The following is a 72,089-nucleotide window of genomic DNA, read 5'->3' as shown; positions in this document are numbered from 1 at the left end:
GAGGAAAATCAACTAGCTGATGCTTTAGCTACCATGTCATCCATGTTCAAAGTCAGGTGGGACAATGAGGCGCCTATGATCACCATCTACAGGCAAGATGAACCATCCTATTGCAATGAGATCAATACCGAAGGAACCGAGGAAAAACCATGGTTCCATGAGGTAAAAAGATATCTCGAAACTCAGGAGTACCCTGAAGGGGCATCCATTAATGACAGAAAGTTTCTAAGGAGATTTGCTGCCAAATTCTTTCTAAGCAATGGAACCCTATACAAACGCAACCATGACTCGACTTTACTTCGCTGTGTAAACAAGAAGGAAGCAGAACAGATCATGGAAGAAATACACAATGGTGCCTTTGGTACTCATTCCAGTGGACATACAATGGCTAAAAAGATCCTCAGAGCAGGTTATTACTGGTCTACCATGGAAACAGACTGCCATCATCACTCCCGAACATGTCACAAATGCCAGATATATGCTGACAAAGTACATGTACCTCCAGTTCCATTAAGCGTCCTGACGGCTCCTTGGCCTTTTGCAATGTGGGGTATTGATATGATTGGAGAAATCAAACCTACTGCCTCCAACGGACATCGCTTTATCCTGGTCGCTATTGACTACTTCACAAAGTGGGTAGAAGCAGCTTCATTTGCTTCTGTCACCAAAAATGTGGTAGCCCGGTTCATCAAATACAATCTCATTTGTCGGTACGGCATCCCTGAACGGATTATCACGGACAATGGCACAAATCTAAACAACAGAATGATTACTGAACTTTGCACACAGTTCAAGATCAAACATCATAATTCTTCTCCATATCGACCAAAGATGAACGGCGCGGTGGAAGCTGCCAACAAGAACATCAAGAAAATCATACAAAAAATGACAGTAACCTACAAAGACTGGCATGAGATGTTGCCTTTTGCTCTTCATGGTTATCGCACATCTGCGCGTACTTCAACAGGGGCAACTCCATTTTCCTTAGTCTATGGTATGGAGGCAGTTCTTCCAATTGAAATTCAGATTCCTTCCCTAAGGATTATGAAAGAAGCCAATCTAGACGAAGACGATTGGATTCAAACACGGTTGGACCAGATAAACTTGATTGATGAGAAAAGGCTCGCAGCTATTTGTCATGGTCAGCTATACCAAAAGCGTATGATCAAAGCCTTCAACAAAAAAGTCAAAAGTCAAGCATACCAAACTGGTGGCTTGGTTGTCAAACGCATCATCTTACCACAAGGTGATCCCAGAGGCAAATGGACTCCCACCTACGAGGGACCATTCATAATCAAGAAAATATTCTCCGGCGGCGCCATGTTGCTTACCACCATGGATGGCGAGGATTTCCCACACCCTGTGAATGCTGACATGGTCAAAAAATACTTCTCTTAAAAAAGAAAAAAACAGCTCGCTAAGTTGAAAACCTGAAAGGGCAACTTAGGCAAAAAATGAGCGTCTCGGTGGATTGAAAACCCGAAAGGGCGGTCCAGGCAAAAATTAGAGACTAAACAAATACTATCCCGGTAGGCTGAAAACCTGAAAGGGCGGCCTAGGCAAAAGTTAGGGAATGAAGCATACAACTGTGTTCCGTTCAGCTGCCTACTCACCATCAAGATTCAACACCTCAAAGACACTGATCAGTCTAATCACTTTCTTCCAACAAGTGGGGGATGAGATGCTCGAAGACAGATTGGCAATAGCAGAGTTGAAACTTGACTGGATCGTTTTCACATAGCTATTTATCTTCATAAATACTTTTCAAAACTTTCTGACAGTTTCCTACTTCTAGGATTGTTGTCTCCCTGTGCTAACCCGCCTATCATGGCACTTTTCAATGCAGCTCTTTCAAAAATCACTATTTTCACTTTTTCTGTTTTAAATACGTAAGCGTCCCAATGATAATTTTGAATGAACATATGCATTTGAATATGATTGATGTTTACCAGGAAAAACAGGAATGGCATTCAGGAAATGTCCCGATCATCTGGACATCATTCCATCAGAAGGAAAACACCAAGAGAAACGCATTTCTCAGCAAATTCCTCAAAAAGATTTTCTCTTCAAAAGAAGTCTTATTCCCCAGCAGGGTTGTTCCAGATTACTATCTTCAGAAGGTGTGATCCCCGCGCCCGGACTTGGTCAGATAGTGCATCGGAGGATTATGCATCTTCCTCATTCCCATTTGAAAGGGCATCAGAACTTCCAGTTACCTTTGGTTCCCCAAGCAGTAGTCAAAGATCCTTCAACGGGATACCCGGGTTCTCAAAGAATTTCCCCAGACGAGGGTACTCAAGCAAGACAAAAGATCATCAACGATCACAATACATTCATGTCCAGCTGACTAGTGGGAATTTATTTTTCCAATTAGAAGCTTGACACGCATCACATTCACATTCACATTCACATTCACATTCATACATTCATATTCATACATCATACATCATACATCATGCATCATGCGCATATTCATACACAACATAACATGCATATTTCTCCGGGAATATCTCACATTTACATGCATCATAAACATTGCATATCACTAACTTGATTTTTCAGGTAGGCAGATATCTTCAACAAAGATGTTCTCAATCACATGCCGTGTTCACCTGAATTCCATGAACGGTTCTCTCAGATATAATCAAGCCAAAGATTCATTCTGATCACTTACCAACTCAAAAACAAGCATCACAGATCAAAAGCGATACCTCAGACGGTTCCAAAACGATCTAGCATCACAGATCAAAAGCGATACCTCAGACGGTTCCAAAACGATCTAGCATCACAGATCAAAGTCGATACCTCAGACGGTTCCAAAACGATCTAGCATCACAGATCTAAAGCGATACCTCAGGCGGTTCCAAAAACGATCTAACATTGCAGATCTAAAGCAATACCTCAGACGGTTCCAAAACGATCTAGCATTGCAGATCTAAAGCGATACCTCAGACGGTTCCAAAACGATCTAACATTGCAGATCTAAAGCGATACCTCAGACGGTTCCACGATGATCAACTTCCAAAATCTAAAAAAAAACTTTGGACAAGTTCCGTAACGATTATCTTCCAAGACTTAAAGCGGTAACCTTGGACGGTTCCGAAACAGTCAACACAAAGACTTTCAAATCCTTCATCAAGATATAATCAATGGATTCATTCTGATGAACAAACCCTCAACCCATTTACCAGGTGGCATCTGAAAGCCCATCTCAGGTAATGTTTCAATCTGCCAACAACATTTCGCAGACGACATTCAAATGCAACTTCCAACATCTCTTCTGATCAAGGTAAGTGCAAATTTTCAGGGCATCTAAATATTCAATCATCTTCTACCTTCAGATTTCAGACAATCTCTTCAGGTTTAAGAAGATTGAATAGGGGCAACTGTTATACCCCAAAATTTGCCCACATATTTTTCAAGAAAACTCCAATCTGAAAATTAAGGGTCTCATATAATCATGGATTTTTATTTCAACAAATATCCTGACATATGAAATACTTAGTTTTTAGAATTTTTCTTATACAGTAATTTGGCTTGCAGTTGAATTTATTCTTACGCAAACTCCAAATACTGTTTATTACTTCACACATGCTATTTATTTATTTACAGATAAATAGTACTGACACAATTGGTACAGAGTTAAATCTTTTTGCAGGCGCAGAATCAGGAAACTCAGACTGTACTGGTAACAAGTAGATTATTATTATCTTTTGTTTCCCACTAATTTTTGTACTATATTCCATTATTTGCAAAAATCTTTTCAAATCTCTTTTTCAAAAATCAAATCTCTCCTTTTTCCAACACTATCATACACTTTCTTTCAAATCTTACTTCCACTCAAATTTTCCTTTTGTACGGAATCACATCATTCCCCAACGTCTCTTTCCTTCTTTCCATTCTATAAATACCTCTCATTTTCTTCCATAAAATCTCACATCAAATTCCAATTCATCTTTCAAATTCCTATCTTCATAATCCATCCTTTCCCTTCTTCCCTGACAAGAATGGCAAAGTGGATAGAGACACTGTTTCTTACAGTCATCACCATTGCTACGGTGATCATGACTTTCTTCTGCCTGCATAGTCCTGAGGAGTGTGGACCTGCAATGGTTATGCTCCCAATCATCTACATGTTATTGTTCATAGCATGGGTTATCAATCGTCATTCTTAAAATTTGCCGTATTTCTTATTTCTTAAATGTACCGTTTATTCGTCGTACTGTTCAATATAGTATGTAATATTTGTACTGTCAGTATTAAATGTTGTACTATTTGTCATAATATTGCTTAATTACTAAGATAATATTTTGTGTGTTTTCTGCCAGTCAAATATTCCTATTTCTGTGCATTAAATGATTTTCAGGGTTATTATCGGTAATTTTGCCCGCATACCGTAAATATTAGTTATTTATTATGTCTGTGTTTTTCTAACAAGTCATGTAAATAAACTTTCGTTTTTTACATAAAACAAAAACAAAAAAACAACAAAAAAGAAAATTAACTTTGACTGTTGATTTTTCACTCTAACTGCTACGTCAATACCTGAACAGTCAGTCGACAGCCAAACTGCTGGCAGTACAATTCTCAGTGTTTTGTACCATCAACCAAATCAATCTTTCACAATTCAAAATTCCAAGATCTTTGTGCTAGAAGTCTTCTGAATATCACGCGATTAGCAGAGACTCAACACTGCACAAAAATCAGGTACGCTTAACTGTCTCCTACACAAACAGTCCCTAATCAGGGTTTTTCTTGTTTTTACAGGAGCAACAAGTTTTGAGAGCTCAAATGGATTTCATACACATCCATATATCTCAAAGTACCATCATACAAATTTTCAAACTTCAATTCACTCAGACGCACCGTCGGCAGCTCAAACAGTCAACAGACGACCCGTTTGACCAAAAAAGTCAACAGACAGTCAAAAATGAAATTTTTTGTCAAAGTCCATATTTTGTCAAAGGATTCATCATTTGATCATTGGATGATCATAATTCATCAAGGAAAGATCAAAAATCAACAAAACCCTAAGATTCAAAATTAGGGTTTTTGCCTGAAAAGTCAACTCAACTTTGACTGATCATAACTCTCTCATCCTTCATCCAAAAAATTCAAACCAAAGCTTGTTTTGAAGGAAATTCAATTATCTTTCAAATGCCATTGATCCCATGGTCATTGGATTCACCATTTGAAAAATATGATCAAAGACATTACAGGTCATTTTCAAAGTCAACAAAAAGACACTTTTTTCAAAAGGACACACAAGGAGCTTCAAAAATCATTTTGACATGGGACCAAAGACATTGGTTAGAGGACTCTTTGAGGTTTCTAAAAAGTGCAAGATCTCCTTCATATGACAAAAATTGAAGGATTTACACCTTGTTGAAGTTGGCTAAATTTTGGGAAAATACATGAAATCAACATTGTTCAAAATGGCATTTTTTCCAAATGGGGCCAAGTTTTCAGCATTCAAACATCATTTCCATGATGATATGGGCCTCCCACGACCAAGACTAAGCCCACATCATTTTTTATCTATTTTTGGCATATTTTTATCTTATTTTAAGATTAAAATAAAAAAGAAAATGAAATGGATAAAGAATAGCTTGTATTCCAAGCAAGACTCATTCAACTCTGTCCCAAAGCAAAGTACAGCAGAGGAGAAGAAGAAAATCAAGCCATGGTGGCTTAAAGACAAAGCTACCAATGTTGAAAAAGTCAAGATTCCAAAAAAACTCATCAATGCTTTTGGCTTAGTTTCTAAGCACTCTAATGCTTATAAATAGGCTATAGCACTTCAGTAATAATAGAGACAGAGATAGAGAGCAAAACTCTTGTTTGTAACACACTTGTAATCTCTCAAAATATTCAAAGAATTTTGAAATTCGAATTCCAAATTTAAGTCACTTTCCATTCAAACTAAACACTCAAACACGTTCCTTGAACATCACTGAAACTATCCCAATCAATTACAAGCCTTGAAGCTCACTGAATCGAGCTACACAGGTCAAAATTTGTTCAAACTAAAATCAATTCGTATCTGGTTATTCACACATGTTTAACAAGATGTAGACATACTATTGAGTTTGGTTTGAGGTGTAGATCATTTCTGGAAACTTAATTAAAGTTTGGACACGTACAAATGAAATCACCATTTTAGGGTTCATAGCTTCAAAATTAGGGCTTTCCAAATTAGGCAAAATTAGAGGTTCTAATTAGTACCATTGAATTCGCATGGACCAAACGAATTGAACTGATAGGTCGCGCCAAGTTTATGTGTACGTTTGACCCTATTCGCTATTTTGCAGGTTTAATAAGTAACCAATTACAGCGCTTTTGGTAAGAAAGCGCTATTAAAAGTCTTGTCTGAAGGTTGAAGACGAAGACGTGTCACCCCCCTATTGGTTCTGACGCGCGCGTTTTTTTGAATATAACCCTTGGTTTCAGTGTTTTGCAGGCGTGTCATAAGTGATGTTCCCTCACCATCTGGACCATCTGATCTCATTTATGACTCATCCAACGCTCCAGATCACGCGTGCACATCATACTCCCTCATAAATTTCCACACAGGATCAGTATCCTTTTATTTCTATTTTATTTTCTATTTTATTTAATTTCTTTGTTAAATTAATTAAAAATAGTTTTAAAAATCCAAAAAATACACAAAAAATATTTTTAGACCTCTAAAATAATATACTATTTTCTGAAATAAAAATATTTTATTTTTCTTCAAAATTTCAATATTTTGCATAATTAATTAGTATATATTTATATATTTGCTTTTTAATTATTCTAACCAATCAAAAAATCATAAAAAAAACTGTTCTTTGTGATAAATATTGTTTATATATTATAAACTAATTTTGTACATATTTTGAATAATTTTATCTTTGAGTTTTAATTATTTGTATAATTATTTGCATAATTATGTTTTAATTAACTTAAATCAATTTCAAATCAATTTCCAAAAATTCCAAAAAAATTAGTTTTATTTTAAAATTAATTAACAAATATTTTGTATATAGTTTGAACTTAATTTCTAGGTTTAAATCTATTTTCATCTTTTTCTTCATTTTAATTTAATTAATCATGCATTAATTATAATTAAAATCAATCATAAAAAAAATCCAAAAACATGCCTTTTATTTTTCTTGCAATTTAAATTCCTAGATAAATGTATAGGATGTCAAATTCCTGTAAATAGGCTAGTTTACATTTCCTGCACAATCGATGTAATAGCGTAGATTTACTTTCCGCACTTTACATTTCCGCATTTTAATTTCCAGCAAATATAAACTGCGTGTATGTCAAAGATAAAATTGAACCGTTAGATCACTAACTTCAAAGATAAATATCTGAATCCAATCACAATCACACTTGCACCTCTTCAGGTAATCCCTTCTCAATCTTTCAAAATCAAAGTCAAATTCCACTGTTTTGAGTACAAAATCGAACCTTGCTTTTATATCCGGTGAAAGGATAGATTTTTAAAGGAAATAGGATAAAGACCTTACAACTCAGGGTAGACCTCCTAGTTTGCTTGCTCAAATCAAAACAAACAAAATTCTCATACACTGTTGATTTTTCAAAACTTTCAAAAAGACAATACTTTGTATACATCCAAACACGGATTATTACAAAGTTAACGTTCTTTTCAAAACATCTTTCGAAAGATAAACAAGCATTTTGTATACATCCACATACGGATCATTACAAAATTCAATTTACAAAAGTATTTGAAACCACATATGAGCAATTTCAGAGCAATTGAAAAGTAATCGAAAAACAAGTGAGCTAAGCAAACTTAAGAGCCCATGGATAACCATGGATACAAAGGGTGCTAACACCTTCCCTTTGTATAACCTACCCCCTTACCCAGAATTTCTTAAAGGTCTTTTTTCTGTGTCTTTTATAAACCTTTCCTTAATTGGATAAAATAAAAGGTCGGTGGCGACTATGTGAATTTTCAAAATGCGAAAGCATTAAGCGACAAAAAAGAGTCAGTTCACGTATCTCTACAGATCATAGGTGTGGCCCGGTATTAAAAAAAATCGGAGGTCCACAACCGTCAAATGGTATCTTACCTCCAAGTGCTGGTAAGAAGTTTGATGAGGAAACAAACCCTTTGAAGTTTCTTTATTTACCATCAAATGGTATCTTACCTCCAAGTGCTGGTAAGAAGTTTGATGAGGAAACAAACCCTTGAAGTTTCTTTATTTGCCATCAAATGGTATCTTACCTCCAAGTGTTGGTAAGAAGTTTGATGAGGAAACAAACCCTTGAAGTTTCTTTATTTACCATCAAATGGTATCTTACCTCCAAGTGCTGGTAAGAAGTTTAATGAGGAAACAAACCCTTGAAGTTTCTTTATTTACCATCAAATGGTATCTTACCTCCAAGTGCTGGTAAGAAGTTTGATGAGGAAACAAACCCTTGAAGTTTCTTTATTTACCATCAAATGGTATCTTACCTCCAAGTGCTGGTAAGAAGTTTGATGAGGAAACAAACCCTTGAAGTTTCTTTATTTACCATCAAATGGTATCTTACCTCCAAGTGCTGGTAAGAAGTTTGATGAGGAAACAAACCCTTTGAAGTTTCTTTATTTACCATCAAATGGTATCTTACCTCCAAGTGCTGGTAAGAAGTTTGATGAGGAAACAAACCTTTGAAGTTTCTTTATTTACCATCAAATGGTATCTTACCTCCAAGTGCTGGTAAGAAGTTTGATGAGGAAACAAACCTTTGAAGTTTCTTTATTTACCATCAAATGGTATCCTACCTCCAAGTGCTGGTAAGAAGTTTGATGAGGAAACAAACCTTTGAAGTTTCTTTATTACCGTCAAATGGTATCTCATCTCCAAGTGCTGATGAGAAGTTTGATGAGGAAACAAATCTTTGGAAATTTTCTCTTTATATGAGATATTGTCCAAACACAACTGAGACCAGTTTCGAGATATGGACATCCGAAACAAGGGGGAGGTTGTTTACCTTTTTCTAAGTATCAACACTTAGTTAAAAAAGATGGATTGCGCATCCTGCACTGCCATCCATTCGCTAGAATCCACATCAAGTATTTCTACAGGAGTTTGTCTCCTCATCCCCCGCCAAGTGCGACAACGGGATCAAGTCACGCAAAGATTTTATCAATTACAACATCTCAGGAGCGCCCAAAATTCGGGCATTCCTTGATATTTAAGTCTCTTTTACGCAGGAGAGATCGAGATATCAATCTCTCTCCCTCCAGATAAAAGAAACTTAAATAGCGGCATCTGTCATACCCTAATTTTTGACCCCCCCTGAGATGACATATCTTCAGGATTTTCATCAAGTCAAAGCAAGTACCCAGAGCAGTCTGGCATTCAATCAAGGGTGTTCAAAGACAAGAAAACTTAGGCAAAGGATCAATCAATAGAAGGATTAGTCTCTAATACAATCATAAGGCTCAAGAGCTTCATTATTTCACCTATGATTGATTAGACACCCAGTCATCTGAGTACAGGTTTACTCAGGTCACCAGACTAGGGTTTTTGAGCCTATCAAGGACTAAAATCAGGGATCACCTTTGGGAAACCCTAAAAAGCCCCAGGGGATCATTCAAAGACATCAATCATTTTCAAATAGCTCATATGACAAGATCCACTGGACATTACACCTCAATTCAAAGTCTACAGTCATTATTTTCATATGGTCGACAATTAGGGTTTTTGACCTAATTCACCAAGATAGTTGACTTTTAATCAGGGCATGGATTCAAGACTCAAGACATTATTCAAGAACCTCTACTACCTCAATATAATCCATTTACATCACTCATTTGAGGAGAAGATCTTGATTTTACAGAAAAGTCCAAATTCTCACTATATCAGGAAAAAGTCAACTGTATGAGTTCACCTTTGACTTTTGAGATTTTTGGTCAAACCATGACTTTTAAGGATCAATATCATCAATATATGGATATTAAAGTCATTTGACCAAAGAAATTCAAAAATAATCTTCAAGGAGCAAAAAGTCGGGAATTAGGATTTTTGAGGGTATTGTGGGAACTCAAAATTTCACCTACACAACTCAAAAAACTTCCAACATGAAAGTTGTAGATCTTGCAAAATAAAATAACATCTAACAATGCAACTTTTTTCAAAAGATCAATCATTTAAGAGTTTTGGAAATTTTGAAGTTTTAGGTCATAAACACTTAGAAAATTTTCTAAGTGTTTTAACCTAGTTTTCTTCCAACTTTGGCCTCATTTTTCACAATTTTCCCAAATGATTCTGAAGAAACCCCAAACTAATGATTTGAAGTAGATGTTTAGGGCTTTCCAAATTGTGTTCAACCTTCTCCAAATTCATTTTGAGCTAAGAGTTATGCTTGTTCAAAGTTGGCCTCATGAAGTGAAATTATAGGTCATGTACAATTTGAAACTTTGCAATTTTGTGCAAATGACCTCTCTTATGGATGCTACACGACCCATACCACATCTGAAAACATGCCATGCATTCATTTTTACCATGACATAAGAATTGAAGAAGATTCTAAAAACAAGAACATGTGATTATGTAATGATTACATTTGTGAATTTATGGCAAATTGATGAATCACCCAAGGAATCTTCTCACCAACCAATTAGAGCTCATTTCTGTCTCAGAATTGTCCCCTAAGATCAAGCAAAATCGAGGGCTAGGGGATTGATCAAATGGAATCAAAATTCTCATCATTGCATAAGAGATATTTGCAAATTTTCTTCTTGGCTAAGAAACCAAAGTGACTTCATTAAGCAAGCTTACTATCTCCAATTTCTCAGCATCAATTGCCTATAAATAGAGGCCTCTTTATCATTCAGAAAACACACCAAAGCAACCATATTCCTTGCTTTCTCTTTCTCTTCTCATGCTTATTGTTTTTCAAAGTTCTTTGGCAAGAAGAATCGTTTTCTTCAAACCAGAGCTTATCTTTGGAAAGTAAGCATTCTAACATCTCAAAGGAGATCATTTGAGGTGATCCAAGCACCTGGATCACTTCTGTAAGTGGAGGAACGCCATTGTTGCTCTCACTTTGGAGCTGTTGCAGTTGGAGGTCCATAGAGCAATTCAGAAGGTTTCCAACAAAGCCAAGCATCCAGGCACGTTCCATAGGAGGTAGTGAAGCTGTTCAGATGGCTGCAGCTCATCTGTAACTCAAGAATCATCACTCTTCATGTTCACTTGAAGCTCAAATCGAGGGAGGTCCATAGAACAATTCAGGAGGATTGAGGTTACAATAAACATTCAGTTAGCATCACTGAGTCCCAAGGAAGCTTTTGGGATCATTCATACAAGCCCAGTTGCTCTCTATCATCCTCACGACCTCCATTTTCAGAGGTAAGTTTCTGAACTCCACCTCTTTAATTTAAGCACTCTTTATGATATAGCTCGATTCTATCTTGTTCAGCATCATCAGAGGATTGAAAACCCTCTATCATCATTCATTTATCTTTCAGTATAGTCATTTAATTTGATTTTCAAATTTTAGGGTTCTTCACGTTTTTTAGTAAATTAGTTAGATGTAGTTAATATAAATTTATGTTAGTTACATATTCAGAATCGTGAGTGAATTTAGAACAAGTTTCATGTTTACATCGTTGCAAATGGTTGAGAGTTGAGAGAGTTCAGATTTTCAAAAATTCAAAGCTAGAGGTTGAAGATGACAATGGTGGTGGCGCGCAAATTTCAAATTCAGGGTTAAGTTTATTTTATTTTGATTGATACCTGTTTCATTAATGACTAAATCGTTATAGCCCAGTGGTAAGGAGTGTTTGTGTGTTGCGCGTGCCCAAGGTCTGGGGTTCGAATCCCCCTCGCCCCAGACCTTTTGATTTTATTTTCTTTCTTGCTTCTATACACTTGAGTAACATATGAGTTGCAAAGGAGTCAGTTTACTATCACCATACGCGCGTTGGCTCAGTGGTGTTGGTTTTGGGTGTGTGACCTAAAGGGCGTGTGTTCAAACCTTGGAGGAGACAAAATCATTTTTTTACCACTAATTTCCTTCATTTTTTCTCACAACTTCACACCAATTAATTCATCTATCAAATTAATTTATTTTCACTTCATTTTTCACACACTTGTTATTTAATGTACTTATTTTATGAATAATCAAAAAATCATAAAAAATATTATTTATTTCATGTATTTTAATTAGGTTTAAAATAGTATGTTTTAAATGTTTTCTTAAATACTTTAAAATATATATTTTTATCTTGTTACCTTTGTGAATAATTTTATGATAAAACCCTAATTGTTTAGGTCTTAATTAGGCATAGATCTTTATCTTCACCTTAATTAAGTTGACTTTTTGTCAATTTTCAAAGCTGTTATCAGTCTCCGATTAAACGGATGATTAAGGTTTTCAAACAACAAAACCTTATATCATTTCAAATCATTTTCAAATTGCTTTTATAGCCAGTACTGTAAAGTACTGGGCCTCTAATAGAGTGTAAGTCCCAAACACCTTCTCTTCTTAGCTTGTTTTCAAAACTGTATTTACAAAATCTTCTTTCTGTTTTCAAAACATTCTTCTGGTATTTGAAGGGCATTATTCCCGGTGAAACTCTTCAGATACCTATGTGACTTTTGTCCATCTTCACTTCTTCTGTTTTCAAAAACCATTAACTGTTTATCATATATATATTCAACTGTTATCCACCAATTACTGTTGAGGCTCTGTACATACTTCTTCAAAGGCCTCCACTCCATCCAGGTTAGGCTTTACAAGCTTTCAATTTACAGTCTTTATTTAAATTACTGTCAAATATAAACTGTACATATATTAGTTTAGAACTACGTTTGAGTATAAACCCTAGGACAGTTAAACTATATATATATTATAGGAATATGACCTAGGATTGAGAATGTCTTCCCGGTGAAGGCTCTTTCCTAATTAGAGATCTGTAGTTCAAACCCCCAAGATGAATTATTCCCGGTGAAACATCTTGGCAAAAACCTTAGAATCCAAAAATATAGGACACATCCACCCAAAGAGGAATTATTCCCGGTGAAACCTCTTACCCATTCGCTTAGAGCCAAAATAAGTTCAAAACCACATAGCTTTCTCTTGTGCTATAACAAGGACCCTCGATTAGCCTCCTCTTGGGCTTTGTACAAGGACCCACAGGCTTCTTAAAAGCATTTCCAGCTTCCTCTTGAGCTTGTATACAAGGACCCATCAGGTTTCTTATAAACATAGGAACAGGTCTTTAGTCACCTTTTAGCCTACCCTGGTGAGTTTCTTCCAATTTAAACCAGACTTTAAACAAGCTAAGTTTGTCTCAATTTCACATTGAGTACATTTTTGGAATGAGAGACATGGACAGTCTCTGTCACCCTTATCTTCATCAATCTTCCTTAGCAGATTCTAGGATCCATGTTTGCTCATCCTCAGTCAGTGTCAGCCTTCATCTTGGGCTTTAAACAAGAAGTCTCCACTAGATAATCTTTCTGCCATCTTTCAACTTTCCCTGGAAAGGGTTAGCCTCCAAAGTCAATTAATAAAAATCTGTTTAAAATGTCAAAAAACCCCTGGAAAGGGTTAGCCTCCATACATTCTATCATTTTAACAAAAACCCCTGGAAAGGGCTAGCCTCCATACATTCTATCATTTTAACAAAAACCCCTAGAAAGGGTTAGCTTCCAACATCAGTCTTTCAAAACCAAAGATTCATTCTCTTAGGAGATAATTTCCCCAAAAGAGTCAAAACCCCTGGAAAGGGTTAGCCTCCATACATTCTATCATTTTAACAAAAACCCCTGGAAAGGGTTAGCCTCCATACATTCTATCATTTTAACAAAAACCCCTGGAAAGGGTTAGCTTCCAACATCAGTCTTTCAAAACCAAAGATTCATTCTCTTAGGAGATAATTTCCCCAAAAGAGTCAAAACCCCTAGAAAGGGTCAGCCTCCAAAAAACATGATAAAATCAGTCTTTTAACAGACAAATTCACCAGCTGAGTCAAAATCCCTGGAAAGGGTTAGCTTAAAAAAAAACAGTCTTTTAATAAATAAAATCTCCTCAATAGAGTCAAAACCAACAAAAACAGTTAGCCTCAACCTTGGGCTTCATACAAGGCACCAAACAATAAAACTCCCCTGTCAAGAGTCAGCCTCAACCTTGGGCATTGTACAAGGCAGATAATAGAGTCTCCCCAGTGAGTTCTTCATCATTCAGTAGCCACAACCTTGGGCTTTGTACAAGGCAGATTAAACCATATTTCATGAGTCAAAGATTCCCAACACCTAGGATCTTTTTCCCATAGAGTCATCCATACTCAGTTTATTTTAGAGTCAGCCACAACCTTGGGCTTTGTACAAGGCAGAAAATAATGTTTTTCCTAGCTAGAGTCAGCCTCAATTCTTGGCTTTGTACAGAACACCAAATAAAAATCCATCAAAATAAACACTCTCCAAATAGAGTCAGCCTCAATTCTGGGTTTTGTACAGAACACAAAAATACCCTGTAATTAATCCCCAGTGGAGTCATCTCCCAGAGTCAATAATAATTAATAAATCAATCAAAAAGCCTCAAGCTTGGGCCTCATACAAGCCAGCTAAAGTCAAATCTTTTATACAGTAGATAGACATAGCTTATCTCTATAGAGAGATATTTTTACTACTCTACCACATTCAAACAAACAAACATTACATTTCATTTTAATCAAGTCTCCCATTTAGGATTTTGAAAGGCATGAGCTGGCAGTAAAACCCAGACATGTGGTAACTTCCCTAATTTGGATGAGCATCTTTCTTTCATTTAAGAGGCATTTGACTGGTATACTTGCACATACACAAGTAAGGTCCCCCTCTTGAATGAAATGAATTCAGTTATTCTGTCACTCCTTTAAATGTTTGTGGTAGAATAGTACAAATACCTCTCTGTAAAGATGATTTCATGTCTCTTTACTGTAAACAGAGATTTAATTCAAAGCTTCAACCTTGAGCTTCAAGCAAGGCACCAAAAATAATTAATTTCCCTAGTTAGTTCCCCGAACTACATTAAGCTCTGACTTCCACTAGGGATATGTAGGCATGAGGTTCACAAGGAATCTCAGCAAGCTAATAAAATACCAAAAATAGTCTGTCTGTCTGTCTTTCTTTTATTTTAATTCAATTCCTTCTCCTAATACAAAGGAGAAACTTCCCCAATTATTAGTAGTAAACACAAACACAAATGACACAGAGAAGGTTCCTGTAGAGTACTACAGATATGTAGGGTGCTTAAACACTTCCCTATGTATAACCGACCCCCCGGACTCCAGAATTTCTAGTCTAGGTGAAATCCCCACACTTAGCAAACTCCTAGGGTTTAGTTGAGATCTTTTTTCCCCTTTCCTACTCGTAGGACAAATAAGAAAGTTCGTGTGATATCATAGGAAGAACTGAAATAAAATTCATCCCACCACGGGCGCATTCTCCATCCATCTTTCGCGTGAAGGGTCTAGCATGCCGTCCTCCCAAGTGAAACGGGGAGGTAAAAAAAACGACACCACACCAGTTATTGTTACCCCGTACAATCTCCCTCCTGAGATGTGCATGATGAACCCTTACATGTTTTTGACATGCATCATTCTGGGACCGTCGAGTCCAAAGGCGAGAATCAATGTTTATTTGCAACCTTTAATTGATGATCTCAAGAGGCTGTGGGTGGGAGCGTGGACTTATGATGTGTCTCGTAAACAAAATTTTAATATGCGAGCGGCTTTGATGTGGACAATTAATGACTTTCCTGCATATGGCATGTTGTCTGGATGGGGTACACATGGTAAAATTGGATGTCCGCATTGCATGAATCACACAAAAGTGTTTACTTTGGACTTTGGTGGGAAAAGTTTGTGGTTTGACTGTCATCGTAGGTTCTTACCTACCAACCATGAATTTAGAAGGAATAAAGATGCTTTTAGAAAAGGAATAAAAGTAAAAGATCTACCTCCCCCTCGATTGTCATCGACTCAAGTATGGAATAATGTTTGTGACCTACCAAAATTCACAGACTATGGTGAAGCACGTAGAATTAAAGGATATGGGGTTGACCATAATTGGAAAAAAAGAAGTATCTTTTGGGACCTCCCATATTGGAAGGATAATTTGTTGCGTCATGATCTTGATGTTATGCATATTGAGAAGAACTTTTTTGATAATGTGCTTAACACGGTGATGGATAATGAGAAGACAAAAGACAATGAGAAGGCTAGGAAAGACATGGAACTTTTTTGTAATAAAAAAGAATTGGAGTTGAAACCTCGACCAAACGAAAAATTATTAAAACCCAAGGCTTGTTACACTCTTACTCCCCAAGAAGCAAAAGCTGTATGTCGGTGGTTAAATGAATTGAGGATGCCTGATGGTTATTCTTCTAACCTGGCAAGATGTGCTGACGCCAACACTGGGAAATTGCATGGAATGAAAAGTCACGATTGTCATATTTTCATGGAACGATTACTTCCAATTGCATTCCGTTCGCTGCCCAAGAATGTGCTTAATCCACTAACTGAGATCAGTCAATTTTTTACAGACATTTGTGCTTCAACTTTAAGAGTAGACGACATCATTAAATTGGACCGAAATATTCCTATCATTCTTTGCAAGTTGGAGAAAATATTCCCGCCAGGTTTCTTTGATTCTATGGAGCATCTCCCTGTGCATCTTGCTTATGAAGCTTTTCTAGGTGGACCTGTTCAATATAGATGGATGTATCCATTTGAACAATTCATGGGTGATTCAAAGCGATCAGTTAAAAATAAGGCACGAGTTGAGGGATCAATTTGTGTACATTATATACATCGCGAAACATCACATTTTTGCTCTCATTATTTCAATCACATGATGTTGTCTCCAAGAATCATAAGGAACGAAGTTCACTTCAGTGAAAGAAGTTAATTTACCTTATCAGTTTTCGGTCGTCTAGGCCGTCCCGCAGGGAAGAAGAGTGAGCATTGGCTTTCACAAAAAGAAATGCAATCTTCTCATGTTCATGTGTTGATTAACTGCGTTGAAGTTAAACCATATCTTGAGTAAGTATATTTTAAATTAAGTGTATATGTTTAATTGGTTAAGATTTACCTTCTCTAACCTTTTTTTCTTTTCGAAATAGGGCATTTGGTGCCTACTATTATCAAAGCACAGGCGAACAACCATTGACTGGTTACACACATGCTTATTTTCCAACATGGTTTAAGCAGCAGTTATCATGTATTGTTACACCAAGTCCTGACTTAATACATTTGCGAAATTTGTCTGAAGGCCCTAGTCAATGTGTAAATGAATGGCACACATATTTTGTAAACGGTTACAAATTTCACCCTGAGGAATGGAGTGTAGGGAAGAAAACCGTAAACAGTGGTATAGTCGTAAAAGGAATTACAGAGGGTGGTGAGGACGACTTCTATGGGGTTATCACACATATTTACGAGTTGGTTTATAATTATATGGACTCGGAAAATAAAGTTGTCGTAGTTTATTGTGATTGGTATGATCCATCTTCTAGAGGAACGAAAATTGATAAAAAGTATAACACTTTTGAGATTCGAAGAGATAGAAAGTACAAAAAGTATGACCCTTTCATTATGGCACATAATGTTAGGCAAGTTTATTATGTACCTTATCCTTCAATTACCCCACGCAAACGAGAATGGTGTGTTGTAATCAAGTCCAACCCAATGGGTCACATTGAGACTGATGAGTTAATGAAAGATGTTGCATACCAACATGATGATATTTCACCTGTTAATGAGGTAATTGAAATTGAGGAGATTGTAAGTTTGTGTGATACTGCAGTTGAGGGTCAACAAGTTGACGCAAGTATCTTGTTGTCAACAAATCCTATGGAAGAAGAGCATGAAGAGCTAGGAGAGTCTGAAGACAATAATATCAGATGCGATGAAGACAACGAAGATTATGATTATGAATAAATTGAATCTGTAATATTATCTTGATTATTTCACATATTATCTTGTGTAATAGTATCTTGTGGAATATTAACTTTTAAATATTATCTTGTGCAATATTAACTTTCAAATATTATCTTGTGTAATATTAAATTTCAAATAGTATCTTGTGCAATATTAACTTTCAAATATCATCTTATGTAATATTAACTTGATAATATTATCTTGTGCAATTATCTTTCAAATATTATTTTGTGTAACGGGAAAATATGCCACCCAAAAAAGATGAAAAAGGTAAGGGTCAACATAAGCCTCGTCGTACTAGATTCATTGTAGAGGAGGTTCCTAACTGAGATATGTTCGTTCCTATGCCACGCTCTACTCCACCGCTTATGCATCCTTCACCGCCTATGCATCCTACACCGCCTATGCATCCTACACCGCCCATGTCTGGATCTTTCATTGGATTACTATCCAAGCCCCCTGGATCAGGTTTTTTTGTCCTCCTGGATACTCTTACCCCACATATTTTCCTATGGAGACAGGTGGATCTAGCATGCCATTACCCATGCATATGGGGACGGGTAGATTTGGTAGCATGCCATTACCCATGCATATGGAGACAGGTGAATCTAGCATGCCATTACCCATTCCTTCAGAGGATGATACCAGTGTTCCTGGAGATACCAGTGCTCCTGGAGATACCAGCGCTCCTGGGGATACTAGTGCTGAGGAGCAAACGAAGAGGAAGCGTATTTTGAAAAAAAAAATACGACTCAAAAAATTAAGTATCATGAGGGCAGACTAATCATTTATCCCGATTCAGGATCGTAAGTTTTTGTGTTTTTATATTATATTTTAAATATAACTTTTATTTAATCAATGCTAACTCAAGATTTTGTTGTTTAGAATTGTTCCCTCACATCATGCAGTATCGATCATAACAAATATTATTAAAGAGAAGTACACACAATTTTGGCCGTCTTATGGAGCTGTACATGAAGATGATAGGGAAAAATGGTTTCAGGCATTTCAGGTATAATTTACTTATTCATTTTGACATTTCCTTTTTAATTTTTGTGATATTCATGATTCTACTTTATTTAATATTTTTAAATTCATACAACAATGTAGGAGCAATATTGTTGGGATGTTAGAGATGAGGCCGCAATTAAAGAAAACTTTCACTCAAAATGTGTTGCTCGATTTTCTGATACCATGAGGAATGTTAGACTTAAATGGGAAGCAAAAGGGACACGTCCACGTTGGATAGGAGAAGATATATTCCCAAAGCTTATTGATCATTGGAATTCTGATAAGTTTAAGGAAATATCTAAGCAGGCAATGAAAAATAGAGCATCTGAAGTTGGTAGCTGCAACTACGCAGCGGGAAGTATTAGTGTGGTTGAAGTTGCGTGAAGGATGGCACATAAATTTATTAATTTTTTATTAAACTATTATTTAACTGTTGCATTATGTATAATTAATTTTTTTTTACTTATTTAGCGTGAAGAATTAGGCAGAACTCCACTTCTTAATGAGCTCCACATGGAGACTCATCTCAAGAGAAATGGAAAGTTTATTGACGAGCGCGCAAAAATCACTCAAGTAAGTTATTTTAGATCAAAGATGTTTTATTTATTTCTTTTATATGTACATAGATTATTTTGATAAAGAACTTGCTATAAAGTTGTCAGAGCATCCTGAAATACCCGAACCACCACCGGGGTATCCTGTTGACCCTAGTATTGGTTTTCAGACTTGGTATAAGGTTTCAGGTGGAAAGAAGAAAAATGGGAGAATGTATTGTACTGGAGGGTATTCCAAAAATATCAAGCGGCGTAGTAGAGATTTCAAAATGAGATATGCTGATGGAGAAGGGTCATCCACTCCACCTATATTAATCGCCGAAATGCTTGAAACTGTGAGAAACTTGGCAAATACTGAGGCAGCACAACAAGTAGCAGCAAGAAATTTGGAAATTGAAGAGATGAAGAGAAAACAATTAGAGATGCAGGAGGAAATGCAAAGAAGAGAAAGAGAATTACGGAAAGAAATGAGGAGAGAATTTCAGGAAGAAATGAGGAGGCAGGCACAAGAGTATCAAGAAGCAATGCGAATTGTAATTGAGCGGTCACAAAGGTTTGATCCATTTTTTGCTTCACAAAATATGGGTGGTGGTGGATTTGGAGGAACTAGTGGATATGGAGGAGCTAATGAAGAAGAGGAGGAAGAAGATGCGGGGAATAATTAAATTTACATATTTAAGTTTATTTTAATTTGTATGGAACAATTTGTGTTAACTATTTTGAACTTATTTTTAAATATTATTTTAATTTTGTATGGAGTTTAATTTTTAATATATTTGCTTAAATATTAATTATTATATGTATTATAATAATTTTGGTATAATTTGAATTATTATTATATATTTTGTTATAATTTAAATTATATTATAATTATATATATATATATATATATATATGTATATATATATATTAACTATTATGTACGATTTTGAAAATTATATTTTTTTTCAAAATATAAATAATTTGCGAGGGGCTAATCCCTAAGCAAAAAAATATATGCTGCATTTTGCGAGGGGCTAATCCCCAAGCAATATATTTGACGCAGTCTGCCCCCTTGCAGACTGCTAGCTGGTGCCTATTTCTGTAGGCTGCAGAGTAGAATTTTGACTTTTCATTTAGCGAGGGGGGTAGCCCCTGGCAATTTAGCGAAGTGGGTAGCCCCTCGGTAATGGATTTGCGACCCCCTGTTTTGCTACGGGAGCTATCCCCTCGCAAATTGTGCATTTGTGAGAGGTTTTTGCCTTTAGTGAGGGGTTTAACCCCTGGCAAATTGCAGTATTTCTTGTAGTGAGTCTTGTGGCGAACGATAATTCGATGACCCGTTAACCTCCAAATCAAAGGACTTCCTTACCCTCTTATGGTAGGGATAGCCCTGAAAGGGTAAAAAGAACATTTTTCATCTAACCAGGTAATTGCCCCTACACTACAACACGGAAGGGTTTCTAAAGCGCTTTTTTGGCCTTTAACAGTGCTTTAAAGCGCTGCCAAAGCCTGCGCTGGCGTAGGTTACGAAAGCGCTTTTAAAAGCGCTCTGGTAGACCCCCCCTATAAGAGCGCTTTTTACAGAAAAAGCGCTCTGGTAGACCCCCCCATAAGAGCGCTTTTTCTGGAAAAAGCGCTCTGGTAGACCACCTATAAGAGCGCTTTTGCTGGAAAAAGCGCTTTGGTAGCCCCACCTATTAGAGCGCTTTTCCAAAAGCGCTTTGGTAGGTTGCGTTATTTTTTTTTTCTTTTTTTTTAATCTTTGGCAGCGCTTTTTGTAGCAAAGCGCTTTTGTATGTTGACCTTTAAGAGCGCTTTTTAAAAGCGCTGTCGTTGCTAAATGAGATATTTTAAAGTGCAGCCTGTAATTTCAGCCTCCCAGTTCGACCTGTAATATTTTCGACCTGTAATATATTTTCAACCTGTAATATTTTCGACCTGTAATATATTTTCGACGATATATTTTCAACCATAGGTAGGACTATATATATACTAATATAATACCATTATAATATCCAAAATTATATATATATACATCATTATGTCAATCAAATTGAATCTCTAACATCAACAATATTATACTTCAAATATTAATTGGCAACAATATGAACAAAGTTAGTAACCATATATCCTAGAGTACTATAATATTCTCTTCAAATCGACACAAATCCTACTACATGAATAGCTGATGAATATAAAATTGACACAATTCCTCTTTGATTTCTTCCAGCTTATGTCTCGTGTAGGAAGCAGCACGGAATTCGTCAAAGTACTACAGAATAAAAACATAATATGAATGATTTAGTAAAATGTAATAAATTATAAGAAGTTATCTAGTTAAGTTATAAATCCATACCGTGATTGGAATCTCTAATTGATTCATTTGAAGGATTTCTTTAATCAACCTCAAAACAAAGTATTCGCAGTCTCAACTGTTCCGCTGTATCGGACACTACATAGAAAAACAAATAAGATTTTATAGTTGTCTTATTTTATCAAGTAGCATAAATATTATAAGCAAAATTGTGAAAAATAATGTACCTGCACTTTGATCCAAGAAATTTTGTTTGATTTAGTCCGGGATACCTGCGCGTCTCGTTGACTTCGGAACACTTGTATTGATCTAATAAATATATAAAAGCATATATTTAGATCAATCTCACAAATAATTAAATATATAAATATACAAGAATATTTAGAACGATCCCACTTACACATCAATAATTTCCTTCATAGCCGGATAATTGCTCCACTCACCATCTATCGAATTCAGATAATATACAACTTCTCTTATCGGGTTGAAAGCAAGAAACAACCAGTGTGCTCTATAAATTAAAGCAATAGGTTATATGAAAATTTTGCTACGCAAAAGAAACAAAGATTAAATGAACCAAGAATGAGAAACTAACCCTACTGGTCGGGTATTATACGCCCAAAGAATCAGACTTTTTGTATTGCCGGATGACATGAATCTATCGACTAAGCGATGTCTAACTGATTCCGGTTCCGAAGCAATTGTCATTCCGCTGCAATGGGCGGAAGACACGAAACGGAATCTGTTTGACAATGGAGTCCCGCGCAACACTCTGTCATGCAACAACCTTAAATAAAAACATTATAAACATATTAGCGGATGAGTGAATAACCGGATGTATGAGTGCATATTAGTGTATATTACCGGATGAGTGAAAAACATAATAAACATAATGTGTAAATAAATTGTTCGACTAATTAAATAATATATCGGATGAGTGAATATTACCGGATGTACGAGTGCATATTAGACACGCCTAGTTGTTCTTGCGTAAAAATCTCTTCCAAGTCATCTATTGCAATAGGTGACATGAATTCAACACCAAAGATACCTTCATCCATTTTGATTTGACGGAGAGCACCTTCCTTCAAATCGGACATATCAACAAGTGTTCCGAGCGTCGTCCGGTATCGAGGCACAAAAGCACCACCTTTTTTTGCCGCTTTCTTCGGAGGACCCTTAGGTGGTACGCTACGAACGTCCTGTGTCACTTGTTGTGACCCCCGAGCAGATGCCTAAAAATCATATAACGATCGATAAAATATAAAATCACGCAATTTAGATTCAAATTATATATTAACACCTTAAATGTACCTCTTTTAGTGATGCAACAGACTCCTCCTCCTGTAAAATCCCCTTGCCCTTAATTGCGGGTTTTGTAGGAGCAGTCTAAAATTAAAATGTAAAAAATAATTAACGTAACGGTGCAGAATTGACATTCGAATAGAATAGAACATATACCTATTGGTAAAAAATGTTCCATTATAACATGGCAATCATGCGTCTTCAAACTCTTTAACTTGAGGTCTTTCATGGACACAAGTCTTCTAATATCTGAAGAGTAGCCTTCTGGAACTTTAACTTCACTGAGGAACTTACACAATGTTTTCTTCTCCTTTCTAGATAGAGTGTAAACAGCAGGTGGCAGATATGTTCGTATTCCTTTCGTCACGGGTCCCAATTCAGTTCTCATTCCCATGTTTACCATGTCCTTCCTTATGTTAAGGCCATCCTTAGACTTTCCTTGTATATTGAGTAACGTACCTATGACGCTGTCAAATACATTTTTTTCAATATGCATAACATCCAGGAAATGTCTTACGTACAACGACTTCCAATATGGAAGTTCAAAAAAAATTGACTTCTTCTTCCACCCACCCTTGACAAGTGAATGTGCAAAAGGCTTGCCAAACTGAGTGCTCATATCTTTCACCTTTTCAAAAATTTGATCACCTGACAAAAAAGGCGGGGTTGTACGATGTTCGGCCTTTCCATTGAATGCTTTTCTCCACCCACGGTAGTGATGATTAGAATTTAAGAATCTACGATGGTCGAGAAAGACATTCTTCTGACAAAGCTCCAATCGTGTCGTATCGGTTTCATCTTCACAAACAGGACACGCCTTTTGACCTTTATTGCTGTACCCGGATAGATTTCCGTATGCTGGAAAATCATTAATTGTTCCAAACAACATTGCCCTCAAGTTGAAACTTTCCTTCCTATACCCATCGTAAACTTCCACACCGTTCTCCCACAAAAACTTTAAATCTTCGATTAAGGGTGCCAAGTATATGTCTATGTCATTCCCTGGTTGTTTAGGCCTAGAAATTAGCATAGATAACATCATGTACTTACGCTTCATACATAGCCACGGAGGTAGGTTATAAATCATAAGAATCACAGGCCATGTGCTATGCGAGATACTTTGAATACCATGCGGGTTCATTCCATCAGTAGACAATGACAACTGAAGGTTTCTTGCTTCTTTTCCAAATTCAGGATAATCAGTATCAACTTTCATCCATTGTGGTGAGTCTGCCGGATGTCGCAACTTTCCATCAATAATTCTTTCATCTGCATGCCAAGTCAAGTGTCTTGAATCGGTCGCACTACGATACATGCGTCTAAATCTCGGAATTATAGGAAAATACCATAAGACTTTAGCAGGAGACAACTTTTTCTTATATCGAGGGGCACCACATTTAGGATACTCATTCAACGCTGCATACTCGTTTCGAAATAAAACGCAATCGTTTGGACATGCATGTATCTTATCATAGCTCATGCCAATAGAGGACAACATCTTTTTGGCTTCATACGTTCGATTGGGAAGAACATTATCCTTTGGTAGCATATCTTTCATAAGGGCTAATAACTCTGTGAAACTTTTATCCGACCATCCATTGTCCGCCTTTAAGTTGTACAACTTTAACACCACAGACAATCTTGTGAATTTTGAACAACCATCATACAATGGTTTCTCTGCATCGCTTACCAACCTCTCAAACATTTTGGGACAATCCTCAAGATCTTCTTCAAGCGCTTCTGCAATCTCTTCGACTCGATCGCAATCGTATGTGTCTGTGTAATCGTTGTTTGAAGCATACTTTCTATTACACCCTGACTCAGCATTCCCGTTACTTTTCTCACCATGCATTGTCCAACATGTATAACTTCTATCAATTCCAAACCGTAGTAAATGGGATGCCAACTTATTCATGTCAAACTTACCCCCATAACAGCAACCCAAGCAAGGACACGACATTCGAAGCGGGTCTTCGGAGTGCGCAACCGCAAACTCAACGAATTCCCATACCCCTTTCTCGTACTCTTTCGACAATCGGTTTGAATTCATCCATGTCTTATCCATGTCTTAATTAAGCTAAACAAATGCTTCTTGGTTTCTCTATCAGGTACTAAGGAATTCTGTCAAGATAATAAATAGCTATCATCATAATAGAATACCTAATCAGAATACCTAATCAGAATACCCGATTTCTTAAAGAAGACATTACCTTATTTCAAGGAAATATAAGTCCACAAACCAAAAAACTGGTGGAGAGACACTAAATTGATATTAAATAGAACCATAAATAATAAACTATAAGCAGAAAATAACAAACTATAAGCAAGAAGAAAGGGATAGTAACCTGAGTTAGACTTGATGTGGGAGATGGGTAGGTTTGAATCGGCGTTGTACAAGTAGAAACCAGAGACTTCAAAGTAACTGTAAAATTAAACACACACACACGATGCAGTTAAATACAAATATCATAAAAGTGAAGGAACTATATTCAAATTGTAGCACAAACTACAATGATTTTAGAAGTAGAAACCAGAGACTTCAAACTCACTACAATACAAAATCCTAACACAACCAAACTCACTACAATACAAAATCCTAGAAATAAGAAAAAGGATAATATAACCAGTAAACCAAGAAATAAGAAAACTCAACATCACTGAACCAATCTGAACAGCATGTTAGAGATATTAACCAACAAGGAGTTCCACTGAACAATTTAATTTAAGCATTTAATTGAATATCTTATTGACAATGCATAGCACTGTCATTGTATCGGAGCTTGACAAGAGGTAATAAGTTCAAATTGTTCCACCCAAAAGCTTCTACTTAAATTATATTTGATAAACTACAAAACAATGTGATAAAAATAAGGCAGGTACCGTGAAAGAAGACGGCGGCGCTTTTCTGCATTTGAAACGGCGAGGGGAGTGCAGGAAGAAGATGGTGGCTTCAGCTTCGCGAATGAAATCGGATTCTTCAAAGTAACTGTAAAATTAAATAAAAATATACCAAAACAAATCAATAGAACTCCAGTAGAATAATAATATGATTAAAATCATAAAGTCCAAGACATAATTATGCTACAAATAATAGTTCCTTGTTTGCCTTTTGACAGTTAAGGTCATTTACATTCCTTTTACATGAAATTCTGAAGTTCATGTTACTAGTTTTCTTCTTTTATTAACAAAAATAGTCGCTTAGAATTATTGAATTCAAATGATTTGGAATAGACCATTTTATAATTAACCTACTTCTAAAAAAGAAATTAAATCACAAAATTGAACAAGGATGCAAAGCAACAAAACAAGTGCAAAAAGTTCAAGAGGAACTACTATGGTCATCACACTTGTAGAATCTTACAAAGTCCTGAGATCATTATGGATTCATCACTTTCTCCTACTACATCATCATCAATATCATCTTCTGCTAATAATTATTTTAAGCATAGATCATAATGAATAGAATGAAAATAAAATCATCATTGTAGACATATATTGATAATAAGAATGCATCATCTATGTTGTTTACCCAAATGCATGCAGTCAGTGATGCGTTTATCATCATTGAACTCAAAACTCAGCCAAAAATAAACCAATTAAGTAGACCAGTGATCTTATATTAAATAATATGCACGTAATTAACCCAAGCAAGTTTTGAAATCCAAAACATCAACAGAAACAGAATTCACAGTCCAACTATTAAAGAAAAACCTGAACACGTAGTTAACCGGTGCTAAAAATCCTAAAGTGCAATCGATCCGGTCCCAAGATTCAAATCTCTAAACTTAATAAAGAACACACAGGGGCTGATTTAAACAATCTCTAAACTTAATAAAGATCACATAGGGGCTGATTTAAACAGAATCTTTAGGACTAATTGCTCGTTCATATTCCTTAAACTCACTAGATGAGTAACAACTACAACTAACCTTAATAGAACTTCATGCTACTAAAATAGGATGAGAGAACTCTAATCTTGTGAGAAAACTTACATTGAGAAGATACGTCGAACACCTCGTCTGTAAGATTGAGAAGGAACCGTGAAAGAAGACGGCGGCACTTTTCTGCGGTTTGAAACGGCGAGGGGAGTGCAGGAAGAAGACCGTGGCTTCAACTTCGTGAATGAAATTGGATTCTTCTTTGAATTCGTGGTTGCGTTTTCTGGAATGAGCTTGAAATCGTGAGGGATTCTGAAATGTTAGTAGAAAGTTTGAGTTTTCTGGGTTTGTTTTCTGGGCAGAGAATGAAAGAGGAATTAGGAATTAGGGATTCTGAAATGATGAAACGCGCGTTAGAAAAATTTAGTTTTTAAAAATTTTAATTTTAGAAAGGCTATGACAGCGCTTCTGAAAAGCGCCTTCGTAGCCAGGCCTTTACCAGCGCTTTTTGGGGCAAAAGCGCTCTTGTAGCCCACCCCCTATAGCAGCGCTTATGAAAGCGCTATCATAACCCCCGTATAAGAGCGCTTCTGAAAAGCGCTTTCGTAACCCCCCCTATACCAGCGCTTTTAGAAAGCGCTTTCGTATCCCCCCTCCTATACCAGCGCTTTTGGAAAGCGCTTTCGTACCCCCCTATAAGAGCGCTTTTTTAGCGTGTTTTTTAATTTTGTTTTTAGCGAAGCCTATACCAGCGCTTTTTCCTAAAAGTGCTTTCGTAGGGGTGCTGCTAAAAGACAAATTTGGTATAGTGCTAATTGCCTTGCTCTGGCTTAAATCTTTTCTTACATCTTTTTCTAAAACACTCTCAAGGCTACGCTCATTTACGAGCTAAAGTCCTTGTTTCTTCTTCTTCTACATTTCTTTCAAAGAGCAAAGCAATTAAGAGCCCATGAATAACCATGGATGCAAAGGGTGCCTTACACCTTCCCTTTGCATAAATTACCCCCCGAACTCAGTTTTTATTTAAAAGGTTTTTCCTGTTCTTTTAGCCTTTCAATTTAATTTGGATAAAATAAAAGTCGGTGGCGACTCTCCGCACATTTCGATAAAGTCAGTTCACCGTATTACACCCCCTCATAGATGTCACTTCGACCTGCAGACGATGAGTGCAAGTGGCATCTATGAAAAACTTGAATTCGACCCAACGTTTCCATTCCCCTCGTTTCGACTTAAACGTTTGCGCTCACCTAGTTAAGTAGGTTAACTGTAACGTCTTGTCTGCTAACGTCATGTCATCATTGTTTCCCCCACGTTTTCTGCCTAAAGACGTGGTTTCAATCAATGCGATGTAATGGCGCTCTTTTCGTGGCAACAGTGGGCTCCACGCGTGCAGGACCTTAATCCCACGAACACTCTTTTTTGCCACGTCTCTTCACTTTAGTGACATTTTTCCATTGGCTATGACTAGTTCTTCCTTAGAAAAAATATTTCTTCTTTACCATCTTCATTGTTTCTGCCTTAGTTCCTTGCATTTTCTGGTTTTTTCCTCAAGCGTCTCTTCTTCCAAAAGCTTGTTTTTGCAACAATGGCGGCTTCTGCTTCACACACATCTCCACCCAAATCTTATGAACTTCTTCTCATCGATGGCAAGCCTTACGGTCCTGAACCTCCATTTACAGATGAAAAAGCCAAAATTTGGCAATCTCAGGTACTTATTCCTTTTCATCTTTAAGGTGCCCCCTTATCTTTTCTAGGCCCATTACCCGTCGATGCTCCTTCTGAAATCTATACTACTGATGGAGGCGCTGTCTTCCCCACTAGCAAAGACACCAGTCCTTTAATAACTACTCCAAGACCTCTCTCTCTCTGCGCTTTTATGACAAGAACTTTCAAACGGCTCCCCCACTAAAGTGCCCTAAATTTGCTGCCTGGGTGGCACGCTTGAAACCCAGCAAGAGCAAACTGTGGGAATATTTGGGTATCGACACCCTCCTCAACATGTCGCAAGAAGGCATTCTATAACGCCCCGAATTAAATTAATTGGTTAATTAAATTATTAAAGGATTTAAATATTGGATTTAGTTGAATTTGGATGGTCAGTATTATTTTAAGAGGCATATTTGGATTTATTAAGTTAAAGTCAGATTTTAGTCGGATAGTCGGAAGAATAATATTATTTATTTATTTATTGAGATGTTTATTGAAATTTTCGCGTTTTGGGATGATTTAGTCGGTATTAGTTAGAGATAGCGGATTGACATTTAATCGATAATTTTAATATTTTTAGTATTAGAAATATTAATGAGTTATTATTTGGTGCTTTGGGAATTTTCTGAGTAATTAAGATTAGACCGGAAATATGAGACATTGAGTAATAAGTCGGTATATTAAAATAATCAGATTTTATTTTAATGACATTTAAGTGGAAGTGTTATTTTTGTACATTAAGTGTAGAAAATATATTGGGCTTATTTTATGGTATCTTTAAGTAATAAGGGGTATATTTTATTAGGCCAATTTGTGTGTTAAGTGACTAAGGTAGTCTTATTTTTGAAATAGAAGTAGTAGAAACACAAGTGCTATCCGAAAAAGAAAAAGAGGGAAAAAGCTAGGGTTGTGAAGAGGAGAGGAAGGAGACCCAAAATGTTGCTCTAAAGTCTTATTTTTCTCCAATTTTCCATTGAATCTTCTTAGAGCTGCACATAATCCAAGGTAAGAGGGGATTCTTACTACCTAAATAGGAATATGATGAATTTTATGTGGATTTAGGGTATAGATTTGTCATTGTGGTGTGTTAATTTTATTCTCTGTTTTGATACTGCAAATGAAAAAAATTTCGGTGATAATGTTGTTGTTGGAGGTGCTGCGTCTGAATGTAATATCCTGTACCGTGTTCCATTATTTCAATGTGATATATACTTACTGTGTGATTCTTATCTTATTCCACCACTTGAGATATATTAATAATAGTTATATATTGAAAAAATACAAAGGATGATATGGTAGTAATAATAGAATAATAACTTGAACTAATAGCAATTGGAAACTGAAACTATTATTATTTAGTAAATCTATTATTTTGGTTATTGTAAATTATTTGGGATAATTAATATGATAGTTAATTAGTTAGATGTTGAATTGAATTAATATAATAAGATTATTAATTGGTTGATTTAATTAATAGTTGAATTAATTTCAATTAGTCTATTTAATTGTAAAATACTTAGATTTGGATAAATTATTCGGTTTATCGGTAATTTATGGTATCTTGAGAATTTGACCGTAATCGTGATTTGGTTGAATATTTATGTTGAGAATAATATATTGCTATGTCAATGATGTTGTCTTGATAAATAATATTATGTCTAATTTAATTAGTTGATAATTTGAAGTTGATTCGGTTTACATGATAAATTAGCATATTAAGATTATCTTACGAATTGATTGAAATTGTAGTTTTGATTTGGACGATTTTGTTAATACACGAAGTTGTATGTTTGTTATGATATGCCGAAGCATGAGGATATATATGGAATGACTTGTTTTTATGAGAAGTTGTATAATTGCGATGATGTGTCGAAACATGACGATGTTTTGTGATGATTTGTAATATGTGATGTTGAATATATTTGTGATGATGATTTTGTGACTAAGTGAAGATGAAATATTATGGTGACGTGAATTACGTCGTATAGATGGTAATTGACTGTGATATAGGCTTATGCCTCGTGACGATATGTGATTGCGATGAGTATGCTGTATTGTCTTATTTGTCGAGTCACATTTCATATGCATACTCTGTGACGGCCTGGATTGACAAACTAGTGACAAAGGCTTATGCCTGGTGCCTCTAAATTGGGCACTTGGTGACGGGGGCTGAAGCTCCGATTGGTACCACATGCATATACATGAGTCATGTCCCATGTGTCTTATGTGATTCATAGTTGTGACGTTTTGTGACTAAATAGTGATTGTATATTTGCGACTTATTAACTGAAGGAATTATGTGAAGATGTGAATTTGTGATTTAATGAATAGAATGATGATATTAATACTTGTGAATGCGATTAACCAAATATGCCTAATTTCTGATATATAATAAAGATGTTGATGTGTTGACTTGTTGAGGATGCTTATATGATGACCTGTTGAATATGTTTATATGTCGATATCATGACTATTTATTGATGATGTTCTTGTGTTGTTTGTGTTGATGTTGTGTTATGCGGTGATTCATTTATATTCTTTACCTAATATATGATTTATCATGATCCTATTTATAAAGTTTGATATCTCACCCTTGCTGCTGATATTTCCCCTACCATGGGAAATGGGCAGGTACTCAAGTATAGCTGTGGAACTTTGTTGCTTCATTGAGTCATGTTGGTGTGTCGCTCTGATAAGTAGCACTCGGGGGGTTGTTTACATTGTTGTTCTATGTTGTTAATGTTTTTAGTTGTCGTTATTATAACCGTTGAATCCAAGTTGAATAATATGAAGTACTTATTATACTTCAAAGTTATTTGAGTTGAGATAAGCTGATAGTTGACTGTTAATTCGAATGCTATGTATCATTGTTGAATGAAATACAAGTTGAAGTTTTAAGATGATATGTGATACTCGAATGTGTTGTTTGAAAATTTAAATACTCTGATATTTTCCGTATTATAATTTCGGGTAGAATTTGGGTGTTACATTAGTGGTATCAGAGTAGGTCGGTCCGTCCGGCCAAGTTGTCGAGTCAGTTGAGTTGTATGACAGTTGAATGCTGATAGTGTTTGATTCCTTAGTATACGACATGTGTGTGAAACACTGTTCGTACTTGTTTGTTTTGCTGCAAGGGTTAGTTTGAGCGAAATGGGGGAGAAGCTTTGATCCTCGGATATGTTTCAGTCGTAAGTTGTTGGTGCAATGTACAGCTTAAGGAGCCAGTGCAAGTATTGTTGAAGCTTGTAGACATGGATTCAATGTTTTGGTTGTTTAACAAGCTTGGAGCATCTGTAGAAGGAGAATGATCAAGAATTATTGACGTTTACTCTTCGAAGAATGAGGAACAGTGTGGCAGTTGTTGATTTGCAAGTATGGTTCAAACTCATGATGTTTTGGGAGGTAACCGTTAAGTACCAAGAATAAATCCTGGAAGATGGAATTTAGAAAGTTGTTGTGTTCAGCATTGTGGATGAACTGTGAAGTTTTCAGTGCGACTAGCCTTGTGAAAGGTACCGGTATTGGAAAAGTGGTAGAGTGATGAAGTTGCGGTGGACTTTATGTTGGACTCATATAAGATACTGTCGGATATCCGATTTGAAGCGTAGAAAAGATAACGAGGTGAATTTTAATACAATAATGGATGCCGCAACTGTAAGTAGATTTATTCGTGACAAGATGGTGTTGGAAAGAGGTGAAGTTAGCGATTACGCTTGTCTTTGGAAAAAGGACTTGTGTGTTGGTATCGCGCAGGACGTCAGTGTCAGAGATGAGTGAATTGAAGAAGCAATTCAAAGGTTTGTTGAGGAGCAATTTTAAGATCAAGTGTGTCATTTGAAGAGTTTGAGAGATATCGTAAGGATTATCGCAGCATGACGTTGATGTTTGTATTTCGGATAACGTCGGAGAATTGTATATTGAGCTTCGAGTGTCGGATTTACATACCGTTTGAGCCTACAAAGAAATGAGACTATACTCTACCTTATAGGAGTGTTATGGATATAGTAGAAGTGAAGTTTGTTGAATATAAACGATTATTGCCGCAATTGTCTGAAACAAAGTTAAGCCGAGCATGTTGTTGTGTAAGTAGTCTTGTGTAAGCTGTTGACGAAGGAAAACAATTAAGTGAAGAATTGTCGTAAACCTTGCTCTAGGATTATCGGTAAGTGATTGAAACTTTGTTAGAAGCTTTTGAAGTTGCTGAAACGTTATGGATCGCGAGTAAGAGTTGGAAATATGAAGAGATGAGTATGATTTCAATGATAAGAAGTGTTGATGATGGTATAAAGAAATCTTGTTCTAATGTATCATCAGAGGTGCTTTGGTAGGTAGCTGCAAGACGTCGGTATTAGCAGGTTCAAATTGTTTTGCAAGTTGTTAAAGTATGGTACTTTTGGTGACGTAAGTACAATTGCTAAAGGAACACTATTATAGTTGGTAATGATAGTTATATTCCATTATGATTGTCGGCTTTCTATTGACAAATTGAGGACTTGATTACCCTTGATCCCTTGTTGATAGTATACGAAATTGTAATGGATGTTATAGACTTATCTTACTATCTCGATGGTGCATAAATTGGTGAATGTTGAGGAAAGTATGAAACATGGTTGAAGCTTGTGAATCATATAAGTTGATAGAAACTCTAATAAGGACAGTGAATTAAGATGGATGATCAGAGTCACGTAGTTGGAGCATAATTTGTCAGATGTATTGTGTTTTCTTGTGAATAATGCTGATTGAATTAGGATGTTCTTGTAAGTGGTGAATCGATAATGAGTTGTGTGGTTATTAGTCGAGTTATGTTATCAGGTTGGTATTATGATAAGTTCGTCGATGTTGCAGTAATGTTGTTGTTGGTGCTTCGTTAGTGAAGGACACCTGAGTATGGAAATAAGAATTGTATATGTGTATCGGTTTTGAGTATGTTGTTGCGATGATAAAACAATGTTGTATCGTCAAGTATAAGCGAGTGAAGGTTGTTTCTATGTCGTAAGATGTTGTTCCAAGGAATTGCCGAAATGATTAGCAAATTAGAAACGATTATGTTGCAAGGATAAATTGTGAGATTGACGTATGAGTTTTGGATTCAAATCGTGTTGAGATACAGATATATCGGAAAGGTAATAGTCTGATTGTTGTCAAGTGCAACTTAAGAATAAGAAAGTCGGATGAGGACGCGATGTTAGGGATGGTTGTGTTGGGTGAATTTTCGAGGACGAAAATATTCTAAGTGGGGGAGAGTTGTAATGCCCCGAATTTAATTAATTGGTTAATTAAATTATTAAAGGATTTAAATATTGGATTTAGTTGAATTTGGATGGTCAGTATTATTTTAAGAGGCATATTTGGATTTATTAAGTTAAAGTCAGATTTTAGTCGGATAGTCGGAAGAATAATATTTAGAGTAATATTATTTATTTATTTATTGAGATGTTTATTGAAATTTTCGCATTTTGGGATGATTTAGTCGGTATTAGTTAGAGATAGCGGATTGACATTTAATACATAATTTTAATATTTTTAGTATTAGAAATATTAATGAGTTATTATTTAGTGTTTTGGGAATTTTCTGAGTAATTAAGATTAGACCGGAAATATGAGACATTGAGTAATAAGTCGGTATATTAAAATAATCAGATTTTATTTTAATGACATTTAAGTGGAAGTGTTATTTTTTTACATTAAGTGTAGAAAATATATTGGGCTTATTTTATGGTATCTTTAAGTAATAAGGGGTATATTTTATTAGGCCCATTTGTGTGTTAAGTGACTAAGGTAGTCTTATTTTTGAAATAGAAGTACTAGAAGCACAAGTGCTATCCGAAAAAGAAAAAGAGGGGAAAAGCTAGGGTTGTGAAGAGGAGAGAAAGGAGACCCAAAATGTTGCTCTAAAGTGTCATTTTTCTCCAATTTTCCATTGAATCTTCTTAGAGCTGCATTCAATCTAAGGTAAGAGGGGATTCTTACTACCTAAATGGGAATATGATAAATTTTATGTGGGTTTAGGGTATAGATTTGTCAATGTGGTGTGTTAATTTTATTCTCTGTTTTGATACTGCAAATAAAAAAAATTTCGCTGATAATGTTGTTCTTGGAGGTGCTGCGTCTGTATGTAATATCCTGAACCGTGTTCCATTATTTCAATGTGATATTTACTTACTGTGCGATTCTTATCTTTTTCCACCACTTGAGATATATTAATAATAGTTATATATATTGAAAAAATACAAAAGATGATATGGTAGTAATAATAGAATAATAACTTGAACTAATAGCAATTGGAAACTGAAACTATTATTATTTAGTAAATCTATTATTTTGGTTATTGTAAATTATTTGGGATAATTAATATGATAGTTAATTAGTTAGATGTTGAATTGAATTAATATAATATGATTATTAATTGGTTGATTTAATTAATAGTTGAATTAATTTCAATGAGTCTGTTTAATTGGAAAATACTTAGATTTGGATAAATTATTCGGTTTATCGGTAATTTACGGTATCTTGAGAATTTGACCGTAATCGTGATTTGGTTGAATATTTATGTTGAGAATAATATATTGCTATGTCAATGATGTTGTCTTGATAAATAATATTATGTCTAATTGAATTAGTTGATAATTGGAAGTTGATTCGCTTTACTTGATAAATTAGCATATTGAGATTATCTTACGAATTGATCGAAATTGTGGTTTTGATTTCGATGACTTTGTTAATATGTGAAATTGAGTAATTGTGCCGATATGCCGAAACGTGATGATAATTGTAATAATCTTGATGATATGCGAATTGTATATTTGTGACGATTTTGTTAATACACGAAGTTGTATGTTTGTTATGATATGCCGAAGCATGAGGATATATATGTAATGACTTGTTTTTATGCGAAGTTGTATAATTGCGATGATGTGTCGGAACATGACGATGTTTTGTGATGATTTGTAATACGTGATGTTGAATATATTTGTGATGATGATTTTGTGACTAAGTGAAGATGAAATATTTTGGTGACGTGAATTACCTCGTATAGATGGTAATTGATTGTGATACATGCTTATGCCTCGTTACGATATGCGATTGCGATGAGTATGCTGTATTGTCTTATTTGTCGAGTCACATTTCATATGCATACTCTGTGACGGCCTGGATTGGCAAACTAGTGACGAAGGCTTATGCCCGGTGCCTCTGAATTGGGCAATTGGTGACGGGGGCTGAAGCTCCGATTGGTACCACATGCATATACATGAGTCATATCCCATGTATCTTATGTGATTCATAGTTGTGAAGTTTTGTGACTAAATAGTGATTGTATTTTTGCGACTTATTAAATGATGGAATTATGTGAAGATGTGAATTTATGATTTAATGAATAGAATGATGATATTAATACTTGTGAATGCGATTAACCGAATATGCCTAATTTCTGATATATAATAATGATGTTGATGTGTTGACTTGTTGATGATGCTTATATGATGACCTGTTGAATATGTTTATATGTTGATATCATGACTATTTATTGATGATGTTCTTGTGTTGTTTCTGTTGATGTTGTGTGAGGCGGTGATTCATTTATATTCTTTACCTAATATATGATTTATCATGATCCTATTTATATAGTTTGATATCTCACCCTTGCTTCTGATATTTCCCCTACCATGGGAAATGGGCAGGTACTCAAGTATAGCTGTGTAACTTTGTTGCTTCATCAAGTCCTGTTGGTGTGTCGCTCTGATACGTAGCACTCGGGGGGTTGTTTACATTGTTGTTCTATGTTGTTAATGTTTTTAGTTGTCGTTATTATAACCGTTGAATCCAAGTTGAATAATATGAAGTACTTATTATACTTCAAAGTTGTTTGAGTTGAGATAAGCTGATAGTTGACTGTTAATCCGAATGCTATGTATCATTGTTGAATGAAATACAAGTTGAAATTTTAAGATGATATTTGATACTCCAATGTGTTGTTTGAAAATTTAAATACTTTGATATTTCCCGTATTATAATTTCGAGTAGAATTTGGGGTATTACACATTCCTTATTCCCACAACATGCTGACATATGCACTTTTCTTCTAGGAGGGTTCGATGAACACCTTCCATACCGGCTGTGGCATGATCATCCCCACTCTTTTGGATGTCGCTGCCATTACAGGTTTAAAACCTGCTGGTCCCACGTTTAATCATGTGGACGTCGAAGTGATCCCTGTAAAGTTCGACGTTGGCGAAACAAAGAACCCATCCTTCAACAATTTTCTCACTCATCAACACAAGGATACTCAGTGATGAGGAACATGTGGCCTTCTTGACATATTGGTTGTCGAGATGCATTTTCTGTTCCAGGTCCATGCAGGTGGCAAAATAATTTGTTTATCTTGCCAGTCATCTACACAACGGTGAGGGCGTCGCTTTAGGATAGTTGATATTGGCTAACCTGTACGTATCTCTGACAGAAGTGGCCCGACAAATCAAACGCTACAATCCAAATGCCACAAAAAAGAAGAACGTTCGGTGCATGGACCCTTTTGGCTATTGCAACTGTGGCTAAACGCCACTTTTACTGAAGAGTTAAAACCCTTTAGGAATCTGAATATAACCTGTCCTCCAGACCGGATTTGCAGCGTTTGGGAGCGCTTGTCCATGTTAACTCCTATCGATAAGGGTGCTCCCAACATCGCCCTTTTCAAATTGATGTTCGACCTGATGCTAAAAAGGGTCGACTTTCAACCATCCATGGCTAATTTTGATGATGGCAAGTCTGGTCCTAAATGGCTGGCCAATATCATTCTGCCGGTGAGGGAAGAACACAAAAAACTTTTTGTCAACACTTGGCGTCGATTTCTGGTCCCCAACTTTCTATCATACTCCATTGCAAGCACAAGCCCAAGTTTGACAGCTTATCAGCCCAATCTGGTGGATCGACAATTTGGCCTTTGTCAGTTGGTCCCAAAATCTCTGTACACCTCTCATGAATTATTGTTGGACGTCCTTAACGACGAAGCATGGGAACATGTTAAAGAAGATTACGACAACATATGGAAGAAACGGCCCTCTCTTGTCTTCACAAATTTTAAACCATCATTCTACTGTACTTATGAGTTCGACACCTGGTGGCGAACTTATAATGTTACTTTTATTAGAGATCCTGACAAGAAGGTTTCAGAACTGACTCCTGCTATTGCTAATTTGCAGGGTAAACCCACTCAATGTAAGACACCAATATCAAACAAATTCAAGCTTTCCAGAAATACTTTGGGGTGGTATATTTGCCCACTGAACTTCGTCGAACTATCACCCAAGCGGCCGAGTTATTAAGAGAGAAGGTAACCAGCAAGATCCCTTCTTTAAAGATTATGGGTTACGCGAAAGACAAATATCTCTTCGCACTTCATTTTTCAAAGTTTAAATTTCCTCCCTTACCTACTAGCCCTCTAGCTTTAGCATTTCAACCACTAATTCCGGATTGCAAAAACATTTAAAATAAGAAATTAAATTTAAAATGCAAAAAATAAAAACATATTTAAAATACCTTTTATATCTTTTATATAAATAAGAAAATTTAAATTTTAAAATACCTTTTATATAAATATAATATCTTTTACAAAAACATATTTATAGCAAAAAATAAATTAAATTTGACTGTTTTATTTAAATACCATAAATAAATAAATGTCTATAAAAAAAGTAAAATAATAAATTTAAATACCTTTTATATAAATATTAATATCATTTACAAAAAGATATTTATAGCAAAAAATAAATTAAATTTGAATGTTTTATTCTTTTCTTTTTTTGTCAAAATCCTCACTTTATTTGCAATTCTTTGTTTTTTTCTTAACTTTATTAGGACAAAAAACTATGAGAAGGTTCATAACCTTCATACTGTTAGCGCAGAAAACAAGGAGAAAAAGAGGAAGAGAACAAATACGCATGGACAAGAAGAAGAGAAAGACCAAGACGACGACAGTGACACCACTAACTTATGTACATGAATAATTGATAACTTCAACCCTTTTAAATTTACCAGTGAAGTCTCTTGTTCGTTTCAAATGTGTTTCTAAACCATGGTATTCTCTTATCTCTGACCCCAATTTTGCTGAATCACATTTTCAACTTACAACACACCCTCGTAAAATTGAGTTCATATCAAATGATTTAGGCCAAACAACATCTATAGATTTTGAAGAAGAACATGACTTTGAGAATGCTTCTGTTAAACGGTTCAGTTTTTTGCATCCCCAAGCTGATTCTCTTATTCATATTATAAGTTCGTGTAGAGGCTTTATATTTTTCCAATATTCTTCGAGTTTCTGCATATTTAATCCATGCACCAAAGTTCACAAACAAATACCTTTAGCTCCTGGTGAATTTGAAACAAATTTAGAGTTACGTGATTTGTATTATCTATATGGTTTCGGATATGATCAGTTGAGAGATGATTACTTGGTGGTTTCATTGTCCTGTATTCTAGCCCAGGAAGATTTTTCACGTTTGGAATGTTTCTCATTGAAAGATAACAAGTGGAAGGAAATTGAGGATACTTACTTCCTTTATACGATCGACAAGATAGAGCCCAGAGTGGGATCGCTCTTTAACGATGCTATTCATTGGGTGGCTTTACATTCCGATTCATTGATGAAAGTTATTATTGCATTTGATTTTACAGATAGGAGACTTTTTGATATGCCTTATCCAAATGGTGTAGGCCATAAGTCTGATCATTATGAGTTGTGGGTATATCGAGAATTTCTTAGTTTATGGACTATGGATTGTGAAAATAGTAGAATTGAAATATGGTTGATGAAAGAATACAATGTAAATTCGTCTTGGATTAAGGCTATTGTTTTCCCTATGCAAATCCTATCTCCTCATCAATTTTCTCCAATATGCTCTACAAAAGATGGTGATATCATTGTAACAGATGGGACTAGATTGTTGAGGTATACTGACAAAGGAGAGCTTATGGAGGGTTCCTCATACAGATGCTCTCCAGATAGTGCAGTTTCACGTGGATCCCCATCTATAGTGTATACAGAATCTTTGCTTTCACTCCCTGGGGATGACACGCAAGCTAACAAAGATGATTCAGACTAGAAATTATTAGGTTTTGAAATATTTTCTTGATTTATTAGAGTGCAACAAAATATATTGTGTGATTTTATGTTTATTGGAAATGTTGATAGCTTTGTTTGTATCATTAGTGTTATTTATGCATATGTAAATGTAATTGCATGAAATCAAGATTGTCAAATCTTCTACAAGTGATTTTCTTGTTAATGTTAGTTGTATTAGTTGTTTTAATTTCACCAAAAATATGCTAAACCAGAAAGATTTTATAAAGTCATTGCACTAGATTTTATAAAAATATGCTTCATTCGTAAAGATTTTAACAATATCAATTATGAAAAAACACTTGTGCTTCTTAGAATCTGTTTTCTTTTATATTCTATTAAAGGAAGCAAAAAACTGATGAAGACTTTATCCTATCCATGTATCTATCTAAACTCTAAACTGCTTAATGGAACTGAATTATATAGACCAAGAACTGAATTATGGTTTGGTTCAGAAAGAAAACAATTCTTTTAACCGAACAAATCGCTTGTTATTTAATTTCCAAGCAAACAGTTTTAAGGTTTTATTCTAAATAAAATCCCCGCTTGTAACTACCTTGCTGCATTTGACGCGTTCGCAATGGTTGGATCTAAGATTAAAAAATTTGGACTTTAATGTAGATTTCAATTTGCTTTAAAATAAAAACATTGAATTTAAAATTTCAACCGCCTGATTTTAATCCAACAACTGTGAATATGCGAATGTATGAAGGTAAATATTGAATGCTGGGAAACCAGACTAGTCACTGTGTTCTTTGTTGCAAATTATTAATAATAATTAGTAATATGAGTGTGTTCCAAAATGACAAGGAAAATATGCTATGATTTGAATTTTGAATTCGGAGAGTGACAACTCTTCATGAAATGTCGCAACCTTTGGTGAACCATGCTGTGGGCCAAAAGTCATAACTCTTGGAAAAGAAATTGTTTCACCAAGGGTCGCTACCTTGTGAAACAATATCAGCATGGCCTATAAAAGCATAATTTTGGATTCAGAATTCTCAACACACAAAAAAATCGAATATTCTCTAGAATAAATTCCAGACACTCTTCGCTACATTCGAGTTTTCACCCATCTTGTGCAGACTCGAGGAGGCTGAATTATCCTGGGTATTCCTGCGTAGAAACTCCAAGACAAATTGGGAGTGCTTGATATACTATAAGGAAAGTGTTCCGTACACGATTCTAGCCTCGATTCCATTTGGTTTAAATTAATTTTCTAACAATCTAGTGTTTTTAATAATGACAACCGAGGCTTCCGTTTTCAAACATTTGAAAGAATAAACTCTTGTATCGTGGACACATTCTAAACACAAAAAGAATCAATATGATGAATCCGGGTACGTTTTTATTATTTCTCATAATATTAGACCAGGAAAAATTGGTGTGGGTGGATTACCCGAGATGGAAGGAGATAGATTATATTCCTTTTTTTATGGAATGGTATTCCATGGGGCGGGTGAAAGGCATCAAAGTTGGTAAATTGGGGGTGTTTTGGTTAGCTACTTGTTGGATTATTTGGTTGACAAGGAATGGCTTTTGTTTTAGAAACGAAGTTTGGAATATTAACAATATAGTTTGGAATATCAAAATTTTGATATGGATCGGAGGTGGTCTTTCTTGGGCGATATTGCTTATCTCAATTCTAACTTTTACGATTTTAGTAAAGATCCTTTATCTTTTATGTCGTAATTGTAATTGGTTTGTAATATCGTTTTTTTGTCGGACTTGTTCCGTTCTTGTATATCAAGGTTGGAGAACCCTTAGCTCTCTCATTAATTTCTTGCTTACACAAGAAAAAAAAACAAAGAAAATAATTAAAAGAGAAAAAATAGGAATTAAAAAAAAAAGGAATAATTATATAATTGAAATGAAATGGATAGTTATCTTTAAAAAAAAGTGGGTTATAGAAAAATTTTAAAATAAGTAAAAGAAGTTAAAATGATATTTAATAAATAATAAATAAATTTTCATGTAAAATAGAAAAATAATAATAAATAATTAAATGGATAGTTATTTTTAGAAAATATGGGTTAAAGGAAAATAAAAATAAAGTAATAAATTAAAAAGAAAAAAACATTAATTAAAAATAAAGTAAATATAATAGGTAAATAATTGAAATTAAATGGATAATTTTTTTTTGACAAGAATGGATAGTTATTTTAATAAAATCGTGGGTAGTTATGTTTAGAAAAAATGGATTAAAGGAAAATTAAAAACAAGGAAAACAATTAAATGAAAAAAATAAGAATTAAGAATAAAATAAAAAGAATAATTTTTTTAATAGGCAATGATACTAATAAGGAAATATAAGAGAATAAAATAAATGGGTAGTTATCTATAAAAAAAAAAAAAAGTGGATTAAAGAATATAAACTTAACCCATTCATCATTATCACGCCAATTCAAGTTCCATTTATTTGTAATTTCAGTATTTTATGCCTAACATTGTTGTTAGGACAGAGCAGTGAGAAGAAGACAATGAGAATAACACAAAGAGGAGAAAGATGCACAGAGAAGAAGAGAAAGACAAAGACGACGACGGCAACACTACCGAAATCTTATGTGCCCACAGAACTGATGATTTCAATCCTTCTAAGTTTGTCGGTGAAGTCTCTTATTCGTTTCAAATGCGTTTCAAAACCATGGTTTTCTCTTATCTCTGATCCAATGTTTGCTGAATCACATTTTCAACTTACAACACACACTCGTAAAATTGAGTTCATATCAAATGATTTACAGCAAACATCATCTATAGATTACGAAGAACAACTTGACTTAGTAAATGCTTCTATTAAACGGTTCAATTTTTTGCAACCTCAAGATGATTCTCTTATTCAAATTATAAGTTCCTGCAGAGGCTTTATATTTTTCTACTATTCTTCCAATTTTTGCATAATGAATCCATGCTCCAAAGTTTACAAACAAATACCTTTAGCTCCGAATGAATTTGAAACAAATTTAGAGAGTGGTTATATCTATTATCTATATTGTTTTGGATATGATCAGTTAAGAGATGATTACTTGGTGGTCTCACTGTCATGTATTCTAGCCCAGGAAGATTTTTCACGTTTGGAATATTTCTCATTAAAAGATAACAAATGGAAGGAAATTGAGAATACTCATTTCCCTTATACACTCGACAAGATTGACCCGAGAGTAGGATCGCTCTATAACGATGCTATTCATTGGTTGGCTTTACATTCGGATTCATTGATGGAAGTTATTATTGCATTTGATTTAATTGAAAGGAAACTTTTTGAGATGCCTTTTCCAAATGATGTAGAGCATAAATCTGATCGTTGCGAGTTATGGATATTTGGTGAATTTCTTAGTTTATGGGGTATGGATTGTGAAAATAGAAGAATTGAAATATGGGTGATGAAAGAATACAATGTGCATTCGTCTTGGATTAAGGGTATTGTTCTCTCTTTGAACATCTTACCTCCTCATAAGTTTTCCCCAATATGCTCTACAAAAAATGGTGATATCAATGAAATCTTATGTGCTTGAAGAACTGATAACTTCAATCCTTCTAAGTTTACCGGTGAAGTCTCTTATTCGTTTCAAATGCGTTTATGGTGTTCTCTTATCTCTTATCCCTATTTTTCCGAATTGCATTTTCAACTTACAACACCCACTCGTAGAATTGAATTCATATCAAATGAAACAAATACCTTTAGCTTCAGGTGAATATGAAACAAATTTAGAGTTACGTGATTTGTATTATCTATATGGTTTCGGATATGATCAGTTAAGAGATGATTACTTGGTGGTTTCATTGTCCTGTATTCTAGCCCAGGAAGATTTTTCACGTTTGGAATATTTCTTATTGAAAGATAAACAAGTGGAAGGAAATTGAGGATACTTACTTCCTTTATACGATCGCTTTATACGATCGACAAGATAGAGCCCAGAGTGGGCTCGCACTTTAACGATGCTATTCATTGGGTGGCTGTACATTCAGATTCATTGATGAAAGTTATTATTGCATTTGATTTAACAGAAAGGAAACTTTTTGATATGCCGTATCCAAATGGTGTAGGCCATAATTCTGATAATTATGAGTTGTGGGTATATCAAAAATTTCTTAGTTTATGGGCTATGGATTGTGAAACTAGTAGAACTGAAATATGGTTGATGAAAGAATACAATGTGAATTTGTCTTGAATTAAGGCTATTGTTTTCCCTGTGCAAATCCTATCTCCTCATCAATTTTCTCCAATATGCTCTACAAAAAATGGTGTTATCATTGTAACATATGGGACTTGATTGTTGAGGTATACCGATAAAGGAGAGCTTATCGAGGGTTCCTCATACAGAAGCTTTCCAGATAGTGCAGTTTCACGTGGACCCCCATCGATAGTGTATACAGAATCTTTGCTTTCACTCCCTGATGATGACACGCAAGCTTATGAAGATGATTCAGACTAGGATTATCCGGTTTTATGTTTATTGGAAATGTTGACAGCTTTGTTTGTGTCATTAGTGTTATTTATGCATATGTAAATGTAATTGCATGAAATAAAGATTGTCAAATCTTCTACAAGTGATTTTCTTCTTAATGTTAGTTGTATTAGTAGTTTTAATTTCACCAATAATATGCCAAACCAGGAACCTGTTATAGATTTTATAAAAATATGATTAATTCGTAAAGATTTTAACAATATCAATTAAGATAAAACATTTAAGCTTCTTAGAATTTGTTTTCTTTTTTATTCTATTAAAGGAAGAGAAAAACTGGAGACTTTATCCTTTCCATGTATCTATGTAAATTCTAAACTGCTTAATGGAACTGAATTATATAGACCAAGAACTGAATTATGGTTTGGTTTCAGAAAGAAAACACTTTTAATGTAGATTTCAATTTGCTTTAAATTAAAAATATTGAATTTAAAATTTTAATCGTCTGATTTTAATCCAACAACTTGAATATGCGGAATGTATGAAAGTAAATATCGAATGCTGGAAAACCTGATTAGTCACTGTGTTCTTATGAATCTAAACGGAACTTCTCTAATTTTATCATTCTATTAAAAGTTGCCATATTTTTTATGAAGGTTTGGTTGGTCGTGTCTATTTCACCTTAATTATTTGTGTTGTATTTTTGTTTGTTGCAGATAATTGCAGAGTCCTATAGCAATTTGAGTCACAGAGGCTGGTTGAAGGCTTCCGACATTTAGTTGTCATACTGATTACTATAGAAAATTGCAACAATTCTTTATTGTGTTTTCTATTCAGAAGTCTTAGAACTAGTTTTCATCCATTGGCAATATAGAAAGTCATAAAATAAGAGAAAATTTACCACTACATGAGGTAGCGGTCTCTACCATCTCCTACATTTATACTTCTAAATTTTTTTATTGTGATACTTTAAATCCACATCTTAAAAAAAAAAAAATTAATAAATAATAATAAAATTGAAATATATAAAGAGAAAATAAATAACATAAACTTAAAGAGGGATATATTTCCTCTGACTCGAGAAAGATGATTCTTGTGAACTATAATCATCCTACATTTTTGCTTCTAAAAACCTTTTTTGTGATCCTTCAAATTCATATCTACAAAATATATATAATTAATAATTAACAATAATAAAATTAAAATATATGATAATGAAATAAAAATCTTATATTTGAAGTTAAAGATATTTCTTCTAGCTTGAGGGACACGTTTCCACAATCTCCTATGTTCTTACGTCTAAAAACCTTTTGTGTGGTGCTTCGAATCCACATCTATAAAAAAATAATTCAAAATTAGTAAATAATAAAAATTAAACATATGAAGAGAAAATAAAAATCATAGATTTAAAAAGGGAAATATTTCATCTAATTAAAAATGCATAATTGACATGTATAACTGTTACGCACTAAGTGAATTAATGGTTTGGATAGTTAATTGGGTGCTACATTGGAATATGCATGGAGAGAAAGTGTTCGATTCCTGGTAGAAATAACGCTTGGGCAGTTCACGTGTTTCGTAGCACGAGTCGGATTAGTCGATCTACAACGTAGGTCCGAAACCGGTGGGAAAGCCTAAAAAAAGAAAGTGGTGAGAGAAATAGATAAGCTATCCCTTTATTTTTTGTGATTATCATTTTTTATTATTATAATTTAATGGAAAATCAGGCGGGGTGAGTTTATAGAAATTTTTTATTTTTATTATTATTATTATTATTATTATTATTATTATATAAAAATAATATTTATTAAAAAAATTAATCATGGTTACTTAAAATATAGATTTTTAGGAAGAGAAAAATAGGTAAAAGAAATAGTAAATTAGTGGGAGGTAATCATTAAAAAAATGCTAGTTATCGGATAATTATTAAAGAAGTAATAATTTATTAATTAAAAGAAAAAATAATTATTTTGTGGTGTGAATAATAAAATAAAATAAATAAATATGTAAATAACAAATTATAAAATTACTCCAGGTTTTGGCGCCAAAAAATTGCTTTAAAAATTTAACAAATATATATATATATATATATATATATATATATATATATATATATATATATATATATATATATATATATATATATATATATATATATATATATATATATATATATATATATGGTTGCTTTTAAGGTGAAGGGCAACTAAGTCTCTGGCTAGTGTACCACTAATAATACATCATTGGATATTACTTAAAAAAATTAACGGTTGAGATTTGTTAAAAACAAAAATACAACATTCATGTCTCCCCCACCCAACTATTACATTTTTTAAGTGTTTTTTTTTGCTGTTTTCTTTTTCTTTTTCTCCACATTACCATTAGCATATCGCCATCTTCTTACATACTAAAGAGAAGAAAATTTGCAGTGATTTCGAGAAAAATTTTGTTCTTTCCATTTTTATGAGACCCGTGTTTATTTTTGAAGGTTTTCTTTTATTTTAATTTTAGATTTTTCTTACAATGTTACGTGTGTTTTTACAAAGAAAGAAGGGGAAAAAGATAAGGAAGGGATGAGAAGGAATGAAAAGAGAAAAACAGTGTTGTGCCTCATAACACCAATGTGTTGCTATGATGGAGATGGAATTAGGTTGAACCTCCATTACTAGCAGGTTGTGGTGCCGCTAACCGGCGGTAGTTTGGTACATGTAATTATATTCTCCCTATATGTGATCTAACTCCACATCACGCAAATTCATTACCAAAGTTACACTTAAATTCATCTCTTTGACTCTTTCACTATTCTTTCTAAATCTTTATTTACTGTGGAAATTGGTAAACAACCGCTGGTCCTCCCAAAGTCTTGAAACTAAGGGTTACTTGCAAGATCGACCAGTTGATCTCAAGACCACGTGCTAAAGTTCCTCGAGATTGTATCTGTTTCGTCGAAGTGTTTGCCTAGGAAACGGCTTTCTAAGGCTGGTAACAAATACAATGTTTTTCAACACAAACTGCTAGACTCGACCGACAGGTGACTCGTGACCGACGGGGCGAATTTAGACTTAGAATTGGTGATATTGTGACTACTTTGACTCTGAGCCTCTGGGGGTGACTCGTGACCACCAGATGGTGTCGACTCAAGGATAGTTTTCTGATGACTACAACCAGTTTTAGTTTACTTATATGAAACAATAATTAAAAGACAAAACAAATATTGATTAAAGAACACAATGTAGATGACAGTTTCGAAGCATATGATTAAACAGTAAAAGGATTACATTGAAATTAAAGATGGTGATTCACATACATCAGAACTCTTAGCAACTCTTGTTTCCTGAAGGGCGGAAATTGGGCAAAGTGTGAGAAAGTAGTTTGATTGTAATAGTGAACACACTTTTCTACATTATTCTGGCATATTTATAGGCTTTACATGAAATAACCACCTAGTTCAATCTACGGCTAAGATTCAAATTATTAGCAACCGCCTCACATGATCTTTCTTTGTGTTTTGGCGCCTTTGGCACACGATTCTGGTCTTGTAACCGTTTCCTTAATATTTCAAACTTTGAATATTGAACTCTCGCGCTTCATCTATTCCTGATAACCGTCTTCTGTCGACACTGCGTCCCACCATCGAACACTTCATCTACAAAAATTGCTAAGTGTGGAACCTCCAGGTTCGACTTCCGCTCTTGCTTCGACTCCTAACCATCTCGACATCATCTACTGTCGACTTTGGCTTTGTTTTACTTTTGTGCAGGTTTCCTGTTTGAATGTGGGAGTCCTCTGATAAGGGCACGTGTCTTGTTTTTCCTCTAAGAATTTTCTTAGGGTAACAAAATGCCCCCTCATAGATGTCACTTCGACCTGCAGACGATGAGTGCAAGTGGCATCTATGAAAAACTTGAATTCGACCCAACGTTTCCATTCCCCTCGTTTCGACTTAAACATTTGCGCTCACCTAGTTGAGTAGGTTAACTGTAACATCTTGTTTGTTAACGTCATGTCATCATTGTTTCCCCCATGTTTTCTGCCTCGAGACGTGGTTTCAATCAATGCGATGTAATGGCGCTCTTTTCGTGCCAACAGTGGGCTCCACGCGTGCAGGACCTTAATCCCACGAACACCCTTTTTCGCCACGTCTCTTCACTTTAGTGACATTTTTCCATTGGCTATAAATAGTTCTTCCTCAGAAAAAATATTTCTTCTTTACCGTCTTCATTGTTTCTCCCTTAGTTCCTTGCATTTTCTGGTTTTTTCCTGAAGCGTCTCTTCTTGCAAAAGCATTTTTTTTGCAACAATGGCGGCTTCTGCTTCACACACATCTCCACCCAAATCTTATGAACTTCGCCTCGTCGATGGCAAGCCTTACGTTCCTGAACCTCCATTTACAGATGAAAAAGCCAAAATTTGGCAATCTCAGGTACTTATTCCTTTTCATCTTGAAGGTGCCCCCTTATCTTTTCTAGGCCCATTACCCGTCGATGCTCCTTCTGAAATCTATACTACTGATGGAGGCGCTTTCTTCCCCACTAGCAAAGACACCAGACCTTTAATAACTACTCCAAGACCTCTCTCTCTGCGCTTTTATGACATGAACTTTCGAACGGCTCCCCCACTAAAGTGCCCTAAATTTGCTGCCTGGATGGCGCGCTTGAAACCCAGCAAGGGCAAACTGTGGGAAGATTTGGGTATCGACACCCTCCTCAACATGTCGCAAGAAGGCATTCCTTATTCCCACAACATGCTGACATATGCACTTTTCTTCTGGGAGGGTTCGACGAACACCTTCCATACCGGCTGTGGCATGATCACCCCCACTCTTTTGGATGTCGCTGCCATTACAGGTTTAAAACCTGCTGGCCCCACGTTTAATCATGTGGACGTCGAAGTGATCCCTGTAAAGTTTGACATTGGCGAAACAAAGAACCCATCCTTCAATAATTTTCTCACTCATCATCACAAGGATACTCCCGACATCAGTTATGAGGAACATGTGGCCTTCTTGACATATTGGTTGTCGAGATGCGTTTTCTGTTCCAGGTCCATGCAGGTGGCGTAACAATTTGTTTATCTTGCCAGTCATCTACACAACGGTGAGGGCGTCGCTTTAGGACAGTTGATATTGGCTAACCTGTACGTATCTCTGACAGAAGTGGCCCAACAAATCAAATGCTACAATCCCAATGCCACAAAAAAGAAGAACGTTCTGGTGCATGGACCCTTCTAGCTATTGCAACTGTGGCTAAATGCCACTTTTACTGAAAAGTTAAAACCCTTCAGGAATCTGGATATAAACTGTCCTCCAGACCAAATTTGCAGCGTTTGGGAGCGCTTGTCCATGTTAACTCCTATCGATAAGGGTGCTCCCAACTTTGCCCTTTTCAAATTGATGTTCGACCTGATGCTAAGAAGGGTCGACTTTCAACCATCCATGGCTAATTTTGCTGATGGCAAGTCTGGTCCTAAATGGCTGGCCAATATCTTTCCGCCGGTGAGGGAAGAACACAAAAAACTTTCTGTCAACACTTGGCGTCGATTTCTGGTTCCCAACTTTCTATCATACTCCATTGCAAGCACAAGCCCAAGTTTGACAGCTTATCAGCCCAATCTGGTGGCTCGACAATTTGGCCTTTGTCAGTTGGTCCCAAAATCTCTGTACACCTCTCATGAATTATTGTTGGACGTCCTTAACGACGAAGCATGGGAACATGTTAAAGAAGATTACGACAACATATGGAAGAAACGGCCCTCTCTTGTCTTCACAAATTTTAAACCATCATTCTGCTGTACTTATGAGTTCGACACCTGGTGGCGAACTTATTCTGTTACTTTTATTGGCGATCCTGACAAGAAGGTTTCAGAACTGACTCCTGCTATTGCTAATTTGCAGGGTAAACCCACTCAATGTAAGACACCAATATCAAATAAATTCAAGCTTTCCAAAAGTACTTTGGGGTGGTCTATTTGCACACTGAACTTCGTCGAACTATCACCCAAGCGGCCGAGTTATTAAGAGAGAAGGTAACCAGCAAGATCCCTTCTTTAAAGATCCCGGGTTACGCGAAAGACAAATATCTCTTCGCACTTCATTTTTCAAAATTTAAATTTCCTCCCTTACCTACTAGCCCTCTAGCTTTAGCATTTCGACCACCAATTCCGGATTGCAAAAACATTTAAAATAAGAAATTAAATTTAAAACAAGAAAAATAAAAAAATGCAAAAAAATAAAAACATATTAAAAATACCTTTTATATCTTTTATATAAATAAGAAAATTTAAAATTTAAAATACCTTTTATGTAAATATAATATCTTTTACAAAAACATATTTATAGCAAAAAATAAATTAAATTTGACTGTTTTATTAAAATACCATAAATAAATAAATGTCTATAAAAAAAGAAAAATAATAAATTTAAATACCTTTTATATAAATATTAATATCATTTACAAAAACATATTTATAGCAAAAAATAAATTAAATTTGAATGTTTTATTCTTTTATTTTTTTGTCAAAATCCTCAATTTATTTGCAATTCTTTGTTTTTTTCTTAACTTTATTAGGACAAAAAACTATGAGAAGGTTCATAACCTTCATGCTGTTAGCGCAGAAAACAAGGAGAAAAAGAGGAAGAGGACAAATACGCATGGACAAGAAGAGAAAGACCAACACGACGACAGTGACACCACTAACTTATGTACCTGAAGAATTGATAACTTCAATCCTTTTAAGTTTACCGGTGAAGTCTCTTATTCGTTTCAAATGCGTTTCTAAACCATGGTTTTCTCTTATCTCTGACCCCAATTTTGCTGAATCACATCTTCAACTTACAACACAGTACACTCGTAAAATTGAGTTCATATCAAGTGATTTAGGCCAAACAACATCTATAGATTTCAAAGAACAACTTGACTTAGAGAATGCTTCTGTTAAACGGTTCAATTTTTTGCATCCCCAAGCTGATTCTCTTATTCAAATTATAAGTTCCTGTAGAGGCTTTATATTTTTCCAATATTCTTCGAGTTTCTGCATATTTAATCCATGCACCAAAGTTCACAATCAAATACCTTTAGATCCTGGTGAATTTGAAACAAATTTAGAGTTACGTGATTTGTATTATCTATATGGTTTCGGATATGATCAGTTGAGAGATGATTACTTGGTGGTTTCATTGTCCTGTATTCTAGCCTAGGAAGATTTTTCACGTTTGGAATATTTCTCATTAAAAAATAACAAGTGGAAGGAAATTGAGGATACTTACTTCCTTTATACGACCGACAAGATAGAGCCCAGAGTGGGATCACTCTTTAACGATGCTATTCATTGGGTGGCTTTACATTCAGATTCATTGATGAAAGTTATTATTTCATTTGATTTAACAGAAAGGAAACTTTTTGATATGCCTTATCCAAATGGTGTAGGCCATAAGTCTGATCATTATGAGTTGTGGGTATATCAAGAATTTCTTTGTTTATGGGCTATGGATTGTAAAAATAGTAGAATAAAAATATGGTTGATGAAAGAATACAATGTGAACTCGTCTTGGATTAAGGCTATTGTTTTCCCTGTGCAAATCCTATCTCCTCATCAATTTTCTCCAATATGCTCTACAAAAAATGGTGATATCATTGTAACAAATGGGACTAGATTATTGAGGTATAACGATAAAGGAGAGCTTATCGAGGGTTCCTCATACAGATGCTTTCCAGATAGTGCAGTTTCACGTGGATCCCCAGCGATAGTGTATACAGAATCTTTTCTTTCACTCCCTGGTGATGGCACGCAATCTTAAGAAGATGATTCAGACTAGAATTATTAGGTTTTGAAATATTTTCTTGATTTATTGATGTGCTACAAAATACAAAGTTTGGTTTGATGTTTATTGGAAATGTTGATAGCTTTGTTTGTGTCATTAGTGTTATTTATGCATATGTAAATGTAATTGCATGAAATCAAGATTGTCAAATCTTTTACAAGTGATTGTCTTATTAATGTTAGTTATTTTAGATGTATTAATTTCACCAATAATATGCCAAACCTAAAACCTGCTATAGAGTCATTCCACTAGATTTTATAAAAATATGCTTCATTCGTAAAGATTTTAACAATAGCAATTGTGACAAAACACTTAAGCTTCTTAGAATCTGTTTTCTTTTATATTCTATTAAAGGAAGCAAAAAACTCGAGACTTAATGGTTTAGTTCAGATAGAAAACACTTTTTTTTACTGAACAAAACCGCTTGGGTTATCTAATTTCGAAGCAAACAGTTTAAAGGGATGCAGTTACCGTGCATAGATAAAAATCTATGCACCATGCATAGATTATTATGGACCCTTGGATCATTTGATCAAATTCTAGACATCAATTGTTTTTACTCAATACTCACCACTCAATACTCAATACTGGATTAAAAACATGATCTAATGTCTTATGTAAGCTTATGCATGGTGCATAAGTAAAATCCTTATGCATATTAGCCAAAGCCAGTTTAAAGGTTTTATTTAAATAAAATCCCCGCCTGTAAATACCTTGCTACATTTGACGCGTTCACAATGGTTGGATCTAAGATTAAACAATTTGGATTTTAAAATAAAAATATTGAATTTAAAATTCCAACCGCCTGATTTTAATCCAACAATTGTGAATATGCGAATGTATGAAGGTAAATATCGGATGCTGGGAAACCTCACTAATCACTGCGTTCTTATGAATCTAAACCGAACTCCTCTAATTTTATCATTCTATTAAAAGTTGCAATATATTTTATGAAGGTTTGGTTGGTCATGTTTATTTCACCTTAATTATTTGTGTTGTAGATAATTGCACAGAGGCAGGTTGAAAGGCTTCTGACATTTAGCTGTCATACTGATTACTAAAGAAAATTGTACTAATTCTTTATTGTGTTTTCTATTCATTGACAATATATTGAATTTAGCTGTCATACATTTAGCTGTCTTAGAACTAGTTTTCATCCATTGACTATAGATTTTTTTTTTTAATTTCATTCTATTGTTGATCCAACCATTATTAGGGATTATGGTGGTTTTGTTATTGATATGTGTTTCAAGAATTTTCAAGGATAGAATGTTTTCCCTAAGACTATAATTCAATTTCACTTTACAAAAGTAAAGAGATCTTATTTTAATTTCAAATTATCGTGGTTGATATGATGCAAGCAAGTGGTATGAAATGTGTTACAAATTGCTATAAATTTTTTGAATTCTCTTAGATATAATGAATATGGAAATGTTAGAAGAACCTAGAATTATTATAATACTAATATATCATAAGACATCTCGAAAGAATTGAAATAATTTAGAAATATTCACTACTATTGAGAAGTTGGTGACTTAAACCTATAAATAAGCAATTGGTACTTTGTAATTGATTATCCAATCTCTTCGCTCTCCTAGTAACAACATTTACTTCTCTTCTTCTTTTTACTTCTCTTTTCTCCTCTTTCTCTACTAACACAAACAAAACAAAGCATTTGAATATACAAAAGATTACAAAGCATTTCAATATAGAAAGGGTTTCAGTATGCATTGATACCTTTATAAATGGAATTTCAGTTATTGATTATTAGAAGCATTTGTGGAGTCGAAAGGTTTGGTTGTGGGGGCACTCCAAAGAAATCTGCTATTCTGGCCATTTGTCCAGCCAATATTTCATAACTTTGGTTTGTATTGTTTATCATGAGAGTAAAAACAGTTCCCATTTGTTGAGTAAGGGCATTCACCATTTCATGGTTGCTTTCGTCTATTTGTTGTCGGATTGACAACATTGACGTAGTACTTAGAGATGACAATGTCTGGTTAATATAACCTATGCCCATAGGTCGACCCCCTAAGTTTGATGTGCTTGTTGCCATCATATTGTCGGAATATGATGAAGGATTCGTGTGTAAACCTTGCATCATGGAAGTGGGCATTCCAAACCGAGGGTTAAAACCTGGTGGAGGTATCATTCCTTGAAACGGCGGTCGTAATGGGTTAAATGGTGACCGTACATTCATTGGTGACGATACCAATGTTGCTGCCGTCGATCCACCAGTATTTGTTGTTCTAATTGGGGATGAATTTGCAGCATTTTGTGATGTTGTTCCGGTTAGAACAACTCCTTGATTTCCAGAAAGGTCAGAATCATTTGTATTAACTTCAAACATGTTAGTTAATTTTCGACCACTTCTTAGTATCATACATAACTCTTACACTAACAAATATAAAACAAACAGCAATTGACGAGTCCCACCGGGTGTGCCAATTTGTTTACCCAGAAATATGGTAAACAAGCGCTAATTTCCTTTTTAAAGGTTACTTTTGCGGAATCAACTAGAATATTCCAGGACTAATTGCTTTTATTTGTCTATTATGTGTATCTGGTTTGTATTAAATGCAGTAATAACTTCAAAGTAAAAGTAAACACTGAAATTCAAGACTTTAAAGTAAATGAAAGCAATAAAAAGCAGTAAATGTGCACTGAAAGTAATGCATAACATAAAATGATTGCATAAATTAAACAGGTACGCATACATACATTCCAAAGTTGCACTCGTCACTCATTATTGCACAGAGATTTGAGTTTACTTGTGTTTTTGTAGAAAATGCAGACCCCAAACTGTTCCTCTGGAACTTGCTTAAATAGTGAAAATAAAATAACTACTACTAACGGTCGACTGATTACTAGCCAACACGTGTCTTCGACATGCAGCATCTTCGTCTGCGAGGCTTCCACGCGTCCTGTGAAAAACTGCTAAAAAACTGTCTGAAACTGCTTCCTTTGACTTCTGATGCCTTCCGACTTCAAAGCCATACTTGGCAAAACACCTAAGTTTTTGCTTAATTTAGTCGAACATGCATGGCAGACTTGCTAACTTTAGTCGAACCCTGGCAGTGATGGTCTTTTGTAATCGAACGGTAGTCTTGACTAAAAGAACTTTTAATCAGACTACTTTGCCTTAGACTATTTAATAATCTCATATATCTCAGAGACCACTTACCATTATTAGCAAGTCGAAATCCTAGCGTAACACTGTGTCAAGTAAATTTTTCATTTGTATCTATAATAAATGAAAATAAATTGAGGATAAATAAATTGAACAAAAACAAACTCCTTATTCACATTCAATGTGTCTTTTCCTACACAGCCTCCCAATTTTAATACAGAAGGGTAAACATTAATGATTTCTAAATATTTATTTCTAAACTAGAAGTAATAAATATTTATTCTTTGATGAGATATTTAATTTATTTTTATTATTTTTAATATATAGAAATTTATATTTAAAATGTTAATCAAATTCCTTATAATAAAATATTCTATTTTTCGTACCCTTATATTCATTTAACAAGGCAGACTAAAATTTTGATATTAAAAACTAAAAAAAGTAATTGAATAAAATAATTATATTTAAATTTTCATCAAATTCCTTATATTAAAATATTCTATTTATTCGTCCCTTATATTTATTTAATAAGGCAGACTAAAATTTGATATGGAAAACTAAAAAGAAATTTTTTAAAATAATTATATTTAAAATTTTAATCAAATTCCTTATATTTAAATATTCTATTTATTCGTGCTTTATATTCATTTAACAAGGCAGACTAAAATTTGATATCGAAAACTAAAAGGAAATTTGTTAAAATAAAAGATGACATTGAAAATTTTCTAAAAAGAAATTTGTAAAAAATTTAAAGGCTTACCAAGTATAAAATATTGATATTCATTTAAAAAAAGCTTAAATGATGAGAAGGTTCATATGCTATTAGCACAAAAAACGATAAGAAAAAGACGAAGAGAAGAAAGGAGCATGGAGCAGAAGAAGAAGATGGGAAAGAGAAAGACAAAGACGACAACAACGAAATCTTATGTGCCTGGAGAACTGATAACTACACTCCTTTTAAATTTACCAGTGAAGTCTCTTATTCGTTTCAAATGCGTTTCTAAACCATGGTTTTCTCTTATCTCTGATCCCAATTTTTCCAAATTACATTTTCAACTTACAACACCAACTCGTAGAATTGAATTCATATCAAATGATTTACGCCAAACAATATCTATAAATTTTGAAGAACAACTTGACTTAAAGAATGCTTCTGTTAAACGGTTCAATTTTTTGCATCCCCAACCTGATTCTCTTATTCAAATTATAAGTTCCTGTAGAGGCTTTATATTTTTCCAATATTCTTCTAGTTTCTGCATATTTAATCCATGCACCAAAGTTCACAAACAAATACCTTTAGCTCCTGGTGAATTTGAAACAAATTTAGAGTTACGTGATTTGTATTATCTATATGGTTTCGGATATGATCAGTTAAGAGATGATTACTTGGTGGTTTCATTGTCCTGTATTCTAGCCCAGGAAGATTTTTCACGTTTGGAATATTTCTCATTGAAAGATAACAAGTGGAAGGAAATTGAGGATACTTACTTCCTTTATACGATCAACAAGATAGAGCCCAGAGTGGGATCGCTCTTTAACGATGCTATTCATTGGGTGGCTTTACATTCAGATTCATTGATGAAAGTTATTATTGCATTTGATTTAACAGAAAGGAAACTTTTTGAGATGCCTTATCCAAATGGTGTAGGCCAAAATTCTGATCATTATGAGTTGTGGGTATATCAAGAATTTCTTAGTTTATGGACTATGGATTGTAAAAATAGTAGAATTGAAATATGGTTGATGAAAGAATACAATGTGAACTCGTCTTGGATTAAGGCTATTGTTTTCCCTGTGCAAATCCTATCTCCTCATCAATTTTCTCCAATATGCTCTACAAAAAATGGTGATATCATTGTAACAAATGGGACTAGATTATTGAGGTATAACGACAAAGGAGAGCTTATCGAGGGTTCCTCATACAGATGCTTTCCAGATAGTGCAGTTTCACGTGGATCTCCATCAATAGTGTATACAGAATCTTTTCTTTCACTCCCTGGTGATGGCACGCAATCTTAAGAAGATGATTCAGACTAGAATTATTAGGTTTTGAAATATTTTCTTGATTTATTGATGTGCAACAAAATACAAAGTTTGGTTTTATGTTTATTGGAAATGTTGATAGCTTTGTTTGTGTCATTAGTGTTATTTATGCATATGTAAATGTAATTGCATGAAATCAAGATTGTCAAATCTTTTACAAGTGATTGTCTTATTAATGTTAGTTATGTTAGTTGTTTTAATTTCACGAATAATATGCCAAACCTAAAACCTGTTATAGAGTCATTGTACTAGATTTTATAAAAATATGCTTCATTCGTAAAGATTTTAACAATTATGATGACAAAACACTTAAGCTTCTTAGAATCTGTTTTCTTTTATATTCTATTAAAGGAAGCAAAAAACTGGAGACTTTATTGGTTAGTTCAGATAGAAAACACTTTTTTTATTGAACAAAACCGCTTGGGTTATGTAATTTCGAAGCAAACAGTTTAAAGGTTTTATTCTAAATAAAATCCCCGCCTGTAACTACCTTGCTGCATTTGACGCGTTCGCAATGGTTGGATCTAAGATTAAGCAATTTGGATTTTAAAATAAAAATATTGAATTTAAAATTTCAACCGCCTGATTTTAATCCAACAACTGTGAATATGCGAATGTATGGAGGTAAATATCGAATGCTGGGAAACCTGACTAGTCACTGCGTTCTTATGAATCTAAACCGAACTTCTCTAATTTTATCGTTCTATTAAAAGTTTCAATATTTTTTATGAAGGTTTGGTTGGTCATGTCTATTTCACCTTAATTATTTGTGCTGTATTTTTGGTGTTGTAGATAATTGCATAGAGGCAGGTTGAAGGCTTCTGACATTTAGCTGTCATACTGATTACTAAAGAAAATTGTAATAATTCTTTATTGTGTTTTCTATTCAGAAGTCTTAGAACTAGTTTTCATCCATTGACAATATAGATTTTTTTTTTTATTTCATTCTATTGTTGATCCAACCATTTTTAGGGATTATGGTGGTTTTGTTATTGATAAGTGTTTCAAGAATTTTCAAGGATAGATGGTTTTCCCTAAGACTACTTTTATCGTAGTTAATTCAATTTCACTTTACAAAAGTAAAGAGATCTTATTTTAATTTCAAATTATTGTGGTTGATATGATGCAAGCAAGTGGTATGAAATGTGTTACAAATTGCTATAAATTTCTAGAATTTTCTTAGATATAATGAATATGAAAATGTTAGAAGAACCTAGAATTATTATAATACTAATATATCATAAGACATCTGGAAAGAATTAAAATAATTTAAAAATATTTACTACTATTAAGAGGTTGGTGACTTGAGTCTATAAATAGACAATTGGTACTTTATAATTGATTATCCAATCTCTTCGCTCTCCTAGTAACAACATTTACTTCTATTCTTCTTTTTACTTCTCTTTTCTCCTCTTTCTCTACTAACACAAACAAAACAAAGCATTTCAATATACAAAGGATTACAAAGCATTTCAATATAGAAAGGGTTTCAATATGCATTGATAACTTTATAAATGGAATTTCAGTCATTGATTATTATTATTGTGTGTGCATGGAAGCAGATATAACCCATCAAGGGTGTATCAGTATCTAAGTAACAAGAATATAACAAGCCTTTGTTGCAAATATCAATTATTGTTGATTCAAAAAAACCACTTTCAGTTCCAAGTGCAGAAATAGTAAACATTAGTTGATAGTAAATAAGCTAAAGCAAGGAGAGATAAACACTCGGTCAAGAATTACAAACCTCTGAACTTTGCCTTCCATGGAAGAGAAGAGAAATGATTATTACCTGGCAAAGTTGCAATGGAATTTTCCAATGTGATATTTTAGTTGAAAATTTCTTTGGCTACCTGCCAACCTTCTAGTCCACCTCTGGTGAAAAACCCAGACTATCCCTGACTTCGGAAATGCATTTCCGAAATGCACGAAAAAGGTGTTTTCGAAGATGCATCTCCGAAAGCGCCTTTTTTTTTAAATAATTGTCTTATTTCGGAAGTTCATTTCCGAAAACAGCATTTCGGAAATGAACTTCCGAAATAATGCGCGTTTTGCAGATTAAGCAAAATACTCCCCCTCCCCCATTCATTTACCCTAATTCAACATCAAACACAACCAAAGGAGAAATTTTGTGCAAACACACTTCCAAGTCTGTGTCGCGGGCGAAAAATCGTTTTGTTCCTCTTTTTTGTGGATGAGACACCTGATGCCTTCTTTGGGCTCGAGTGCTCAAAAAAATGATTTTTCTTTTGTACCGACCAAACTTTTTATTGTTTCCAAAGTAGGAAAAGGAAAAAAAGCTGCAATAACCTAAAAAGTGGGGGAGAGATTCCGGGTAAGAGGGTTGGTTATACGAAGGGAAGGTATTAGCACCCAACATATCTATAGTACTCTATAGGTTTCTTTATTTTGTTTTATTCCATTCTTGTTGTGGTGGAGGTTCTTGTGAAATAGGTGGGACCTAAGGTGTTTGTTTGATTATGCTCGCAAAGATCATCGCGATCCTCTGCATACATATCCCTTAGAGGGAATCAGAGCATCTGTAGCTCGGGGTCTACGGGTGCTAAGGTTTGAATGGTTTTTTTTTTTGTTTTGTTTTGCTCGCCAAGGATCGACCTTGTGCCTACGTATTCTCAAAGGGATGTTGAGAAAGTCAGAGCAATCGTAGTTCCCACTTATGCTAGTGGAAGCAAAGGAAAATAGACAAATGTCGTCTAAATGCTAGATGTATCTAATCTATATCATCACATACACCTATTTGATTTGTTTGAAAATCTTTTCATTATAAGCCCGGGGCCATGCCACTTAGGGTGCTTAGAATGATAAAGATGTTTTTGTGTTTAACCAGCCTTGTGGCAAAAGTTTCAATGAAGTCAGCCTTGTGACAAAAACTTTGATTAATCAGCCAGCCTTGTGGCAAAAGTTTCAATGAAGTCAGCCTTGTGACAAAAACTTTGATTAATCATCCAGTACGGTGGTAAAACAGTTTGATTGATTAGCCAGCCTTGTGGCAAAAGAAGATTGATTGATTAGCCAGACTTGTGGCAAAAAAGTTTGATTGATTGATTGTGATGATATATAAGAGATACTCCTAGCATAGAGATGAAAAATGTCTAATCTCCTAGGGTATTTGTTTTGGATATTGGGGATGCTTATAAGAAGCCCGTGGGTCCTTGTACGAAGCCCAAGAGGAGGCTATCCGAGGGTCCTTGCATTGTAAGCCCAAGAGGAGGCTATGGGAGGGACAATCCAGGGTCCTTGCATTGTAAGCCCAAGAGGAGGCTATGGGAGGGTCACTCGTTTGTACAAAGCCCAAGGGGAGGCATGGTATAGTTGGTTTGAGCTCTTAGAGCGATTTCACCGGGAAACCATACTCTATGTCCTAACCTAAACTAGGGAGATTCTTTGCACGAAGCCCAATAGGAGGCTATGGGGAACCTAGTGTTGTACTAAGTTGAATAAGCATATAACACAATCACACATATGAACAAGTACAAACAAATATGCACAAGTACATGAACAAATATGAACAGTTATACATATATGACAAAGTGTGTGTATATAATGGAGTTTATGAAGGAAATATACCTGTAAGCATGATCCATTTGTATACACGGGGCTCGGGACTCACACTCGGGGAGAAATCCACTTGAGTTTATTCAAAGCTATGTAAACAGGTATTCACAAAGGGCTTGGGACTTATACCTACATGGAGGCCCATGGTATATTTTTGGGAAGATTTAAAGAAAAACCTTCATTTTTGGTTTGTTATTCAAAGTTAAAAATCAAACTGATCGAGATATGTACAAAAGGCGTACAATGAAATACCTAATTTCATGTACTTGAGTGGGTATGTACAAAAGGGCTTGGGGCTTATACCTACATGGAGGCCCATGGTATATTGAAAAGTTTTGTTTCTTTGAAGTTTTGTTGTTTTGAAAACTGTTTTGAAAATTGTTTTGAAAATTGTTTGAAAAGATTTTATTTTGAAAAAGTTTTATTGTTTTTAAAAAACTGTACAAAAGGAAAAGAAATGGGACTTACACTCTCTAATATTCGAGAGGCCCCACTTCGTTTTGAAAATCAATTGATCAATTAAAAAGATTTAATCAAAGAAGTGGTTTATCGTTTTGAAAGAGAATCGCGATCGCTTGTTTTAAAACGATTTAAATTTTGAAAGAAGTCAATTTAATCAAGATAAACAAAAGATTATCCTCAATTAACACTTAGATGATTAGGGTTTGCTTCAAAAAATATTTACAAGTGATTAAGTTTGAAAATCAAATGAAAAATAATATTTAAAAGTATTAAAAATACTTAAAAACAAGTCATTTTAAACTTAATTAAAAATATATTAAATGAATCTTTTTTTGTGATTTTTTTAATATTATCAAAATATGTATATTAAATAAAGAGTGTAAAAAAAATGAAGTGAAAATAATGAATTTTGATTGGTTAAATTAATTGGTGAAGTTTTGTTAAAAAATGAAAGAAAATAGGTTGCAAAAAAAATGGTTTTGTCTCCACTAGGGCTTGAACTCACGCCCTTATGTTCACCAGCCAAAACACTTGCCAACCCAGCTGCGCGCGCAGCTTGTTATTATAACTACCCCCTTTAATTATATTTAAAAACGAACATTTGAAATTTCTGAACAGAAAAAGGCGCCAAGAACACATCCCCAATTTGATTTTGAAATTTCTGAAAACTGAACCAAATTGATCAAGTGAAGGGTCTATCTCACTCGGTTTTTTACAAGGATCATGATGGTGCCCTCATAATTCATTTATTTTTGCTCTAAGGTGATCAATTTTGTGATGAACACGAAGAACCCTAATATGACAAATCATTGTGAAATCGTGTATGATCATGATATGATGCAATTGATTGAGGGTTAATGATCCTCATAGGTGCAGAAACAAGATGGTATATCAATATTTCATTTATGATGCGTGCATGATAGAGTTTGAAGTTCATGAGCACTTACCTCAAAAACGGCCAAACTGAGAATTGAATTCTGCAAATGAGGAGTTCCAGTTGTTGTTTCTTGATCTGGACAGCATCAGTGGACCTTATGGAAGGTGTTTGAATGCCTGGAATGAATTGAAAACCCCTGGACCAGTTGGTGATGCTCGATCTGCAGTAGGACTCAAGTGAGGATCAAGCTTGATGATTTTGGAGTTACAGGTCAGGGAGGATGATTGGGATAGCTCACATATGGTATATAGGATGTGTTAGAAGCATTAGTTTGGACAGAAATGAGCTTGTGTGAATTTTGGCATGATAAGGCTCATTTCATGTTCATGTGGAGGTTGAAAAGTGAATCTGAGTTTTGGGGTGATTTGGGGTGTGTGAGTGGATCAAACACATCACATTTGATGTTTATGAGATGTTAGAACCCTCACTTTGGCCAGAACTTCAAAGATTTAGAGGTTGAGAATTTTACCTCTTTGAAACTTAAGAAACTTGCATTCTAAGAAAGAAGAGAGAAAACCTATAATTGTGAGGTTTTGGTGTGAATTGAAGAGTGATTTAAACCTCTATTTATAGGCCAAGTATTCTGAACTCCAAGCTTTGCAACTTGCTTCAAGAAGTGGTGATTTGGCTTAAGGGATAAAGTGGAATCTTTCACATTAAATGCAAATGGTTAAAGTAACTAAACCATGGTTATTTTGGCCAAGCTTCTTATCCCTTTCCTATCTGATCTTAAACCAGAAAATATCATTCAATCATTGCTTTGGTGTGTCATTACTTGCATTATTTGGCAAATTGGTTCATAACTTTGCAAAAATGGCTTGAAATTTCAAGTGAAATGGTCACTAATGTCAAAATTCAAAACCATAGCTACACTCCATATTTTTTCATGCTCTTGGACATTTTGGAAAGCTCATATTACACACTTCAAAACCCTAGTTGAAAGTTTCTTCAAGATCCTTAAGGAAGTGGGTGAAAAAGTTCCATGAACTTTGAAGAAAATGAAGTTTTAAGTGAAATTTTCATAAGATACCAACTTTGAAGCTCCATATCTCTTAAATGGTTGATCTTATGGAAAAAAATTATATGTGTCAAAGTTGTTTATTGGATCAAAATCTACAACTTTCATGTTGGAAGTTTTTTTCAGTTTGTAGGTGAAATTTTGAGTTATTCCCCTCCAAAGTTTGGAAAAAACCATGAAAAACACTTAGAAAAATTTTCTAAGTATGAAAGTCAAACTTTTGACTTTTTGATTCTTGATTGATTTTCTTGATTTTTCTTGATCAAATGACTTCTCATATCATATATTGATGATTTAAAACTTCAAAAGTCATGGTTGACCAAAATTCCCCAAAAGTCAATGGTGATCTTGTACAGTTGACTTTTTCAGTCGAATCGCGTTTCTGGAGATTTCAAATGAAACAGGCTACCCTCACCAAATGAATGGTATGAATGAATCACATTGAAGCATTAGAGGATATTGAGACATGGTTTGAGTTGTGGCACCATGTCCTGATTAAAAAAAGTCAGTGGTTCAGTGAATTAGGTCAAAAACCCTAATTGTCGATCTGATGAAATTGATGACTGTAGGTCTTAAATTGAGATGCAATTTCCATTGTATATTGTCATAGGGATTATTTGAAGATGATTGAAACTTTTGATTGACTTCCTGGGGGTTTTTATGGTTTCCCAAATGTGATCCCTGATTTTAGTCCCTGATAGTTCAAAACCCTAATCTGATGATTTGAAATTTCACTGTTGATCAATCCTTGTGCAGAAGATGTCTTGAGCCAATGGATTAGGTCAAAATGATGTGCTTGGGGTCTTGAGGTCATGTCCCAAGTCACTAGGTCAAATCCTGAGCAAAAGTCAGGAGTATGCTATCTTCAGGCAAAACCCTAATTCAGTCGATTCAAAGCTGTTGAGCTTGTTGAAGTGAATCTCTGAGGACCAAATGTTGATTATTGATGAAGATGATTCATTTGAAATGAAGGGAGAACAAAACCCTAATTGATTTGTACTTGTACTGATGAGTGACTTCTTGATTAAACCCTGCTGAGTCACAAGTAGCAAACACAAGCTATGCAATTTGTTAGAGATGCAAATGATGCATATGCAATGATATGAGGTGGTATCTTAGGTCAAAAATTGGGGTATGAAAGATGCCCCTATTTAAGTTTCTTCAACCTGAGACATGAAGATTGAAAATCTTCATTTTGATAGGGTGGAAGAGACTTAAATATCAGAAGACGCAAATTTTGGACCTAAGATACCAAAATTGCGAATGATGCAAGGATATCTTTACCGAGGGGATACCAAAAAACTGACTCCACTGGGGAAAAGAGATCGGGAAGGATGTCTCAATCCGCTTTAGGAAGAAAATCCGTTTTGTCTTTTTCGGGAAAGCAAGTGTATGCTTCACCGGGGAATGATAGCTTTGTAAGAAAAGCTTACCTATCGACATTACCGACTATCAGCACAGGGATAGACTTGTTTAATAATGCGAAGGTGAGAGGTATGAAACTAGATTATCGACTACCAGCATGGTGATAGACTTGACAAGGTAAAAAGAGTTTCAAAGGTTCGGTTAATATTACCGACTATCAGCCTTGTGATAGACATGTTTAATAATATAACCAGAACAAAAGGTTACCGACTACCAGCCTTGTGATAGTGGTTTTGAAGACATGATCAATTATCAGCCGAGTGATAAAATGATCCTGGAGACTTTGCTAGGGAAATTACTGGATATTCAGCCTTGTGAACAGTAATAAGGCCCTGATCGTCAAATGGTCTTCATGATTGATTTCCTTGAGAGGAAATTTTTGAAAGAAACATAAACTGCTCAGATGACGAGGCGATTGTTTATGGTTCAATTTTTTTCTTGACTCTATTTGGAGAATCGGAATTTGAATTTTTTGGTAAAGACAAGGTTCTAACCAAGAATGAATTGGAAAGAGACAGTCAAACAAGACTTTGTACCCATGAGGAATGAACTCGAATGGGTATTTTCTCCTTTGTTTTGAGAGGAGAAACTAAAGCAACCTTCTTCCACGAGGAATGATCTCAGTGGGGAACTGGAGAAAAAAGATTTTATTTCTGCTTATGGGTGACAACCTACTTGAGAGATGACACGCCCATATCTGCTTTGTTTTTTTTTTCTTTTTCTTTTTTCTTTTTTTCCTTTTTTTTTTCTCTTCTCTTTTTTTTTCTTTTTTTTGGGATAGATATATCCTGAACAAGCGATTATTGAAAAATGCAAGAATGCATAAATGATGCAAATATGTATGAATGATGAATGTCATGAATGTAGCATGCATGCTGACGAGACTGACAGACAATGAAGTATATACTGGAGAAGGACCGACGTCACAATACAACCAGATACTTGGCAAATGTTCTTCAACACGGTGCAGCTAACACGAGTGATGAATGATGTTGCATGCTTTCAACTTCTTTGGGGAAGATAAGCATTTTTTTCTCACTGAGATGGAAGAACTTCTTCACTGGAGATGGAAAATCTTCTTCACTGAGGATAGGAGACCTTCTTCAATGGGGATAGAAGAGCTTCTTCACTTCGAGGGATAATTGCTTCAAGAATTCTTTTCTGGGACAAGAATACCGTTGTCTCAACAATTTTTTCAGGGAGAATCCTTTTGTTCATCCTATGGAGACGACTGCTGATGTTCCTTCTGTTGTTCACAACTCAAAGGAAAATTTCGCTTTTATTTTGAAAAAGAAAAGTGAAGTAAATTCATTTAAAACTTATTTTTTCTTTTTTTGTTTCAAAAGTGAATAACACAATTAAAGCGTCATTTTGCAAGCTAAAAGAAATTAGAGATTGCAAACAAGTGGGCACAAGGCTCAAATTTATTTAATAGGATGGAAATCAGCTAAAGGCGTGATTCCATGGAGTATTTACAAAAGTTGGAAATGGTAATTATGTGGAAAAGGCTACATTGAAAGCAATAACCACTATTCCCCCCAACAACTTTGAGTTCCAACTGTGCTTGTTGCTTCAGATTGGCAATGATTTGATTGAAGATCCTCTGATGAAGTACAGACTCTTCAGGTGACGAAGTACAGACTGATGCAGTTACTTTGTCATAAATCCCTAATTTTTGCCTAGATTGCCCTTTCAGGTTTTCAATCTACCAGGATGAATTTTTTCTGTTTTTGTCTCTAATTTTTGCCTGGACCGCCCTTTCGGGTTTTCAGTCCACCGAGACGCTCATTTTTGCCTAAGTCGCCCTTTGCGGGTTTTCGACTTACCGGGCTGTTCTTTTGTATTTTTTAGACAAAGTATTTCTTGACTGCATCAGCATTCACAGGATGTGGGAGTTCATCACCATCCATGGTTGTAAGAATCATGGCGCCGCCAGAAAATGTTCTTTTGACAACATACGGGCCTTCATAATTAGGAGACCATTTGCCCCTAGAATCTGGTTGAAAAGACAAGATCTTTTTAAGCACGAGGTCGCCTTCTCGAAATTCACGAGGTCGAACCTTTTTGTTGAAGGCTTGTTTCATCCTTGCTTGGTATAACTGTCCATGGCATAGAGCAGTCATACGTTTTTCTTCGATTAAGTTCAACTGATCGTATCTGTTTTGACACCATTCAGCCTCTGATAACTTGGTCTCCATGAGGACTCTCATTGATGGAATTTCAACTTCTACGGGGAGCACAGCTTCCATGCCGTATACTAGAGAAAAGGGAGTTGCCCCTGTTGAAGTACGCATTGAAGTACGGTACCCATGTAAAGCAAATGGCAGCATTTCGTGCCAGTCTTTGTAAGTGACGACCATTTTCTGGACGATCTTCTTAATGTTCTTGTTAGCAGCTTCAACGGCGCCGTTCATTTTTGGTCTGTAAGGAGAAGAATTATGATGCTCAATCTTGAATTCCTCACATAATTCTTTCATCATCTTGTTGTTCAAGTTTGAACCATTATCAGTAATGATCTTGCTGGGAACACCATATCGGCAAATGATGTTATTCTTGATAAACCTCACAACCACTTGTCTTGTAACATTGGCGTAAGATGCTGCTTCGACCCATTTGGTGAAGTAATCAATTGCTACTAAGATGAAACGATGACCGTTTGAAGCTTTCGGTTCGATCATTCCAATCATGTCGATACCCCACATGGAGAAAGGCCATGGAGATGAGAGAACGTTGAGTAGAGTCGGTGGCACATGGATCTTATCTGCGTAGATCTGGCACTTGTGACATCTCTTCACGTGTTTACAACAATCAGACTCCATTGTCAACCAATAGTATCCTGCTCTTAAGATCTTTTTGGACATTGCATGCCCATTTGAATGAGTTCCAAAGGACCCTTCATGCACTTCATGCATTAACATGTCTGCTTCGTGTCTGTCCACGCATCTGAGCAAAACCATGTCGAAGTTTCTTTTGTATAGCACATCTCCGTTCAGGAAGAAACTGCCAGAAAGTCTCCTTAGAGTTTTCTTATCTTTGTTTGATGCCCCAAGTGGGTACTCTTGAGTTTGAAGGAAGCGTTTGATGTCGTGGAACCACGGTTTATCATCGATGACTGCTTCAGTTGCAAACACATAGGCGGGCCTTTCAAGGCGCGTAATTCTGACTGTAGGCATATCGTTCCAATGATTGACTTTGAACATGGAAGATAGAGTAGCCAAGGCGTCTGCCATTCGATTCTGATCTCGAGGTATATGATGCAATTCAACCTTGTTGAAGAAAGTCAATAGACGTCTTGCATAATCTCTGTAGGGAATCAAGCCAGGGTGGTAAGTTTCCCATTTGTCTTTGATTTGGTTGATCACGAGAGCTGAATCTCCATATATGTCTAGGATCTTGATCCTTAAGTCAATGGCTTCTTCGAGACCCATGATACAAGCTTCGTATTCTGCGATGTTGTTGGTACAATCAAATAGCAGTCTGGCGGAGAATGGGATATGAGTACCCTTGGGGGTAATGATGATTGCCCCAATTCCATTGCCAAAAGCGTTTACTGCTCCATCGAAAATTAGGCCCCATCTTGATCCAGGCTCAGGACCTTCTTCAGGTAACGGTTCGTCACAATCTTTCATTTTCAAGTACAAGACATCTTCGTCAGGAAAGTCAAACTTGAGAGATTGATATTCATTAATTGGTTGATGCGCCAAATGATCGGCGAGAATGCTTCCTTTGACCGCTTTTTGAGCACGGTATTCAATGTCATACTCGGATAACAGCATTTGCCATCGGGCGATCCTTCCTGTTAAGGCAGGCTTTTCAAAGACATACTTGATCGGATCCATTTTGGAGATTAACCAAGTAGTATTGTTGATCATGTATTGGCGGAGACGTTTTGAAGCCCAAGCCAAAGCACAACATGTTTTTTCGAGCATGGAGTAACGGGACTCACAGTCTGTGAATTTCTTACTCAGGTAATAGATGGCATGCTCCTTCTTACCGGTTTCATCTTGTTGTCCAAGCATACAACCCATGGATTCTTCTAACACAGTAAGGTACATGATTAGTGGTCTTCCTTCAACTGGAGGAATCAATATTGGTGGTTCTAACAGGTACTCTTTGATACTGTCAAACGCTTTTTGGCAATCTTCAGTCCATACAACCCCTTGATCTTTGCGGAGAAGCTTGAAAATTGGCCCACAAGTAGCAGTCATTTGAGAGATGAATCTGGAGATATAGTTCAATCGTCCGAGAAATCCTCTTACTTGCTTTTCAGTTTTTGGTGCAGGCATCTCTTGAATAGCTCTGACTTTGTCGGGATCTACTTCAATACCTCTTTGGCTGACAATGAAACCCAAGAGTTTTCCAGATCTAACCCCAAAAGTACATTTGTTAGGATTCAAGCGAAGCTGATATTTCCTTAATCGTTGAAACAACTTCAAAAGGTATTCAATATGTTCTTCTTCTGTGCTGGACTTGGCTATCATGTCGTCCACATAAACTTCAATTTCTTTATGCATCATGTCATGAAAGAGAGTAGTCATTGCCCTTTGGTAAGTTGCGCCGACATTCTTTAATCCAAACGGCATCACTTTGTAGCAAAAGGTACCCCATGGGGTGATGAAAGATGTCTTCTCCATGTCTTCGGGAGCCATCTTGATCTGATTATAACCGGAGAACCCGTCCATGAAAGAAAAGACGTTGAACTTAGCGGTGTTATCAACCAGCATGTCAATATGTGGTAATGGAAAGTCATCTTTTGGACTGGCTTTGTTCAAGTCACGGTAGTCAACACACATTCTGACTTTGCCATCTTTCTTCGGAACTGGCACTATGTTGGCCAACCATTGAGGATATTCTGAGGTGATTAGAAAACCTGCGTCGAGTTGCTTTTGAACTTCTACTTTGATCTTGTTAGCCATATCAGGGTGAGTCCTTCGCAATTTCTGCTTAACTGGCGGACATTCTGGCTTTAATGGCAAGTAATGCTGAACAATATTGGTATCCAACCCAGGCATGTCTTGGTAGGACCAAGCAAACACGTCAACATATTCTTTGAGAAGGTCTGTCAACTTACTCTTGATATCAGCATCAAGCAGCGATCCAATGGTCACTTCTTTTTTGTCTTCTTCAGAACCCAAGTTGATTTTCTCTAAAGGCTCTTTGTGAGGCAGAATGGCTCTTTCCTCGTGCTTAAGTAATCGAGAGATCTCGTCCGGGATCTCCTCTTCTTCCTCTTCTTCGGCTTCGAACACAGGAAACTCAAAGTTGGGAGAGGCATAGGGTTATTGCATTCAATGGGTTTATCGATAGTAAATCTGCACATGTGATTTATATCTATTTCAGAAAATTTATGAATGCAGGAGTGTATGCAGATTTTTTTATTTTGTTTTTTTTTTTTTTGGGTTTTTTAGGATTACCATTTCCAGGAAAAAAACAAAAAAATAAAACACATAATGTAGGGAATTCAAAATGACACTTTATTTATGATTCATCTTTGAAACAAAGCCCTAAACACAAACTCATTTGCCTTGGGCAGGACAAAGAGGGAAACTTTTAAAACAAAGCCCTATACACAAAGTTATTCGGGCGGAACATTTAAAAGCAAAGCCCTATAAAACATCTCTCTGCTTTGGGCAAGGCAGGAGGTCAAAATAACAACGAGGTGATTACTTTGAGCGGCGAACAACATTCGGAACGTCGACAGCTTTCCAGTAACAATGAACTCCTCTATGTATTATGTATTCAGGAAAATTCTCCCCAGAGTTATCTTCAGTTTTGACATTGACCGTTGGTCGAGCAGGATTTGAAGGTCCTGGTTTGTCACCCTTGTTCTTTGCAGAGTTGAAACGGTCTTCTTCTACTTCTTGAAGAGCATAAGATGAGTCACAATCTTCAGAATTTTCAGGATGTATTTCCCAGTCTTCAGGATGAAGAGACTCATTGTCAGCGACACTTTCTGAGTCAGTTGCGGGACCATCTTCCCCTTCATCTTCAAAAATGGCACTTATGTGATAATAACCATCTTCAGGATTGTTAATCTTGGCAGATGCATTGAATCCGAAATCTTCAGTAATTTCAGGCTGCTGAGAAAATTGACAGGGCTGATAAGCCTCTTCTGGTTGACTGTTATATTCAAAGGAATCTCCCCATCCGGTTGGTTGGATGTCTTCAATCGCAATCTTTGAACTTTCAGGTGCAGTGTATTTCACCATATAATCAAATTTTCCACTTGGTTGTCCCAAGGTGTCCCAAACCTCTGCAGGAATAGGCGGAATTTCTTTAGCACTTGTTTTCTCTGAAGGAGGATATGGTTCTTCCTGAGATATGTATCCCGAGTCATTGAGATAACATTTCCATTCTTCTTCAGGATCAGGTAGACCTTCTTCAATGCATTCTTCAATAAGGACATTAACCTCTTGAGGAATTGGGTTAAGGAATCCTCCACTAATGAATGTTTCTTTGATCGGTCGAAGGGTTTCATCCTTCTTGGTGCAGTTTGAGAATGTTGGTGAACATCCGAGACCTGCTCTAGTTTCATTCTTGGTAGGGATCACAACTTGCCCCCAGCCAGTGGTAATTCCATCTTTCACTACTTTTACCGCCTCTTTGTAAGAAGAGATCGATGCTTTCTTCTTGGAAGATTCGTCTTCTAAAGAGAGACCTTGGAACGGAGTTCCTTCCACATCATCAGCACTGATGAAAGAGAAATTGGATAAGTGGCTCACCATCAAAGCTTGTTCTCCACTTATTGTTACCAATTTTCCATTTGTTACAAACTTTAACTTTTGGTGGAGCGTAGAAGTCACTGCCCCTGCTTCATGGATCCATGGTCGTCCTAACAGACAGCTATAAGCAGCTTGAATGTCCATGACCTGGAAGGTGATTTGAAATGTATGGGGACCAATTGTCATGGGAAGGTTGACTTCTCCGATAACAGATTTTCGCGATCCATCAAATGCTTTGACTATTACACCACTGAACTTCATAGGCATTCCTTGGTAAGACAAGCGAGCAAGAGTCGTCTTTGGCATCACATTCAAGGAAGATCCGGTGTCTACCAACACATTGGACAAAGAGTCTGACTGACAGTTCATAGAAATGTGCAAAGCAAGATTGTGATTTCTGCCCTCCTCGGGGAGTTCTTCATCACAGAAGCTTAAATTGTTGCAAGCAGTTATGTTGGATATTATCCCATCAAAATGATCAACAGTCACATCATGATCTACAAAAGCTTGATCCAAAACTCTCATCAGGGCTTCTCTGTGGGCTTCTGAATTCAACAGCAATGAAAGTATTGAGATTTTTGAAGGAGTCTGCATAAGCTGATCCACAATCTTGTATTCACTTCTTTTGATAAGCTTCAAAATTTCATCAAAGTCAGGATTGACATTGGTTCCACTGGATTGACCAACATCAGTGTTTGTATTACTGACAGGAGTTTCCATAGGATTCCCTACTGGTATATTAACAGGATTTT

General features: G+C 35.3%; 4 protein-coding genes across 4 annotated transcripts; all 4 read left to right on the top strand.

Annotated features, from left to right (window-relative positions):
• The first annotated feature begins 15,554 nt into the window (after positions 1 to 15,554).
• On the top strand, positions 15,555 to 17,935 carry LOC131604516 (uncharacterized). Its single transcript, XM_058876970.1, has 2 exons — positions 15,555 to 16,740; positions 17,082 to 17,935. The coding sequence occupies exons 1-2, from the start codon at positions 15,555 to 15,557 to the stop codon at positions 17,933 to 17,935; spliced, it is 2,040 nt and encodes a 679-aa protein (XP_058732953.1).
• A 20,776-nt stretch (positions 17,936 to 38,711) lies between these two features.
• On the top strand, positions 38,712 to 39,785 carry LOC131604447 (F-box/kelch-repeat protein At3g06240-like; the record flags this gene model as incomplete). Its single annotated transcript, XM_058876902.1, has 2 exons — positions 38,712 to 38,744; positions 39,078 to 39,785. Coding segments are annotated over 2 exons (741 nt in total), but the record flags the coding sequence as incomplete, so codon positions are not given.
• A 2,497-nt stretch (positions 39,786 to 42,282) lies between these two features.
• On the top strand, positions 42,283 to 43,314 carry LOC131604385 (F-box/kelch-repeat protein At3g06240-like). The gene has a single exon (XM_058876849.1). It carries the CDS (start codon positions 42,283 to 42,285, stop codon positions 43,312 to 43,314), a length of 1,032 nt encoding a protein of 343 aa, XP_058732832.1.
• Positions 43,315 to 56,021: 12,707 nt separating this feature from the next.
• LOC131604322 (F-box/kelch-repeat protein At3g06240-like) lies at positions 56,022 to 57,173 on the top strand. The gene is made up of 2 exons (XM_058876789.1): positions 56,022 to 56,150; positions 56,484 to 57,173. Exons 1-2 carry the CDS (start codon positions 56,022 to 56,024, stop codon positions 57,171 to 57,173), a joined length of 819 nt encoding a protein of 272 aa, XP_058732772.1.
• Positions 57,174 to 72,089: the final 14,916 nt, after the last annotated feature.

This window comes from Vicia villosa, linkage group LG1, assembly GCF_029867415.1.
Source record: "Vicia villosa cultivar HV-30 ecotype Madison, WI linkage group LG1, Vvil1.0, whole genome shotgun sequence".
NCBI lineage: Eukaryota > Viridiplantae > Streptophyta > Magnoliopsida > Fabales > Fabaceae > Vicia > Vicia villosa.
This window is presented reverse-complemented; position numbering and strand designations above follow the sequence as displayed.

Excerpts from the sequence above, each read along its gene's own strand:
- LOC131604516 (XM_058876970.1), top strand. The coding sequence starts at position 15,555 with ATGTGCATGATGAACCCTTACATGTTTTTGACATGCATCATTCTGGGA. Across the intron at positions 16,741-17,081 it reads TCCATTTGAACAATTCATGG|ATTTACCTTCTCTAACCTTT; the intron begins GTGATTCAAAGC and ends TAATTGGTTAAG.
- LOC131604385 (XM_058876849.1), top strand. The coding sequence starts at position 42,283 with ATGAGAATAACACAAAGAGGAGAAAGATGCACAGAGAAGAAGAGAAAG.
- LOC131604322 (XM_058876789.1), top strand. The coding sequence starts at position 56,022 with ATGGAGCAGAAGAAGAAGATGGGAAAGAGAAAGACAAAGACGACAACA. Across the intron at positions 56,151-56,483 it reads CTCTTATTCGTTTCAAATGC|TTACGTGATTTGTATTATCT; the intron begins GTTTCTAAACCA and ends ACAAATTTAGAG.